This window comes from Dermacentor silvarum, chromosome 9, assembly GCF_013339745.2.
Source record: "Dermacentor silvarum isolate Dsil-2018 chromosome 9, BIME_Dsil_1.4, whole genome shotgun sequence".
NCBI lineage: Eukaryota > Metazoa > Arthropoda > Arachnida > Ixodida > Ixodidae > Dermacentor > Dermacentor silvarum.
The window spans coordinates 73,017,940-73,083,751 of record NC_051162.1 but is presented as its reverse complement, the minus strand read 5'-3'; the positions used below and the strand labels follow the sequence as shown (position 1 = coordinate 73,083,751).

At 49.1% G+C, this 65,812-nt stretch overlaps 2 protein-coding genes across 2 annotated transcripts in view; one reads left to right on the top strand and one right to left on the bottom strand.

The window, feature by feature from the left end:
* Positions 1-3,719, bottom strand: part of LOC119463664 (neprilysin-1-like) — a 39,300-nt gene extending 35,581 nt beyond the window's left edge. The window contains exon 1 of the mRNA XM_049655312.1: positions 3,583-3,719. Coding sequence (XP_049511269.1) covers positions 3,583-3,719 — 137 coding nt within the window. The remainder of the gene's footprint in view (positions 1-3,582) is intronic.
* Positions 3,720-42,252: 38,533 nt separating this feature from the next.
* LOC119463662 (juvenile hormone acid O-methyltransferase) lies at positions 42,253-46,120 on the top strand. Its single transcript, XM_037724485.2, has 3 exons — positions 42,253-42,687; positions 44,716-44,863; positions 45,926-46,120. The coding sequence occupies exons 1-3, from the start codon at positions 42,334-42,336 to the stop codon at positions 46,096-46,098; spliced, it is 675 nt and encodes a 224-aa protein (XP_037580413.2). The 5' UTR covers positions 42,253-42,333; the 3' UTR covers positions 46,099-46,120.
* Positions 46,121-65,812: the final 19,692 nt, after the last annotated feature.

The window sequence follows — 65,812 nt, the reverse complement described above, 5'->3', positions numbered from 1 at the left end:
TTTGCCTGCCCTGGTCCAGCTGATCGATCACATTGGGTACGCTTCCTGAAAATGTTTGGAGAAAATTATCAGCTGCTAGCTCACAGTCACGGTGATATTTAGTATTTTCGTGTGTGAAAGATTTAGAGCGCGTGCTTTCATTTCTGGAAAGGCTTGGACACGAGGGCTCCAGTGCACGCATGTTGGCCCAAGTTTATAAGAGCATTAACCCTATCAAGTTCCAGAATGGAAAATCATTTAAAGCACGCCTTTGGAAATGTCAGTGCACCTTTCGCGTCAAAAGTTTATGAGGAATACCCATAAAGTTTCGTAATTGAAATCCATGCGCTCCGTAGATTCCGCGGCCGCTGCGAGATGCCGCAACGCGCCCGCTCGCTATCGAGCGGGCGCGTTAGGGGAGCGAAAGTTTGTGCTCGGATGGGGCTCCACGAGTTACGTGACTCCAGGTGCAAGGGTGTTGTCACGAAATCCAGCCCGAGTTCGCAATGTTCGTGCCGAAATGTCTTTTCGAGCATGAAAAAGACATTGTAGACAGAATCCAGAATGATTCCCGGCGTCGGTGGTGGTTTTGGTCGGCGGTGCATGCCGGCACGAAAAAATTCCGGTGGGGGGGGGGGCTGAAGCCCCATCAGCACCCCCCCCAGTTTGGTCGGCGGTGCATGCCGGCACGAAAAAATTCCGGGGGGGGGGGGGGGCTGAAGCTCCATCAGCACCCCCCCCCCTGGCTACGCCCCTGCAAGTGATAATGTGCTATAAGTGTACACACAGCTCTGTCCATTACTCGCACCAAGGTTACCCTTGAGTGCGCAACACTAAACCAGAACCTGTCATCACAAATTGGCGTCCGCGACGGCAGGACAAAGCCGGTTGTTACACAGTGTGCTTATATTAGATACGAGATGAATGCCAGGGAGCTTAGCGCGTTAGCGGAACGCATGGGTCTGGTTGGTCGAGAACTGAACGAATGGATTGATGGAGGAACGGAGACGGGCGCGTGAGGAACGTGTAGCGGAAGTCAGGTGGAAAAGTATCGTCTAGAGCGCGAGGAAAAGATTCTGCAGTTGCGCATAAGGCTCGCGGAGATGGGTGGATCAGATAGCCACGTAAATGTGTCTCAGTCGCTCGCAAGCAACCTGGCAAAATCCTCCGTTTCCGTGAACCCGCATAACATGATCCCTCTGTTCAACGAAGCCCGCGATGACTTACACTCATATCTGAAGCGGTTTGAACGAGTAGCCACTGGACAGGGTTGGCCAAAAGGGAAATGGGCTACAGCCCTCAGCCTATGTCTCGACGGTGAAGCGTTGAGAGTGTTTGGTCGGTTGTCTCCGGAGGATTGTCTAGACTATGACAAGACCAAACTGGCATTGCTGCAACGTTTTAGGTTTACCGCAGATGGCTACCGCGAAAAGTTTCGCCATAGCAAGCCCCAACTTGGAGAGACTGGTAAACAGCACGCTGCCACAACAGCACGCAGCTTATTCGGCCGATGGGTTGAACTCTCCAATGGAGGAAAGACCTTTGAAGCTGTCCGCGACTTAGTTGTTGCAGAGGAGTTCATGAATAACTGCCATAGTCGATTAGCGCTGTTCCTGCGCGAAAGAAATTGCAGAACAGTGGAGAGAATTGCAGAAACCGCGGATCACTTCTTGGAGGCGCCGAGGCAGAATAATTTGCTGACATTCCAGGAGAAGGCAGTAGGCCGCGCCGCAAAAGAGGATGAAACACGCACAAAAAGAAACTCAGTCAAGTGCTTCCTCTGCAATAAAAGTGGACACAAGCCTTCTGACGGTCAGGTCAATTCGAAAAGACCTTACTGCGACTACTGCCAAAGGCCGGGACACGACACGCGGGACTGCAGGAAAAAGAAAGGCGCCGCAAGCACTACTTCTGCCTGCTGTATGGCGCCAGAAAACGAGGAACAGCAAAAGCTGTCGTGCGTCCTACATATTAACGAACAGACGGATGGAAAAACCTTATCTCCGCATGCCAACAATATGCCAGTGCAGAACGGTGAACTCTATGGCCAAATTATGTCCGTATTGCGGGACACTGGCAGCAATACCATTGTGGTGCGCCGTGCTCTCATACCCGACACGGCTTTAACGGGCACAACGGCGATAATGTTACTGGCGGATGGCCGGAGTATCGAGGTGCCAGAAGCCGAGGTGGAAATTCATTCACCATATTTTTCAGGCACTGTGGTAGCTAAGTGCTTGCAAAATCTATTATATGATATTATCATTGGTAACGTTGCCGATTCTCGTCAACCAACGAATCCGGACATCCAATGGAAGACTCCTTCAGGCAGAATGATTGCGACAACGCCAGACCCGAACGAATCGGTCGTTGAGAAGAACCTACCTTGGGTGGCTTCCTCCTTCATCGCAGCTATGACTACAAGGGGAGACCCGAAAGTAGGTCTCACCTCTCTGCGGGCGTCAAAACCAACTTTCTGTATCGAACAAGAAAAGCACAAATCTCTAAAGGGGTGTAGAGGAAAAGTCGGGAAGACAATGTCTGGAGGGCAAACCTCAACGCAAACGTTCTTTTACGATAAGGGCGTCTTATATAGGACTTATCAGCTCTGTCCGGGTAAATCGGTGCAGCAAGCTGTGGTACCGATGTGTCTGAGATCCCAGGTGCTATCTCTGGCACACAAAAAGCCAATGTCAGTACACCAAGGCATCAAAAAGACAATCGACCGAATCCTCGCATCTTTTATTGGCCCGGAGTGCAAGAAAAGTCCGCCGATGCGTACGTTCTTGCGATGTGTGCCAACGGATGTTTCCTAAAGGAAGACTTGGCAAAGCACCGTTGGGACGCATGCCACTAATAGACACACCCTTCGAACGAGTGGCCGTAGACGTTATTGGCCCATTGTCTCCCACTTCATCTAAAGGAAATAAGTATATACTGACGTTAGTGGATCTTTCCACCCTATACCCGGATGCTGTGTCCCTACCTTCCATTGACGCAGCCACAGTGGTCGAAGGATTGGTGGAAATATTCTCACGGATAGGCTTCCCTCGAGAGATTCTATGTGACAAGACATCGTGTTTCACGTCGAACATGATGAGAGAAATGAATTCATTGCTGGCAATGAAGCACTTGAGTTCTACTCCGTACCATCCTACGTGCAACGGAATGGTAGAGCGCTTTAATGGCACACTCAAGCAAATGCTGCGCAAGTTGTGCCAGGAACAGCCCCAGGCCTGGGATAGTTTTCTTACACCACTTTTATTTCCATACAGGTAAGTACCTCAAACAAGCCTGGGTTTTTCCCCGTTTGAGTTGATATATGGAAGGCATGTGCGAGGACCCCTTACAGACAAAGGTCAGCGACATCAATGTAAGTCGTTAAAGTTTCTCCAATCTGCTGTGCTCGGGCGCGCAAGCGCGGTTCATCGTGCAGTTTCCGGACAGCAGGTCGACCAAACACTTCAGTGAATGGCGTCTTGAAAGTCGACCACGTCGGGACGTCGCTTTCATTAAAATGAACCAGAGTTGGGCAACGCCAGTAAGACATAATACGACGTTGGACAACTTCGTGGCGTCGTCTCTCTTGTTTTGAGATCTCACGCGTTAGTAAGATGCAAACCAGTCCTCCACGTCATGACATCTGTACCACTGAGCACAATTGGGTCACGTTCGCGATGAACCCCGGTGCAGACGATGAACTGTGGCGAAGCCGCCGGCGGGTCTGCGTTGTCGGTCATGATGGGCGGAAGCGTTCGGGTGCGAAGCTCCAAGGTGCAAGCGACGGGGGAATACGAGCAACCTCCACCAATTGATAAGAGGTTTTTTTATCGGACGCTACGACTAGGAACGGCGAGACAGACTGCGGCACCGTCTCGATATGGTGACCAGCGACCAACAGCGCGAGCAGAGTGAGCCGAGCGCTGGCGATGGTGCTAGACGGAGGCGCGTCTTCTTATATATATATATATATATATATATATATATATATATATATATATATATATATATATATATATATATAGGAAAATCAGAAGCACAACTTCGCGGTTATCTTAGGTTTATTATTTTCCCAACAGTTTCGGTCGGTGGACCGACCTTTTTCAAGGGATACAGGAAAATCTTGCAACAATCTTTTTATATCTTTAGGTAGAGAAAGAAGGCGCCAAAAAAAGGTGAGAAAGGAGAGATAGAGAGATATATAACAAAGTTGAACATGCAAAAAAAAAAACCACGTGTTCCAAGAGATGCCGCCTTGGAGGGTCCTGGCCGCAGACGGTCTCCATCCCAGCTTTGAAGGCGTGGCGATGCTGGCGCTTCACTACAGACGCCTGCTGACCACCAAGACAAGCCGCTGGCATCCACGCCAGCAGACTCTACCGCCAGCCGGCATGGCGACCACCGCGAGTTCCGGCACTCCACAGCGTGCCACAAATGCCGACTCGTCGCGCACGCCACCACCCCAGGCCCAGAAGTCCACCACCCCTCCAGGACCGCCTCAGATGGCCTACAACCTGCGCAGCTTTGCGGACGTCACTCGGCGACCGACGCAGCCACGGCAGAACTGACAATTTCAGGGTTCAGGTACGGTCCGCTCCCCTAAACCACGGTCACGCGCATTTCAGCAAATCAGGAAAACGATTGAGAAACGCGTAAAGTACAATCTTCACAGCACGACGCTTAAGTCATATGCAGCTTCTAATTTGGTACCAAAAGGCTTGTGTCTAAAGCTAAATCCGGCAATGACCACACTAGATCGGCATGAGCGGGCACAGTGGGACAAAACACTCCATGAAGCGTCGCTTAATCTCATGAAAATAATTATTGACCACAGTGAACGCAAATCTCACGAACTTGAACAAGCTGAACACTCACTGAAATGCAAATCAGATCTCAGCGAAATAGAGGGAAACGACCTAGTTGAGTATGAAAATAGGAAAATAGGGGAGACAAAAGAGCGTAAGCGCCGGAAGTTAGAGCGGGATGGCATACCTCAGACGATTTCCATCAGCGCGAACGTCCCTGCGACCACCACAAGTATTAACAATGGCGTAGAAACAACGGTAGTTAACCTTTCATCTGCCCGGTTAACGGCCTCCGAAATTAGTCTTCTTGCTAAAGGCCTTACATTCTGTCCGGCAAGCGGTAAATTTAATGAGTTTCAGTTTTATCAGGATTTGGATAATTTTGCCAGAAATCTTCGCTTGCGGGAATATTTTCATGATAAACCCAGCCGAACAGCATTCCCCGGAGCATCAGGAACAAATTGGTCGCCACCAGATCAGAGGGACAGATATTTGGAAATGTATATATCCGCCGTCCAAAAAGATATCATGAGAGCATGCTCAAAAGTGAAACCCTTTCGACAAAACTTGTCGTACGAAGAGCGCAAATCGTTGGACTCGCTGAGCCGTCGATCAGATGTTGTAATTAAACCTGCGGATAAGGGTGGCGCAATAGTAATATTGGATAAGGTCCACTACCTGAAAGAAGGATATCGACAATTAGAAAATAAGGACTTCTATACGGAACTCACAGAGGACCCCACTAAATTGTTCGAATCAGAAATATGCCGCGAAGTAAATTCACTGCACAAGGAGGGGAAAATATCTAGAGATATGCTTAAAGCAATGCTGCCGATTCAGCCAGCCCCTGGTCGTTTTTATTTGCTACCCAAAATCCACAAAACTAACCACCCCGGTCGCCCTATTGTCTCAAGCAACGGCACGGTAACAGAAAGAATTTCAAGTGCCTTAGACTTCATAATTAAGGACATAGTCCCGACCATTCCATCTTACATTCAGGACACCAAAAAATTTCTTCGCACAATAACTGGACTAGAGATCCCCAAAGAAAGCTTCCTGGTGACAATGGATGTAGTATCCCTATACACAAACATACCACAAGTAGAGGGCATTGGCGCGACAGTCAACGCTTACATGAACGCAAACACGCCTGTAAGTCTACACGAGGACACGCTGTCAACGCTACTGCGGTTAGTACTAGGATACAATAACTTTGAATTTGACGAGAAACACTTCCTCCAGATAAGCGGAACGGCAATGGGCACGAAGATGGCTCCTGATTATGCGAATATTTTTATGGCATCACTTGAAGAACCTTTTCTTGCGGCCAGACCTTTGAAGCCGCTCATCTACAAAAGGTTCTTAGACGACATATTCTTTATTTGGCACCACGACGAAGAAAGTCTCCTTAAATTTGTAGCAGATTTTAATTCAGTTCATCCGTCAATCGCTTTCACTTACAGCTATTCTAAATCAGCTGTAAACTTTCTTGATGTCACGGTACAAATTAAAGATAATCGCATATTCACAACCTTATATAAAAAGCCAACAGACCGCCACCAATATCTTCATTTCAAAGTAGCCATCCACAACATTGCAAGAAAGCCATCCCGTATTCACAGGCCCACCGATACCGCCGCATCTGCTCTGACGAGAAATACTTCCAATGTCATGCAAAGGAACTCAGAACGGCCCTGGTGGCGAAGCACTACCCGGAACGTATTGTTGATGATGCTATAAGCCGAGCACAAGCCTTAGAGAGAAATGAAATTTTGACGGGCTCAAAGCCCCGCCATCCGAAAAACCAAACCAACCTTATCCTCACCTACTCATCTACATTACCGCACGTGAACAACATCCTAGCCAAACACTTTAATATCATTCAGCAGAGCACACGTTTGTCTTCAATTTTCACAGAGCCACCCCGAGTTGTCTATCGCCGGGGAAGAAATCTAAGAGATATCCTCGTCAAAGCTAGGACAACCACGGTTCAAAAGCACATGACTTCAACCTGTCTTGCTAAGGCTACTTCCTCTGATTTCGCATTCAAAATTAAGGAACCTCTAAATTGTGACAGCAGCAATGTGATCTACATGCTCCATTGTGAAGTCTGCGACCAACAGTATATAGGCCAGACTGGAACCGCGTTCAGACTCCATCTAAATAACCACAGAGCTCACACCCGCGCACTACCACATCTCCCATTCTCAAAACATATCAGTCTACCTGAGCATTCATTTGATAAAATACGTGTCACTCTTCTCCAGTCAGGCTTCCGCTCTTCTCGTGAACGGGAACAAAGAGAGTCATATTTTATCCACAAATTTAGAACAATCACCCACGGCATAAATGAACACATGGGAAACCTCTCGTTTCTTTGTCCATAAGTTAAATTAGCTAAAATCAGAACTTAATCCCCGCATAGGCAAGCCGAACACGTGTGTGATGTCGAAAGAATGCCCACTACCCCAGTGGGGGAGCGGACTGAACCACCCACATTATTGTGCCTTGGTTTTTAATTTCATGCTTATTTTGCCACGCTGTTACTATTATATTTGCAGGTTATTTCTTCTTGTTTCGTGTTTCACGTGTTTTGCCCTTGCTTTTCAATTTCAATTTCATGCTGATTTCGCCACGCTGTTACTGTCATATTTACAGGCTGCTTCTTCTTCTTTCGTGTTTCTCGTGTTTTGCCCTTGCTTTTCAATTTCATGCTGATTTCGCCACACTGTTACTACATTTGCAGGTTATTTCTTCTTTCGTGTTTCTCGTCTTTCGCCCTTTACTTTGTCTGGCACGACCAGGTCTTGGTGTCTTTCCTTTAACTCTCCATCCTTTTTTTTGCATGTTCAACTTTGTTATATATCTCTCTATCTCTCCTTTCTCACCTTTTTTTTGGCGCCTTCTTTCTCTACCTAAAGATATAAAAAGATTGTTGCAAGATTTTCCTGTATCCCTTGAAAAAGGTCGGTCCACCGACCGAAACTGTTGGGAAAATAATAAACCTAAGATAACCGCGAAGTTGTGCTTCTGATTTTCCTAAATACGCTTGACCCATTGAAAAATCCAGTTACTACTATATATATATACATATATATATATATATATATATATATATATATATATATATATATATATGCATACAAGATGAAGGGTCTCGCGCCAGACCCGAAGGTATATTCAAAAAAGGAAAAAAAGACGAACGTTTATGGCATATTTACTGACTGACGTTTCGGCCGGAGGACCGGCCTTCGTCGGAGTGAATTTCCGACGAACGCTTCGTCACGAATGTCTTGGCCACATCGAGACCGTCGATTCTATGCAGATTGTCGCCGTTCCCGACGAGGCGTCCTCTACGACTGTTCTTGACCTGAGCGCCCTTTCTGCTACTGACACAACATCTACAGATGTCTTCACCCCATTCATCGACGAGGCTCTCACACCTTCGCAGCGATCCCAGCTTCTTTCCCTTCTGCAGCATTTCCGAAGTTCTTTCGACTTCGCCCAAAAATTACTAGGCCGCACATCAACAGTCGAGCACCACATCGACACCGGCTCCCACTCACCGCTGCGCCAACGTCCGTATCGTGTATCCGCTACGGAACGCCGCGTCATTGCAGACCAGGTCGACGGCATGCTCCGTCGAGATGTGATTCAGCCTTGACAGAGCCCGTGGGCTTCTCCTGTGGTACTTGTCACAAAGAAAGACGGTTCCATACGCTTCTGTGTAGATTTTCCGCGCTTAAACAAGATCACGCTGAAAGATGTTTACCCACTGCCACGCATTGATGATACTCTGGACTGCTTACAAGGTGCCGAGTTCTTCTCCTCCTTGGACTTGCGGTCAGGCTACTGGCAGGTCCCGATGGCGGAGGCCGATCGCCCAAAAACTGCCTTTGTTACGCCAGATGGCCTATATGAGTTCACCGTCATGTCTTTCGGACTTTGCAACGCTCCTGCTACATTCGAAAGGATGATGGACAATGTTTTGCGCGGCCTCAAATGGAAGATCTGCCTATGTTACCTTGACGGCATCGTAGTGTTCGCTCCTGATTTCGCAACACACCTGCGCCGCCTTCAGCACAGTACTCAGTTCCTTGACCAACGCCGGTCTGCAGCTTAATCTGAAGAAATGTCGCTTTGCCGCACGCAAGTTGACGATCCTCGGCCACGTTGTGCCTAAGGATGGCATTCTTCCAGGTCCCGAGAAATTACGGGCCGTCTCTGCGTTTCCTAAGCCCACTACAATGAAAGAACTTTGCAGTTTCATCGGCTTATGCTCTTATTTCCGGCGCTTCGTTCAAAACTTCGCATCTATCCTATCCCCCCTCACGCAACTGCTTCGTGGTGCCAAAGACCTCTCATCGTAGTCCCCTGCTTGCGACCATGCGTTCTCCACCTTACGCCGTCTTCTCACGACGCCACCTATTCATCGCCATTTTGACCCTCAAGCCCTACTGAAGTTCATACCGACGCAAGTGGTGTAGGCCTTGGTGCAGTGCTTGCACAGCGTCATCCTGGCCACGCAGAATACGTCGTGGCTTATGCGAGCCGCACGCTGGTCTATGGCGCCATGGTCTGGTCTATGGCGCCATGCGCTGGTCTATGGCGCCATGGTCTGGTCTATGGCGCCATGCGGTGGTCTATGGCGCCATGGCTAGACCATGGCGCCAGCTGTCTATGGCGCCATGGTCTAGCCATAGACAGCTTCGCTGTATAAATGAAATGTATAATCGACTAATTTTAATGAGGCAGCCGCCTCTTAAAAATAATTAGGAATTATTGCCAATATTTCAACACCTCTACCCCGCAGACGCTGATAAAAGCAGCAATTAGGTACGAGAGGTTTTGTTATTTCGGTCTCTTATTTCTAATGTATGTGCGTCCCCATAATTTTACCCGAAGCGGGAAAAATTATACCAGAAATATTTCTTTCATAGAAATATTCTTATTAAAGCATGTCGGCCGCTCTTAGGCATAATGAACGTCAAGGGTAGTGTTTCAGCATTCTCGTTTTAAACAAAGACCCAAGTCAAACATACAGCTGTTTCAAAGGAACAGACGTAATGAACATGGTAAGGGCGTTACACTTGGCGTATCTAGCCCAGGCTTGTCAAATGGCTTGACAGCCCTGTCATGGCAGTCCAGAGTAAGGTCAAGGCTTTAAATGCTAGCCCTCGTATTGCCTCTTACCTTTTACTAAAAAGGGCCTCGCATTGCCTCTGATGACACCTGTGTCGCTTTGGGACGTTAAACCCCAACACTAACTCGTGCCACCAATGTACCGCAGCCAAGAGGACTATAACTAGAGTAGCCAGAGTGTATTTTCATGGTAGTAGCGATGTATTCAAGGGAAACCAAAGAGACAAATAGGTTCGGTTATAGTATGTATTCGCTCTTCTGCCTACTAGCAGATCCTCCCTTTCCGTGAGTGATTGCTTAAAAAGCCGGAAAAGACGCCACAGCCTGAGAGCAGTAGCGACGTCGCCGTGAATTTTTTGCACCAACGCGCACTCATTTCAAATATTTTCAGCGCGTGTCTTTCGGCCTAGCTAATATTTTGTCATCGTTGAATACGGGACTTTGTCGCATTCTAAAAGAGGCACAGAATGAAATCGGAAGAGTTCTGAACATGTTTGCTTGGGCAAAACAACTTAAATATCAAAATTTAATTTGAGCTTCATGACGTCGCATTGACGGACCAACGTTCCGGTGCGAAGTTTACGGAATAAATGTTGCAGATTTTTTTTCAGACCATGAAAGTTTGCCGTTTTGCTTGCCAAAATTGCGATAACATCATTAGCGACGCCACACTGAAGCACGCCGGAGTAAGTCTGACACCTCAGGTTTTTTTAAGCGCAGCTAAATTGAAGTACATAAGTGTTTTTGAATTTTGGTGTTTTGTCCTGTTTTGCATGTTTCTTACCACTGCGTTGTTGTTATCGCTTCAACGAAATAACAACGCCGAGTTCAACGACGCTCAGCTCCACTCAATGATAGTAAAGCAACGGAACCCCACCGCATCGGAGGTGCGTCGCAACAGAACCATTACCACCACGGTTATCGTGTTATTCGACGGACTGAGGGTGCCGAACTTTGTCATGTGCGGCGTGGGCATGCTGCCCTGCGCTCTATACAGAAGGCAAGTGGATGCGTGCTACGGCTGTGGGGAACTGGGCCACAGGGCCGTTGTATGTCCCGACCCCGACTGTGAAGAAGTGCAGGGGATGCGGAGCAGCGTCCCCCACCGAAGGCCACCAGTGTGAGGTGAAATGCGGCATATGCGGGGGCCCTCACCCAACGGCTGACCGTAAGTGCGAGCAACGCTTCCAAACGCCATATGTCGTCAGGCAGAGACGCCGAAGACGCCGGCGGAAGAAAACTGCCGCCGCCAAGAAGGGCGCCAATGCGGCACACGAGGTGAGCCAGGCACTGACGTCCGCGCTAGGGAAGAGGAGTTCTTCCAGAGGGCGCTCCCGCTCGCGGGGGCGCTCCGTGCAAGGAGGGCGCTCTCAGTCTAGGGGCCGGTCGAAGTCCAAGGTGCGCATCCCAGGAGGTCCCACCTGGGCCGACAAAGTGAAACAGACGAAGCCAACGGGTCAGACGAAACATGCCGCCGCACAGGTGAGCGAGCGGGCGCAGGATCCCAGAATCGCGCAGTTGATGAACGAAAACGCCTGTCTCAAGGAGGAAATCCAGAGAATGAAGGCCGACTTTGAGGCATTCCGAAACGCTGGCGGCGCCAAACGGCCGCGACAAGGCAACCTTTCTGCGGAAGAAGGAGCCACAGCAAGGGCGACCAAGCGCAGAACCACCTCCTCCCAGGGTACGGTTGAAGACGTGAGCACGGCGGAGGCTGCCATGCAGGGGTCCTTGGACCGCATGCAAAAATCATTTACCGAGCTGGTACAGAGCAACCACACCCTTCTACTCAGAGTACAACTGCTCGAGAACGAGCTTGCCAAGCGCTGTGACGTACACTACGGCGACGCCGCCAGGCCGGAGGCGATGTTCAGTGATATGCTAGAACACAACCAGCAGTCGCGGGCTGACGAGCAAGATGGCATCCCAGCCCACCTCCGGTCCAACAAGCACAACCATGGCCATACCGGATAGTAAGCTCATCGTGTGGCAGTGGAACTGCGCCAGTTTCCTGAGGCGCAGGCCTCAACTGGTGCAGTTCATAAAGACCCGGGAGCCGCAAGAGAGGCCCCACGTCATTTTGCTACAGGAAACGGGAATGGAAACAACTACCCTCTCGGGGTACCAAGCCGTCTCCTCCTTAGCGGAGAGCGGGCTTGGCATCGCGACACTGATTGCAAAGAAGTGTGCCTTCGAGGAGCGCAATCTCCGCCTTGGCAACCCCAAGCTGGAAGCGTCGCTCGTCGAGATCATACCCAACAGCGGGCTCAAGAAGAGCGTCTACGTTATCAATGTGTACTGCTCTCCTAGGAACAACCGGCAGACCTTCTACGGCCTAACGACCAAGGCGTCGTCCAAGGCAAGAGAGACGCCGCTAGTTATGGCCGGTGATTTCAACGCGCCGCACGAAGCCTCGGGCTACGTGAGAAGCATTCCCAAAGGCTGCAGAGTCCTTCAGACAGTGACTGACAGCTCCCTAGAACTGATCACCGACCCCCTTTACCCAATGCCCATGGGAAACTCGATCTCGAGAGACACCACCCGGGACTTGGCCTTCGTCAAGAACGCGCCGGGCGCGGAGTGGCATAACTTACAAGAGAACCTGGGCAGTGACCACTACTTCGTGGAAATCTCCCTCCCGGTCAGTGCAGCCCCGCGGAGGGCCTTCAAAATAGTGGACTGGGACGCCTTCCGCAAGAGAAGGAAGGACGACCACGAGGAATACAAGACCTTCGCGGACATCGGAGCGAAGCTCAAGAAGGACGTCGCTGCAGTCACCAAGACCGTCGAAACGGACCTCAAGCTCGACCGCATGGACGCTCGATTGGCGCACCTGGTCGAAGCCAAGAATTCCCTCACGGCCAGATGGAAGACGCAGAAGCTGAATCGAAACCTCCGGAGGAGGATCGCGGCCCTCAACCACGAGATCGGATCGCACTGCAAGAAGCTCGGCCAGCAGCAATGGAACGAAGTCTGCGCGACGGTCGACGGACAGATGCGCGCAGGAGGCAAGTAGAACCTCCTCAGTGAGTTATTGGACGACACGCAGTTCAAGACAAACCACACTCTGGCCAGGCTGGTTCAAAGGCTGGCCAGGCTGGTTCACAAGCTCACTAGCGAAGGCGCGTCTACGAACGAAGTGATGGACGAAGTCGCGCCTCGCTAACTCCCCATCGGGCAGTCCGGGCCGGAAGATTACCCGGCCTACGGCAGCAAAGCGGACGAGGACGTCGACGCCCCCTTCTCTGTCTCGGACGTCAGAGCGGTCCTTCAAGGCCTCAACGGAAGATCGGCGCCCGGGCGGGTCGGAATCTCGAACAGACTTCTCCGAACGAAATCTGGACGACGGCTTGATCGAACTGCTCACCAAAGAAATCAACGAGGCTTGGGCGGCCGGCTCCGTACCGGATGCTTGGAAGGAAGCGACAATGATCCTAATTCCAAAGCCATGCAAGATACCGGCCATAGACAGTCTGCAACCCATTTCACTCACGTCCTGCGTGGGCAAGGTGGCAGAGCATGTCATCCACAACAGAATATCGAGGTATGTCGAAGAACGACAGCTCCTCCCGCCGAACATCGTCCGTTTCAGACCCTCGCTGTCCACTCAAGAGGTCATGCTACTGATCAAGAGGCAGATAGTCGACGTGGTTACGAGAGACGCCCGAGGCATCTTGGCGCTGGACCTCGCCAAGGCTTTCGACACCGTCAAATACAAGCACGTCCTCGACTCTGTGTCGAGATTGAACCTCGGCGAACGCTTTCACGCGTACGTCAGCTCTTTCCTCAGGGATCGTAAGGCCACGACCAAGTTGGGCGAGATCAAGTCGGACGGATACGCGCTGGGAGCCCGTGGCACGCCGCAGGGTATGGTGCTATCCCCACTGCTCTTCAACATCACCATGAGAGACCTATCGGTCCGACTCGACCAAATCGGGGGCGTCAATCTCAATCACGCTCTACGCGGACGACATCACCGTCTGGTGCGGCGGTGGGTCGGACGCAGCGGTGGAGCGGGCTCCGCAAGAGGCCTGACGTCCCGGAAGAATTCCTCGAGGGCACGGGACTGGTCCTTTCGCCGACCAATTCGGAGCTCTTGCTGTATCGGCCAGACAGAAAGGGCCGCAAGTTCGACACACCGCTGGATCAAGTACCGATCGATCTCAGAACTGAGATGGGTCAGTGCATCCCGAGTGTTGATTATCTCAGGGTGCTCGGACTGGTCATCAACGCTAAGGGCAGCAACGTGCAAACGATCGCACGCCTGAGGGCGAAGACGGAGAACATGCTCAGAATCGTTTCACGAGTGACCAGCCGGAGGGGTGGCATCAGTGAAGGCAACCTCCTAAGGATCTACTATGCTTTCCTCATGAGCCATATCAACTACGTGGCTTCCGCACTAAACTGGTCGCGGTCTGAGGAGAACAAGATTGACGCACTCATCAGGAAGAGCATTAAACGAGTGCTCGGCATCCCTGTGACGTCCAGCACAGAGAAGCTAATGCAGCTTGGGGTCCACAACACCCTGAGCGAAATTGTAGAAGCACAGAAAACGGCATAGATCGTTCGCCTGTCTGCCAGCAAGTCCGGCCACCGAATACCCGAGATGACGGGCCTCACCGCCATCGCCACGGAATCGTGCGCCGTCCCCCTCCACCGGGAACAAAGGGCCGCCTTTCGAGTCTCCCCATTCCCGAGGAACTTTCACCCACAACAAAACGAGGCCCGGCGCGCAGCCAGGGCCCGAGCATTCATCAAGACTGCCCCGCAGAACCAGGAGCTCGCGTCCTTTGTCGACGCGGCGCAGTATCCCGGACCAAACTCGTACGCGGCCACGGTGGTTGACCCCCACGGCAAAATCCTGAATGCAGCATTCATCCAACACTCGACGGCGTCCGTCGCAGAGCAAGTCGCAGTGGCGCTGGCTCTGTGCGATCCCGGGCGCACCCTGATCTTCATGGACTCCAGGTCGGCTGCGATGGCCTTTCTCGCCGGCTCGGTCTCGGCCGAGGCTGCGGCGGGGCTTAGGACCCGCAAGCCAGGCACGGTCCGTCAGGCCATCGCTTGTTTCCCGGCTTACATGGGCCGGAACGTCTCTCCCGGCTCGATGAACCCCAATGAGCTGGCCCGCCACCAGGCGCGAGGTCTCGTCGACCGCGCCGGTCTGAGAGGCCCGGTTTCGCAGGGGATCGACCGGACCACGGACCCGCTGCTTACTTTCCACGACATCACGACTCACTACCAGCTGGGACGCAGACGGTTCCCGGCTCCTCACACGAAGCTCGGCAGACCCCAGGCCTCGGTGCTGAGAATGCTGCAGACGGGCTCATTTCCGTCTCGATCTAGGCTGAGCCACTACGCTCCGGATGTGGATCCCCGCTGCTCCTACTGCGGCGAGGAAAGGTCCACCTTCAACCACATACTGTGACATTGTTCTGCATTGCACCACTCGCCTTTCAACTGGCAAGAAGACTGGGGAGAAGTCGTCAAGAGCGACGACCTTCAAGTCCAGCTTCGGGCTGTCCAAAGGGCCTGCTAAGGGGCTGAAGATCACGGTCTTCCGCCCCCGGTGCAGGTGCGGCCTGCGACTATGACAAAGTAGTCCCTTAGGACAAAATAAAATTTATTGTCTGTCTGTCTGTCTGTCTGTCTGTCTGTCTGTCTGTCTGTCTGTCTGTCTGTCTGTCTGTCTGTCTGTCTGTCTGTCTGTTATCGCTTCCACTGATTTGTAGACACAACTCGGCAAGCATTTTCGAAGCTGGAAACAGAATCGGTACTACATCTCGCCACATGCAACACTGTGGCTTCTGTTGTTTATCTCGTGTAAGATTTGTCGCTTGAAATGCGACTGCCCTTGCTTCTTTCTCTTTTTTTTTTGCAGAAGGGTATCGGCAACCACGACCGACATACGAAAGGGTAATTGGGATTTTTTATAACTGGTAGCGAATGTTTTTCATAATTTTGTGCCTGCGCGACCTCATAAGGGCAGACGGCAGATGTGAACACATCGAAATATAGCAATTGGAAGACCCTGTTTTCTCCTCTCTGTATGCGCCATCCTTTTTGAATTCACGTTCATTAACCTTCTTCTAAAGCATTCATGAGTGTTCTAACGCTACCAATAGTGAAGCCTATTCTCGCAGCCTTTTCTTATCTTTCTGTCACAAGTGTAAGGAAACATAACGCTGATACTTCCCAACCTTGATATTGCCACCAGCAGTAGTGGGTACAGTGCTAAGAGGCAGGCACGGACAAGAAGAAAAAAGTGCGCGTGCTTCTCCGCCCGCTCGATAGCCAGCCCCCAGCGCCGTGTTTTTCAGGAGCCGCTACCCTCAATAAACGTCGCGTCGCCAGTTCTCTCACAAGGCACGTGACAAAGTGGTGGTGGTGCTGGGTATTCCTCACCCATGTCGCAGACCCCTTCTGGCAGTGGAACCACTACCCCAGTGCCAATCGATACGCCGGTCCACCGGGCCAGCCGCAGGCTCCGGGGACTGCCTCCTGAAGACCCCGCAGCGCTTCAGACCATCTCAACCGGTATGGAAGGCGCCGCAGTGACGAACCGGTACACGCTTCAAAATCCACGGGTTCCAAAGTCGTTCCATGGCAAGGCCTTCGAAGACGTCGAAGACTGGAAGGCTGACTTCGAGCGCGTGGCCGAATACAATGACTGGGACGACACAAATAAATTTCGAAGTGTCTACTTTTGCCTGGAAGACGGCGCGCTCACATGGTTCCAAAACCGTGAGCAGCAACTGACGTCGTGGCCTGAGTTCCGCCGTCAGTTACTAGACGCCTACGCCAGTGCTGATCGCCGCGAACGAGCCGAACGAGCCATCCAGGTCCGCGTTCAGCTTCCCAACGAAAGTGTCACCACGTTCGTCGAAGATGTGACGCGCCTCTTCAGACGAGCAGACTCGGGAATGACCGAGGACAAGAAGTTGCGTCACCTGATGCGAGGAGTGAAGGAGCAGCTCTTCGCTGGTCTTGTGCGGAGCCCTCCGAAGACTGTCGCCGAATTTTTATCTGAAGCTGTAAGTATGGAGAAGATGCTGCAGCAACGATCGAATACTAAATCTATAGAAAAACAAAAAAACTTAAACTTTTCTGTGCCAAGTTTTAATTAGTGTTATCTTGGTGTTTGTTTCACTAGCGAGCTGGAGCCCTGGTTTATTCTATGTTCTCCAAAGCCATTGCAAGAAGTTGCTCACAAAGATGCCCATTTGTGAAAATTATCTGAACTTAGCACGCGCTATGACCCATTTTAACTTGTACATATCGGCGACGAAGTGGGCACTAACTATTGAGCGTGGGTGGTAGCAAAGTGGCTGGCAAGTGTACTGCTCTACTGAACATTGCTTTCCAGTGACAAGCTGCAGATTAATAAGCTTTCTTGGACAGCCTCCAAAGAACAAAAATCAATTGAATTCGAAAGTCTGTGTGAAAAAAAATCACAATTTGAAATTAAATTTCTGAGTTTTAGTTGCCAGAACCACGATTTAATTATGAGGCGCGCTGTAACTGTGGAGTCCCGAATAATTTAGATCACCTGGGGTTCTCACCAAGCGCCACATGCACGGAAGACGGGCGATTTTGCCCCCATGAAAATGCGGCTGCTGTGGCCGGGATTTGAACCCGCGACCTCGTACTTAGCAGCGCAATGCCATAGCCTCTAGACCATCAGGAGGGTGTCCCAACTGAAAAGAGACTTGAGCGTGTCCCAAAACCACCATATGATTATGAGGCGCGCCGTAGCCGGGTACTTCGAAATAATTTTGACTACTTCTGGTTCTTTATTCTGCACCTAATTCCAAGTACTCGAGTGTTGTTCCATGCGGCCGCCACGGCCGGTAACGAACCCGGGACCTCGAGCTCATCAGCGCAAAGTCGTAGCCACTAAGCTACCTCATTGTTGGTAACCTCATAATAAACGCACATGTTGCAGTCGTAAGAGTCGAAGATTTGGCGATGCGCTTGAATAAATGCTATACAACCAACGGTGATGCAACAATTGTGTTTACTTTTATCCTACGCAACCTGTATAATCTCACGCAATAGCCATGTTTATGCATCGCAAAGGTCCCGACTTCTACATCGCGTGTCACATCGGCACATACATGAGAATGCCTCAAGGACCACGTTTGATCGACGTTGCAATAGACTTCTGCGCAATAATTGCTGGCTTGCCGTGACCGCCTGTATCAACATCGTGTTACGTTGCGGCATCCCGGGACTCTCGCATGTTCTCTATGCAGGAGCAAGAAGCTTGACCGGCGACTTGTAGGAAGTCATCATCACCTGGGTAAGAAGGAGTCACATACAAGGCACTTGGCAATCCCGACCAAAAAGGCAGCAGTGCACTCTTGGAGAGATACAACGAATCATGGCGAAAAAGACTGATTCCCTGTGAGTGGAAGGTGAGCCGCCAAGTACCTTTACTAAAGAGTTCTGAATCTCCATTAGACTTGGCATCGTCAGTCGCGTCGGGTAACTAATGGAAACGATGGTGTTGACGCGCCGTGTATGGTACATAATGAGGCATATCCTAATGGAATGGCGGGCATCAGGCGTGGCCGGTCATCCATCGATAGCGCACTTGATTTCGGTAACATGTATTCAACATGAAGCGGTTAACGGTGCGATGTTTCTTGATGTCAAAGGCGCGTGTGATAATGTAGGACACCCAGCAGTCCTCGATGCTCTGACTGACGCGGGAATTCGCGGCTGTGCACTGCGCTGGTTCCTTAGCTATTTGGAGGATAGATCCTTTTTCGTGCTTACACAGGATGGAATGACATCCCACCCTCTAACCAGGAAAGGTATGCCGCTAGGCGGAGTGTTAAGCCCACGCTGTTTAACGTTGCACTGTTAGGTCTTGTTGGTTCAAGGACGGTCCAGATATCCGTCCGCAGTGACACGTCCGCAGATACGAGCGAGGTGTAGAAGGCTGTCACACAAACGTCCTCTTACCTGCATATGAAATGCCTAGAACTATCTTCAGAGAAGTGCCGATTAGCCACTTTTACACGCAGAAGAATGACTCCATATCCTGTACGCGTAAATAGACAATTGCTTACGAAACAAAGCACCGCTTCCTTGGAGTCATCATCGGCCGTGATTTGTCTTAGACGCCACATATTTCATATATGAAAAAGAGGCCGACTGCTATAGCCCATGTATTCAAATTTGTCGGCGGAAAGTCTTGGGGCGCATCTGTGCAATCGATGCTACAGCTGTACCGGGCATTATTTATGGGCTTGCCTAAGATAAAGCCTGTGCGTGCTGGGAAGCACCAGTAAAATGAACCTTCGAGCACTTTAGATAACGCAAGCCCAAGTTCTACGGACGTGCCTCGGCCTCCCTAAGTGTGCATCCACAGCAGCCACAACCGCCATAGCGCGTGACAATCCTCTAGCAAAGTACATTGCATTCGACGCTCCAAGAGTGCACATTCAACATGTCGCAAGGATACCCTTTAACCATCTTGCTTGCCTGCCAACAAATAGGCTGCATACGAGCTTCAGCCGTCACCTGACTACTCACGGAGCATTGCTACCATCGAATTACGTCCCAGCAGCATGGCCTTCGTTGCCAATGCATTCACGTCGAGTATGCCTTACCCTTCCAGGCATCCAGAAGAAAGCACTAAGGCCGTCAGCACCATTGAAGCAGGCAGCATTATTACTACTACATGAGGTCCACAGTGACCGCTTGCATATTTACACCGATGAGTCGGTCATGCACTCCAGTTTACCAGCTGCAGTATTTGTCCCAGCAAAATATACAGTGATAAAATTCAGGACATTACACCCGACATCAATGACGGCTGTTGAACTTGTAGCTCTCCGTTCTGCAATTCAATTGATGGATCAGAAAATGCACCAGAAATGATCCATCCACTGCGATTCCAAAGCCGCCCTCCAGGGTTCCCTCTCTGCATTACGCCGTGGAACCGACGAACGACTGGTCACGGGCACACCAGAAATTTAAAATCGGGCAGCTGAGAAAGGATATGACATTGTATTTCATTGGTTGCCGATTCATTTTGGTATCCTTGGAAACGAGCAAGCAGGCACGTTTGCTTGATCTTCACATACGAGTGCCGATTGCGTCGCTATCCCGATGTCAAGAGTAGACGCTGCAAGAAAGCTCCGTGCGCTTTCTCACGAGCATACGTTGGCCCAATGGGCTTCGGCAGACTAAAAACCAGCACCTTTGATCCCTGGATCCTGATGTGAAGCTCAGCCTTCCACATGGCACACCACAACGGAAGGTAGCTCTCTGTGATGGAAACGACAACGACTAACTTGCCGGTGTTTGCGTTGGGCCCAGGATCCTTTAATAATGACACGGCAAACACAGACTTTAAACAGACACGCTAACATGATACAGGCGATTTACATACACATGTACGTGGGCTATAGTTCGGAAGTTGTCCTTCTATATAAAACACGTGCCTAGCACTCATGCGTCAACACTCGCCCGTATGCATCGTCGTTGCGGTGCCCGTGACGGTGGTTGTGACGGTGTAGCGTCGTTATGGCTACATCGCTGCTGTCACGCCGAACCTTGTCGCACCACGCCGCTCCTTGTCGCGACGTGGAAGCAGGAGAAAACAGCAGGCCGGTAGAGCACCAGGCCACTGCTGTAACTGGCCAGTAATGCCTGACCTGCAACGCCTCGGCTGCTAGAACGGCAGGCTCGGTCGGTGGACAGGTAGCTCAGGCGCCCCGGCGGCCAGCAGGAAGCACTGCACCAGGCCGCTATCACAGCAGGCCACTGGTGCAGAGGAGAGTAGAGCCACGAGCCGGATCTACGACCAGGTCTGCACGGTAGCAGGACACCCGGTCGCCAGTCCTCGGGTTCGCTCAGTAGGCTGGTAGCTCAGGCGTCCCGGTCCCAGCAGGAAGCACTGCACCAGGCCGCTATCACAGCAGGCCGCTGGTGCGCAGGAGAGCCCAGACATGAACTGGATCCCCGACCAGGTCCGCACGGTAGCAGGATACCCGGTCGCCGGTACCCGAGCCTGGAGCCGCCGTTTTTCGAGCTTACGTTCGAGGCTGGCCGCTCGCTCTCATGCTCTGCGTGCTCTCGTGCCACTTCTTTGGTCATGGCACGTGGTGGTCTTCTTCCATTGTCATCATCACCAATCCTCTTCTTGGTGCTGCCATACAATCACCATCACTTCAAGCTGGCTTGTCACGCACTATGTCTTGGCACCGCCACACGCCACTATTCACATCATCACACTCTCATTTGTCTCGTATGGCTTGGAGTAGCGTTTACCAATGCATTTTCCTACCTCAACGGAATGGCCACAGGTCCAGATGGTGAAGTTTGCGGGATCAAAAAGACGATAGCGCATATTCCGTGTGATTGTCGTCGTTTCAATGGAGAAAGAAAAGTTCTCAGCACCACGCTCGACAAGATTGACAACCGTCCCCTCAAGGAAGCTAGAATTATTCGACCCTGGTCCAAGCCGACGTCAGCATGAACTGCTTTAAAAGCGATAGTAGGCTTTTTTAAAAAAAAACGAGAGTCATTCAAAAACTATAGATTGGGCGAACTGATGCGCTCATTTTTGCGTTTTTTTAGTGCTGTTTCCTCATCTTTTCTTCCCTTACCGCACCTCCTAGTGCAGAGCAGCCAACCAGACACTTATACCGGTTAACCTCTCGGCATTTCACCTCTTCTTTCTCTCTCCTACATGTGAATGCATTTAAGCCTTCTATATTCTGTCTGGCCCAGTGGCGCATACCCTTTCGGAATGATTATACAAGAAGTCCCCTGCCACCCATACCGAATGGCTAAGTCATAGAAAATCAAGTATGTCGAAAAATGAGGTGAATATAATGCGTATTTTTGTTATGTGGTCGCTGCGCTTCAGAGATGCCCATGAGCCCATGTTACGTGTTCAGGGTTAATGTAGGAATTATTTTATTACGCAGAACACATACGCACTTACCTGCACTTATGTCCTGAAATCTTAGACATTGCCCCATCAGCAATTTCTTGAACTTGACTACAGTACACCAGCCTAATTCTCAATAGGCATTATTTTTAAACAAGACAAATTTTAGAAGGTTAGCCGAGCTTCAACAAGCTTCAAATATCAAAATTGAGAGGGTACTTCTTGTAATACCATATGCATTTAGGACACTTATTCCTCACGTCGCTGTTGCCTTTATAGCAGTGTCTTGGTCTGTACCAAATCAATGGTATAATGCAGCACTAAGTGTCATAAACACGTGCGGTATTAGAATGAAGTCCCCGCTCGATGTCGCAAACGAAAGTTGTTAAACTACGCTGGTCTCTTTAAATGTAATTTTTAAAGTGCAGCCTATCGAGTAACGCTGGTATGTTGTGGCGGGTAAATTCAGCAGATTGCTGAAGGGGCAATGTCCAAAATTCCTGAGTAAGACATATATATATATATATATATATATATATATATATAGTTCAAAAAATAGAAGCACGTAGGAAAAACATAACAAGACTTTACTGACGTTTCGGCCGGGGTCCGGCCTTCATCAAGATATATATATATATTGTAACGACGCGGGATCGACGAGGACGCGGAGCAGCACCAACAAAGTCACTTTATCAGTCGCAAAAACAACCAACAACGTCTTCTTCGTCTCCACGCTTAACGTAAAAGCCCGCGCTGCTTCAACCTTGTCACCACTGGCACATACCCGCGGCAGTATAGTTGTTCCATTGGCTCCCCCCATAGAAAAAAAATCATTGTCCCGATGACAGAGGCTTGGCAAACTGCGATAAAGAAAAAGAACTGTGCAGTCTTGTCAGTCTTCATAGTACGGCTTCATACGAAGCACGTGAACGACTTCGGGTAAATGCCGTCGGCGCTTAGAACAGTGAGAGCCATCCGGAACGACTTCGTAGGTGACGTCACTGATGCGTCGAAGAACTATGTAGGGCCCGAAGTATCTGCGCAGGAGCTTTTCAGAGAGCCCACGCTGACGAATAGGTGTCCAGACCCACACTTTGTCGCCGATGTTGTATGTTACGGGTCTGTGCCGAAGATTGTAGCGTCTGGCGTCACATTTCTGTTGTTCGTGGATTCGCCAACGCGCAAGCTGCCTAGCTGCTTCTGCTCGCTGTGTGATCTCTTCAGCACCCGTCTCGTTGTCATCAAATTCATGAGGGAGCATTGCGTCTAACGTTGTCGTAACCTCACGGCCGTACACGCGGCTGAAGGGTGTCTGGTGAGTGGTCTCTTGACGAGCCGTATTGTACGCGAAGGTGACATAGGGTAAAACCTCGTCCCAGTTCTTGTGCTCTACATCGACGTCCTCCGGCATCTCGCCGTCCAGGGTCCTTCTGGCGAAGGAACGCCGTCAACGCTTCCCTTGTCATGTTTGCCGCACCTGTGACTACCTGGATCTCCAATCCCCCAAGGCATGCTGTTCACGTTTCCTTGGACATGGATCCTCGACGTCATGGGTGACTCCTGCGGCCAGGGAACGCCGTCTACGCTTCCCATGGTCTGGATCACTGCCTCATGACATCACCGCAGTCTCCGCCAGCAAGGGATATCGTCCACGCTTCCTCGGTTATGGAGCCCGCCACCCTACCACCGTCGGAACCACCCAGCTCACCATCCGGGGACGGCGTTCAAGCCTCCTCGGTGGCTCTAGGGCAGCACTCTACCGGTGATCTCGTCCAAGCCATCGCCAAGCTGAATTACCAGCTCGATCTTTTTACGAACACCTTCGTATCCGGCGGCGGTTGCGCCGTTGCACGTCACACTGCGACAGCGCCCCCCCCCACCCCCGTCTTGGACCTGTCCTGCCTGAGAACGCCGTACACGCTTCCCTTGGCGAGAATATCATCATAGGAACTACTTCGACTCCTCAGCCACCAAGGTATGCCGTTGATGCTCCCTTGGTGGTAGAATCGGCTGCCGCGACTACCACAACAACCGCACTGTCCGTGGACACCGGCCCTGGTTCCTCGGGCAGCGGGACAGGTAGCCTCGTGGAGAAGATACGCTGCGACTTCCAGCAGCCGGCTTTCGTACAAATACCGCCGTTACGCGGCTTTCAAGATGACGTCATCCTTTTGGTTCACGCTATCAATGCCATGGGTGACCGTCATGCTTGGTCAAATCAAAAAAGATGGCTGGTTGCGGCAAAACGACTTTGTGGTGCCGCCAAGGCTTTAAACAAGTCCGAAGGTATCAAGCAGGGGTCTTACTTGAATGGAGTGCAGCTCTTATAGCTGCTTTCGGCCTACTTCCTTATGCCTGCGCGTCCCTTGCATCCCTGAGCATCAGCTGCTGCTCGTTGTCATCGAAGATCGCGGTCGAGAATCAACAGTTCAGCAACAGCGGCAGCGAGTCGAAACCTTAGCCGCCACCGCATCAGTCACAGGCCTCCGGTTCGAGCTCCATGTCGACGTCCTCCACCATCCATAGCGATCCTGGCAGCAAGGCTTCCAAGACAGTGGATAAAGCTGCATCAGCCGCAGCGTCGGCAGCAGAGGCATGCGGCGATGACGCGGGTGATCTGCAGATCTGCGACCTTTGGAACACCGGCCCAGCCGCCGTGGCTCTGCGGCTGCTGAGGGCCGGAGAGCAGCGCAACAAAAGCCCCACTCCAGCACATGCCACCCCTGCTGCAGGGAGGGCGTCGTCCGCCGACGAGATGGCCCGCCAGAGGTACATCTACGAGACGGCGTTTGACTTGCGTGTAAAGCAGCGAGTTCCGGATCAGCGCTTGGACCAAACGGCCCAGATCCCTGTGCTAGTCCTCCCTGGGCTGCAGCAGCAGCCGCGTGCAGCCCCCTCCACCCGATTCCGTCGTCGTCCTCGTCTTCGGGAGTGTCAGTTATACCAGGTCGCAGGGGAGGCATCACGGGACAGCCTTCACTGCGGGATGCCTGTTGCCCGGGGCCACCACCCCATCAGGAGAGCAGTGGCAGCATTTCGGTGTCTTCTAGTGTTCAGCAGCAACCAACCCCAACACCTCGTGGTTCCAGCGGCAGTGGCGGTGGCAGTCCTTCAGTTCTGATTCCTGCTACAGGAGATCAAGGTTTGGCGTTCGGGCAGGCGTCGGCCGCCATTGACCAGAGCCATCCATTAGCACAGTCGCCTATTTCCTAGGACCCCCTTGCTGCACCTGTCGGTGCTGTCGCTTTTAAGCGTAGCATACAAGCAGGTGTCGGGGTGCTCCCTTTGGGGTCAGTGCGGTGCCCAGGGCATAGTGGCCACCGCAACGAAGCGCCGCTTCAGAATGGCTCCGACTGTACCCTCCGGTCATTTAGCGCATCACCATCCTTGGACAGCCTCTCCAACTTTTCCTGTGATAGTCTTCGGAAACCTGAGGAGAGGCGGGGAAGACTTGTAGCAGTCGCACCACACGCAGTCATCAACGAAGCGCCCTTTGAGGGAATCTCCTCGACTTCGGCTGAGACGGACAGCGCTGAGCGGCGAGACGGTCATCGGCGAGACTTGCGACCAGCGCGCAACAGCCAGTGCCGCCCGCTAGAGAAGCTGGTTGCGTGCTGGACAGCTCACAGATGACGACTTTATTGCTTGGACGACGAGAAACAGAATAGAACAGCCGGCCAAGGAACGCGTGCTGTCTCTCTTCCATTACTATATATATATATATATATATATATATATATATATATATATACATGTCCCGGTCTTCTCGCTCACCCCGTCGTCGTTCCCCGCCTCCGGTCCGCCGTACTTCATCGCCCCTGCGTCCTGCCTCCACTTCTTTCGACAACCATCCGGGAAACTAGACGCTGCAGTTTTTGGAGGAGAAACTGCTTGTTTGCGAACTCTCCCAATTCCACCTGCTCGCCCGACTAATTTACTGGCTGTTTGTATGAAAGGTGTTTCTGTCAACGCTCTTTTGACACTCGCGCCGCCATTTCTGTTATTCATCGCGCACTATACTTCCGTCTACGAAAAGTGCAAAGGCTCCGTATCTTACTCCGGTCTTATGTGGCGCCAATGACAGTCCGATTTACCCCACCGGACAATGTACTGCTCGTGTCCTCATCGACTGAATTCGCCATCATATACAGTTTACTGTGCTTCCGTCGTGCGCTCATTCGATCATCTCCGGCTGGGATTTCTTGTCAGCTGCATCTGCTGTCATTTCGTGCGGACAACCACTTACACATATTACGGACACCGAGCTCTGTGACGCTGCCGATTTCTCGTCGCCCCACCTTGTCACAGCGGCAGATTTTGTTCTTCCACCCGGCCAAGCCCGCATTCTCACCATTAGATCTAGAGAAAGTATCGACGGCGACGCAGTGGTTTCCCCTTCTCAGCGCTGCATTTTTCGGGGAATCGCCATCGCTTCTTGTCTAGTGCGTTTCTCACGCGGCTGCGCCAGTCTGACCGCCTACAATACGACGTCAGAGCCACTTCTGCTGCCGGAGGGGTCCACTGTTACCATGCTTATCGACGCAGCACCAGTATGTGTCGTCACTGCTTAGCCTGTTTCCTCCTTCGCCAAGTGTACGCCCACGGACGGGTAACCCAGTGCTCTCTGTGCCACTGTGAGTTCAGATCTGAGCCCAACTCAGACTGATGCCTTGCTGACCATCTTAAGGAAACACCAACCCTGCTTTGGCGTGTGTTCAGATGGCTTGGGTAAAACAACCATGGCCACTCATCACATCGAAACCGACGGATCCCGCGTCATTCGTCGCCGCCCTTACCGTGTATCGTCTGCTGAACGGAAAGTTATAGAAGACCAAGTCAACGACGTGCTCGCACGAAACGTTATAAGGCCTTCAGCAAGCCCTTGGTCGTCTGATGTTGTCCTAGTTAAAGAAAAGGACGGTTCGGTACGCTTTTGCGTCGATTATAGGGCACTAAACAAAATTACCCGTAAGGAGGTATATCCTATGCCCCGTATTGACGATGCTTTGGATACCTTACAAGGTGCCGAATACTTTTCGAGCCTCGACTTGCGTTCTGGATATTGGCAGATCCCGATGCACGAGCCCGACAAGGAGAAGACGGCGTTTGCAACACATGAATCCCTTTTCGAATTCAACGTAATGCCTTTTGGTCTGTGCAATGCGCCAGCCACATTTGAACGAATGATCGACACCGTACTACGTGGCCTCAAATGGAAAACCTGCCTATGTTACCTGGACGACATTGTCATCTTTTCGTCCAGCTTCTCCCAGCACCTGGAACGTTTAGACGACGTTCTCACGTGTCTAGCCAAGGCCGGTCTCCAGCTTAATACTAAGAAGTGTCGATTTGCGAGCCGCAGCATCAAAGTATTAGGTCACGTGGTCAGCAAGCATGGCATTGAGCCAGATCCCGACAAGGTCGCTGCTGTACAGCATTTCCCAACACCAACCACACCTAAAGACCTTCGCAGCTTTCTCGGATTAGCATCGTACTTCCGCCGCTTTGTCCGTGGTTTCGCGATTATCGCAGCTCCTCTTGATAAACTCCTGACCACGACCATACCCTTTACCTGGATGGATGAATGTGAAGCCGCCTTTCAGACCCTCAAGCGATGCCTCACATCAGGACCAGTGCGTCGTCACTTTGATCCGACAGCCTCTACTATCCTCCACACTGATGCAAGTGGGCATGGAATAGGCGCTGTCCTGCTGCAGCGGAACCGCGAGTCTGAAGAGCAAGTCGTGGCCTACGCGAGTCATACTCTTTCTCCTGCTGAGCGAAACTATACTATCACCGAACAAGAATGCCTCGCCGTCGTATGGTCCATACAAAAGTTTCGCCCCTATTTATGTGGCCGCCAATTCACAATTGTGACTGACCACCATGCTCTGTGTTGGTTGTCCTCCCTGAAGGATCTGTCCGGACGCCTCGGCCGTTGGGTTCTGCGTTTGCAGGAGTACGACTACACGGTCACATATAGGTCTGGCAGGCAACATCAAGATGCTGACGCTTTATCTCGTTGCCCGCTCTCGCCAAATGCCCCTGTCTCACCTTCCCTCCGTTCGGCACCGCCCAGCCAACCGACCACAACCATGGCCCCGGTACGGTTAGTGACCTCGGTCGACATTCTGTCCTCAGAAGACCTCGCCGCCCTCCAACGTGCAGATACGTACTGCCGCACAATTATCCACCGGCTCACTGGCTTATCCCGTCCTCCCAACAGCCGCTTAAGACGACCACTGGCACGGTTTAAACTTCATGATGGCTCATTATTGCGGCAAGTTTACCACCCTACCGGTCACCGATGGGTCCCAGTCGTCCCTCGCTCACTTCGACTGCAAATTTTACAAGCTTTTCACGACGACGCAACGGCTGGCCACTTAGGATTTCATAAAACCTACGACCGCATTAAGACTCGCTGTTTCTGGCCTGGCCTTTCTACTAGTGTTGCCAAGTACGTCAGTTCGTGTGCGTCATGCCAACATCGAAAACGTTCGACCTCTCTTCCCGCCGGCCCTTTACAACCATTGCCATGCCCGTCCGTTCCCTTTGAATTCGTGGGCATCGACTTATACGGACCCCTTCCGCTTACACCCGCGGGTCACTGCTGGATTGTCACCGCCGTGGATCATCTCACTCGCTACGCTGAGACGGCAGCTGTTCCTTCTGGTGCGGCCTCTGAGGTTGCCGAGTTTGTCCTGCAAGCCATTATCTTGCGCCACGATGCGCCTCGTGTTCTTCTAAGTGACCGTGGCAAGACATTTCTTTCCCATGTTCTTGCTGAAGTCCTGCAAGCCTCGAACACCATCCATAAGACCACCTCTGCGTACCATCCCCAGACCAATGGTCTTACCGAGCGTTTCCATCGAACTCTGTCCGACATGATCTCCATGTATGTGAAACCCGACCACACAAACTGGGACACTATACTTCCTTTCGTCACGTTTGCATATAGTACTGCCGTTCAACGCACAACAAACTACAGCCCCTTTTTCCTCGTGTACGGCCGTGCACCGTCTTTTGTTTTGGACACCACCTTTATCTCTACGTCTTCTGTTTCATCCACATCTCTACCAGAGGAGTTCGCCGCCCGCGTCGCCCACTGCCGCGTAATTGCGCTCACCCACACCGCGACCATTTAGGACAAGAGGAAAGTCCGTTGTGATGCGACCCGTCGTGTCATTTCGTGCCGACCAGGCGATGAAGTGCTCCTGCGGACTCCTGTTCGAGTGCCAGGGGCTCTGTGAAAATTTTCTTCACAGGTATCGCGACCCATATACCGTGCTTGAAAGAACATCTGCCGTGAACTATCGCGTAGCTCCTGTTACCTCGGTTACTGACCGCCGTTGTCGCAGCACTGAAATTGTTCACGTCTCTCGCCTGAAGCCGTATCTTCGGCGTTCCAACAGATTCTGACTCGCTGCCTTACCGGCCGCCTTCGTGAGGGGGGGAAGTTAGTGTGAGCACTAATTGTGCAGTTCATCATCGTCTTCATGTGTAATACCCATCCTCATAATCATCAGCATTTTGTCGGGTTGGTGTTCGTGGGCTGTCTCGCGCTGAGTGACAATAGAAGAGCTCTGCCTTCGTCCCGGGTGTCGTCTCACAATATATATATATATATATATATATATATATATATATATATATATATATATAAACAGCGAGGGAACTAAGAACGCCAAACGGCCAGTAAGAGGCGAAGAAATCGTATCCCAGCAATTTAGGACATTCCCCTGCGGCCAGATATCAAACTTTACCGCAATGCACTAGCTTAAGGGCAGCATCTTTACAATTGTATTTCAAAGTGTAACGCAAAGTTGAACAACTTTCAGTTGGTAATGTCTAAAGGGTACTGAAAGTTGGGCGAGTTGGTAGATATTCATCTTGAAACTGCAGCGCGGACACAAGAAACGAGGACAATAAGGCGAAGGTGACAGACAGCGCCTGTCTGTCACCTTCGCCTTGTTGTCCTTGTTTCTTGTGTGCACGCTGCAGTTTCAATCTAAAGGGTATGCCCTACTAATAACATGCCTATCTACGGCACTTCGAACTTTCTTGTGGCGCTATAGCATTGTTTCATCCCTGGCCAAAACACTCCTATAACGTAGCAATGATTTCACGGTTAAGTACCATCAATAGGCGTACTAATAAATGTGCGTACCGTCTTGATGTTCCAACTGAAAGTTGTTAAAATTTGTGCAATCTTCGCAAATGTAATTTTTTAATACCGCCCGTCGAGTTACGCTGGTGCAGTGCGGTGAAGTTCGACAGGTAGTCGCAGGGACAATGCCCGCAATTCCTGGACATGAATAAAGAGAACTTCGACCTTCATTTTATCTTCTACAAATGAACCTCTGAGCGCACAATTAACAAAAACATAGATTTTACGGAATACTCGCATTCATAACTGAATTACCACTTCTCTTCTGCGTCCATTTAAAGGTACAGGCACCAGTGTTACATAAACTACCACTAAATTGGGTCAGCAATAAAGAATTCCGACGTCCCATTATCTCGCCTGCCTTTTCTGTGCTATCTGAATTTTCCTAATAGTCTAGGGGTTAATAGTCATTTTACAGAGGACAGCCCGGATGTGCTAATAGTCAGAGGGAAACGAAAGGAAAGAAAAGCCGCCAGGTTAACCATGCAGAAAAACAAAATCCGTTTGCTACATTACACTGGGGTGAATGGAAGGGTGAAATGATACGTAGAATGACAGGAATAAAACAGAAAGAGAGAAACGTAGCACATTGGCACTATCACTGCCGTTCTGTCAATAGAAAGATACGAACGTGTCAGTCTCCCATTTGGTGAACCCGTCTACTGAGTCGTCAGCGCTTCAACATGCACTGAAGGCAATTTAGAAGAAGGCAATTCACGGTATACCAACTCTAGTGCCAGTGGTACTAAAGTCTGAAGTGAGTTTTGCAACACCCGTTTGAATCCTCTTTGAACGTTTCATTATATATTCGCTTATCACGACGCAGCTGCAACCCGTCAGCTGCCACCCGATGTACACATAATGGATCGCTGAACATGGAAGGCTGGATAACGGGCTTTATATATCCACCACCTTCATCTCTTAAATTCCCACTGCAGTTTAAAACTTAGCTTGAAAAAGTCCTCCACCAAGGCATTCAGGTAAGATTTCGCACTTCTTTGCAGGTCTAATATACTTTCTGACACCTGGAAGCATGCAGCCTTTCTAAATAATAATATTTCGGTTGTAATCAAGAAGTACGCTTCTCAAAACGTTGACTTGTATGTGGTGCATATGTTTGAAAACGTCTTTCACGTTGTTGGGTAGACCTAGTTCCGATGTCCCGGTTGTCCTGCGCTCCACTACAGCCTCGTTTTTGTCCACGATGTCGGTGTGATTATGCTCTAGTGAGCCTAGCGGCAGCAGTTCCTGCACCATATATTTCGAGATCTTCAGCAGGTTTGCTTCTCAAAAACATTTGCGTTTTTGAGAACACACACGTATGCTGGTCGTACCCACGCAACAGGGAAGCAGCTATTTGGTGTGTAAAAGATGTCTTGAACGGATAATTCAGAAGTCTAGTAGCTGTCTTGATCAAGACATTTTGTAGCCGTGGACGTCTAAAAGTACTTCAGTAAGCCCTGCTAACGTTACGCTAAAAGTTGTCTAACGGATATCTTGACAAGAACAACTGAACACTTTTATTAGACTTTCCCTCAAATTTCTGTGGCAGTGGCTACCGTAACGCGAGGCTTGTCCACCGTTACAATTTATTTTAACTGAAGCATGGACGTCAGAAAAAAATTATGTTGTCGGATAGAGTGATGCACAGGTTCTTTTTCCAGATGTGAACCATGGGAATAGTGTGGCACAAGCCAATTGGTGGACTAGTGCATTTTGCTTACACCAATCAATTGAATGCCGCCAGTCACAATTATTTTGCATATAAAAAATGATCGGTATTGTGTGCCGATGTCATGCCAATGTGCCCCCGTTGACTGACACAAGGATGTCAGGTCTGCATGAAGCACATCTATGTCAGCAAAATTTTGCCCTGCGAGGTCTCCTGCGACGTAAAACAGTTCTTATCAGGGAAACATTTTTGTCATTGATGCTGAGGTTCAGGTAGAAATGACATCCTGGTATCAGTTACAGCCGGCAGAATAGCATTACGCAAGTATACGAAACAGAATGTTGTGCTACAACGAATTCTTGAAAATAAAGAATGGTTCACCTCCGGAAAAGCTCTCTGCGCACCACTCTATCCGGCAATACAAATATTTTCTTCTGATGTCCGTGCCTCATTTAAAGGTAAATTGTAACATACTTTGTGGGTGCCCCTTGTTAAGTATTGTCATATGCTTGCAGAGCATCACGCAGAAATAATGGCCAGTTCTTCGGCATACCATCCTTTAGTGAATTCCTCGCAAATCGCATGTTACCAGAACTGAAAGATAAATAACAGTATGATATGTTTTACACACGCTGTACGATGAGCTCTTTATACAGTCCAGTGTATAGAACACGACTGCAAGCTAAAATGCTGCAAGACATCTACTTCACACCATGTGACACAGTAAAATCTTATTACCTAATAAATGAGAAAAGATGCAGAACGTGTAATTAACAAGAGTGACAAATAGCAGCAAAGGTGGCCATGCATAGATCTTGAATATGACCGCTGCCACAGCCAGAGCTTTATTTGTAGAGGTGCACTGGCTGCCCACAAATGCTTTCTGTCGCAGGTCACGCATGAAGGTTCTTGTAGACCCAAGCAAGTAAAACCTGCACAGACGAGGGAAAAAACCAATAGAGGAAATGCGAATGTGCAAATTGGAACTTCCATTAGCAATATTTGCCAAGCAAGACGTTTCACTCACATTAAAAATAAATTTAAGGCCTGCTTTGTCTTAAAGTACTGGGCTCTTAGAGTACGTATGTGATGATACTTAAACTTACTAGTACATTTCCTCGCATATAGTTATTATAATGCACAGAAGAATCAGACAAAGAAATGCCTTCAAATTAATATATGGTGTTTCGTGGCTAAACAGGCACTTATGAACTTGTCAAACAAGTCTGAGAGCTTTTTCTGCAAAATATAATCAGTTTGAAACAGTTAACAATTCTGCAGGTAAATGATCTGCTACCTTAATATAAATTTTAAATCGCATTTTATATTAAACCAAAAGCAAGTTTGGCATTTTGTACTGCCTTGCTGTCGCCTTTTTTCACACTTAAACTTTACATAGTACAGGTTAAGCAGGTAGCACACAAAGGACTGGTGATAAAGTATCACAATGCAATGCTTCTGGGGTTGGGTCAATCACTTTTGTTGATATATTTTCATCAGACCGGAATTGGCTTAGGCCAACACTTCACACCAATAACGCGTCACCTTGGATGACACGTCATACAACATTGAAAGTACCTCATCATGTGATCAAACGAGATCATTGCCCCCTGTCTTAGAATGTTTAACGTACTGGTTGCGCCAGAAAGCGCAAAGTGATTTGTAGAGGTTGAAAGTTCATCAGCGCATCTATAGCCACAGGTAATTCTGAGCATCTGCATTGACTAGCAGTTGATAAGCGACTACACACAGAAAACTGTATTCAAGTAATGGTCCACCTAGCGAAAGGTGAAAGGTGGCAGCCTAGGCAGAGGATAAGAAAAATAAGTTGCTAAATTCTGATAAGACCTCTAGATGACAGAAAACCAACAATACATAGATGGCAAAAAACAACACAGGTAAATTATACATGACAAATGTTTGCAAAGCAGCTCCGCACACTGCTGGAACCCGCCGCATCATGCCTGTTCTACATGCACATGTGACAACACAATCTCAGACACATGCACCGTCACAGATGATTGTGCGATCCCTTCAGAGTAAGCTTAAATCACAGTCTGCACAAACTACAAGTGATGATTCATTCAGCAGGCGCCAGCCAAGTGCTGATGGTGGTAGAGCCAAATTGAAATTCGTTCTTGGATGAAACCATCGGCCCAAGTTTTATCAATCCGAGCACTAAAGCAAACAACCTGCATCACACACAAATATTTGAAATTAGACTCCTTCGTGATGCTGTACAGTAAATATCCGTAAATAAACATTTGCGCATTGGGGAAACAAGGTGTAACGTACACTTTTGTAGCAAAATTGCACTCATGTATGAAATAATGGTGACTGATGACACAACAGAGTTAATTTGAGAGTTCTTACGTAGTATTGACTACCTACAGTTAAGTTTTGCAACGCTTAGGGAAACTAAGTAGTAGTAGTAGTAAACTGCACAATGATGCTGAAAAAATGAGAATAATAGTGGCAGCTGATTAGGGACCAGTGCAACGAGATTTTTAAAATGCCCGTTTGCGAAATTCTACATATTTTACCATGAAGTGTTCCCTGGTCTTAACCCATATACAAATCACTGTGAAGATCAGAGAGGGTAAAGTACATTGGCTCACACTGATAATAACGATGTCACGCCATTCAGCTAGCGCCAAGAGAAAAGAAGTCCAGCCGTCTATACAGTGAAAATAATCAAATAAGAGATCATCAGGTCAGTTGAAAGACAGTTAAGCAATTACAAATGAGGTGACCACAGTTATTCATTATTAAACGATAAGCAGTCGTGATTGCACTCCCAGATGAAGCACGTACTAGGCTACATGTTTTACAGCTTATTTTTAACAAAGCACCAGTCCAGTTCTTACATCAGCAGTCGACTGCATCTGTCATTATACAAAACAAGCAAGCATCGCGGTGGGAACGCTACAAGCGGTATAGTGACACATGCGCTGCGCGCGCACGCAAAGCTGTAACGTACCCGTACAAGAACATAAGGACACAAGATAAGGCGAACACAGTCTGGCTCATGATTATGTTCAGCGTGTTCTCTCTGAATACCCTCCCTTCGGTAGTTTTATGCTACGTTAACTATAAACAGGCAGAACCCTCGTATAAAAATAAAGCTTACAAAAACCGGCAAGGCAGAAGAGCCCAACAATCAATAATTGTCGCGGTTAACACCTAAAAGAATTGGGACATTGATGATGAGAAACAAAGTGCAAAGCATTTTACTTACCGGAAAAAGTGCTATCCAAACGTGCCACGTACAAAGGCGCATCAAGAGCGAAGGCGGCGAACGCAGATCCCGCCATTGTGGTAGTAGCCGTCGGCGAAAATAGACAGTACAGCCGATGTCACAAAGCTCTGATGCAAAACACACGGCAAACAGCGTCGGTGCAGCTGAATGACTCCAGCTGATATCAAATAAATGTATAAAACAGCTTATAACGGCATCATATAATAAAGGACGGCACACAACTAGCACAACGTACGAACCCACGAACGAGACAATGCGTACGCCAGCGACCGTTTTTATTGCGATAGCAATTACATGGACAGTCCAAGCGCATTTTCCCGTCGCCGTCGTCGTCGCCGTGAGGTTCCGTATAATGTCCAACGGCGATAAAACCGTCGCCGTGCGCCGCACGCTGTGTGTGCGAGTGAAAGAGTGCGAGGGTGAGCCGCCAACCGCAGCTTAATCTCGCGCACGCGAGAGAGGGAGGCGGCCGGAAGCGCGCGGATTTCGTTCACTCGCGGTGCACAGGGAGGAGGCTACAGAGATGGTAGGGATGGGGGTAGCGTTCTGCTTTTGCGGCTGCTGCTGACGGAGCTGCCGCGCGGGTACCGTATCTTGAAATCGATCTGCTATGTGGCCGAAGTGTGCGCCCGCGGGGCCTCAACTTCAAAGCGATCTGCGATAGGTACGAAGTGCATGCGCCGAGTGCCGGTAGCTTAGTGTGCGCTGTGCTTTCGACGTTCGCGTTGAAGCGACACGAGAGACACCGCGAAGGTCAATTTGCCCGCTGATGATGGCGCGTTTTCCAGCGTTTTTATGAGTTTCCGCGGTAGAGCACTGCACGGGCCAATTTTTTCAGCCCGGGCCCGGCCCGGGCCTGTTTTTACGTTGGGCTGCCCGCCCGAGCCCGATCAAAACATTTATGGCGAGATCCAGGCCCGGCCCGGGCCCGGAAATAATCTACATTACCCGCCCGGCCCGGCGCGCCACCCCTTTACCTTGCCCTTGCCCGGCCCGAGCCCGACTCGAAACCGGCCCGAACCCGGCCCGAGACCGAAAAATATTTTTCAGACTTGAGACGCCCGAGAATAACTCGCTGCACGTTACATGCACACCACCAGGGAGCCCGAGCCCGGCCCGGGCCCGTGAAAAAAACTGTTCTACCCGGCCCGGCCCGGCCCATGAGCCGGGCCTGGCCCGGGCTTTCGGGTGAGCCCGTGCAGTGCTCTATTCAGCGGTCATCGAGCGAGATGTGTTCATGTTTACCTGTACGCGCGTGACACCGTGCTTGTTTATTTAGTTAGTAAGCAAACATTTACAACTTTATACGGCTTACAAAACTACTATCCTTACTTCGGAGAGCTGTCTGCTAATTTGCTATCGCAATCGATGCTTCGCCTTTTGAGCGAAACTGCGACTTTTTCAAACTTCCTGCCTCCCAGTGTTGCCAGCACGGAATGGGATGCCTGACAAAGTTATAGCCTATCCGCCAAAGTGATCGCACCGCGGTGGCTGCTCTGTGACACCGCTATGATCACAGCCACCGTGACGCGATAACTTTGACACCGGCGTTTCGCTCCTGCTGTCAGCCCCTGCATGTTGCGCGAGCATGGAATAATGGCTTCCAGGCGTCATGTGCGCGCGCTTGATTGCAAGCGTAATACACCTTTGATTGTTGAAGTTCCGGTGCGAAATTATTCAACAATGAAGCCAGCTTCTTATGTTGTTTCTGATGAGTTCGTTGATCTGTGGCGTCTTTTGTTCGTTAACGCCGACGGTAACTGTAAACTCAACATTCCGTTTGGAATGTTAGGCACTTTTAGACAAAAGCATCTAAAAAAGTTCTTCAGTTAGACATTCTCAATGCGTTTAACAAAATAAACTCTGGTAACACTAGAAGTGAGTTGTTACCGCACGCAGAACACATACAAGTATATTTCAGGAGCTTAGGCTACGTTTAGAACAAATTCTATTTGCAGACTTGTCGTAGATCAAGACGCCTATAGCCGTTCGTAGCCGTTTCAAGACGTTTCTGAGAGGTTTCGTGTTTCGTGGGTAGCTTTCCATGAATCTTTTTGCTTTATTGAGCACGTTTCGGGTGACCACGCACCGCGCAGATGCGACAAACCACAGCACGCCGACTAACAGTCTTGCAGAGAACGTTATTACGCGTTTAAATACACCGACTGCGGCCTGAGCTATACTGTTCTCACGGCAAGTGAAGTTTCACGGAAACACAGTACTGCGGTGCCGAACAGTAAGCGCGTATGCGTGCGGCTAGTGGGTTGACCGGGCCTACGTGCGACCATCAGCCGTTTGATGTGCACGCAGGTGTACGTTCTTCTACCGAGCCTTGTTGACTCTTGCACCGCATCTGCCAACCTTGACTCCCCTGCGCCGCTCGAGCACACTGCTTAGTTTACTGCATTGAAGGAGGTTCCTCCCTTTGTTAAATGCGCAGCATTTCTTTGTGAACATTTGCCACTTTTACAGTATCTATCTATCTAGCCGCCTACAACTTGGTGATCTCAGGGTCGTTTCGTTAACTTGGTATGTACCAAAATTGGCATAGAATAACAAGAGTGTATGACAAGCATAAACGTTAGGTAATTACATGAATGTTATGACATGAGTGCCATATAGGTCATGAAACAGCCGCCTAAAATGACAGTGACCCAACAAAAAAACATTAACACGCAAAACCTATTGGAATGGGTTTGGACGTGGGCACTAAGTGAAGGAAACACCAAGAGATGATGGTAGAAGTCATAGACATGAGCATGACTCAGCAAAACTTACAATGACTAAGCGAAAGAAGATTAAAACTCAAAAACCAGTGCAATGGCTTCGGATGTGGTAGTAAGTGAAGGAAAAGGCTAAAGGTTTATAGTCGAAGTCATAGTAATGAGCCTGACTAAGGCTTTCACCTTAAGGTCTCTTAGGCGTAGCTAAAGGGACTACTGAGGACTCATGACATGAATGTCATGACATGCGTGTCATGTAGGTCATGAAATAGCCGCCTACGTCTTGGTGCTCTCATGGTCGTTTCGTTAACTTGGGAGGCTCCTCGCACACTGCTTCGCATAACATTGCTTCCCACAGGGCGTGGGATCTGCCGGATTTTACTCACAGCAGCCTCTTGATTCCCATCCTCCACATGGCTGTTTTACGTGCCACCAATGCACCGTCCGCTGTCAAAAGCAGTAACACTGCACAGCTGTCATTGACGTGCAAGGTGTTTATCGTACATATTCTGAAGCACAGCGGTTTCAGTCCCCGATGACACATTCGGATGAATACGCCGAATGCGGGAAATATATTTTCAGGACGTCCTTCATTCGCGGCGTCGTACGTGGTGTGCGGCTTTGCATGCGCGCTCGTTTCACGCTTTTTTACTTCTTCGAGTCCCTCGTGGCCCCAACAACAGCAAGGAGAGCGCGGTCTAGATAACGCAGGGGGAAAATACACGAAGACTAACGCAATCCGGCACACACGACGCCTTTGCGATGGTACAAAACCTACGGAGCCTAACCTGTGAGCACATGCAACCAAAACAAAGTCGCCATTTGGCCCGAGAACATGGCCGCTACAGCAAAAAAAAAAAATATCACGTGTCTTCTACACTTTTCTCCTAGCACGCGGAGGGGGTAGGGCGTATCCCCAGTTTTTTTTTTTTTTTTCCTGCATCTGGGACTGCGTGAACGCGCCACCAATTATCGCATCTCGTGGCGCTGCTGTCGCACTTTGTTCGATCAGTAGGGCTCGGACGGGGCGGCGAAGCACTGTCCGCGGCTTTTCACGTGGTTTGGCGGTGTGTGTACATGCGTGTTTTGCTACGCATGTAGCCCGTCGCACGCTACGCATGCTACGTGTATACATGCGCTTTTTGTGACACTCTTGTGCGTGTTGGATGCCGTGTGCATTCTGAGGAGCTTACGACCCGTATCATTAAATTTTATTTGGTGACGCGAATGCTTTTTTATGCGCGGTTCCTGCAGCGAGAACGTGCCTTGAATATGCAAGTAAAGTCTGCTCGCAAACGAGCAAAGCTCATGTAGGTTTACACATTCAACTTGTGAATGTGGGGCTTCATGTCAGCACCACATTCTTATGTGATTCAATGTGTAAAACGACGTTTTGTTGATGAAGTAACTGGAACGCCAATGCATTCGTTCACAAAGTTCCGGAATTATTATTTCGAGACTGGCGTCTTGCTGAGAATTGGTTCCAAGTGGATCCGCCTTCCCAACTCCCCGACTACAATTTGTGGCAGACCTAAGGCCCCGTCGGCAAAAGCTCTGCAGGACTATCAATAAAGTTGTTACCCACCAAAACGAAACCATTGACCTGCTGACCGCTACAACGGCTGATTAGTAGCAAGTGTTAGTGTTAATGAATTCATTAAATAATTCCCAATAATTAACACTGCTCAACAATACCTGATTAGTAAGCGCAGCTGACCGCCGGGGTTGCTGGCGCCCTGCACTAAGAACTCCAAACACGCAATCCGGTGGAGCGCAGCAGGACTTTCACAGCTCAGTAAAGTTTTTCAATCAATCTGCTAAATGGGAGCTATTACAAACATTAAAATAGGTATTGGCCCAGCGCCACGAACCGCAGTAAAACAAATCGAAAAGAGCAGTGCGGGTCATCTGAGCTTTCGTTTCGACGAGCTCGTTGCTCACCGACGCCACTTGAGAAATGGGCGTCGAAGGCTGAGCGTTAGCTTGCACGCAAGTCTAAGAAACATGCACGTTTTAAGGCACGTTCACACCGAAGGCGGAGCGGACAGGCGGATCCGGCCAAGCAGCTGCGGATTTTCTGCTTTGCGGGAAATACGCGGCCGCTTGGCCTGATCGCGCTCTGACCGGTTTTCCGCGCGGGAAAGTTGACCGCTTTGGTCGCAGCCAATCAGAATCCGAGATGGCGGAAGCGCTGGTGAACGAATGTAAATATCCGGTCGAGATAATGCAAATGGCGTCCACCATGTCTGAACCGGCTGTGTTCTCTGTGGAACTGCTGCTGCACACAATCAAGCAGTACCGGGTCCTGTACGACAAATGCAACCCGAGGTACAAAAAAGCCGACTATAAGAAAGAGCTATGGAAGGAGATTACGCAGGATTTGGGTGTGACTATTAAGTGCACAGCCTCTACTTCACGTCCGTGAAATTACGAGATGCTCCGCCTCCCCGGCGGTGCTGGCAGCGAGACAACTTGGCCGGTGTGAACAGCCGCGCGCACTCTCCGCCTCGCCATTTTGAAAATCCGCTTGCTCGCTTGGCCGCTCCGCTTTCGGTGTGAACGTGCCTTCACTCCTAACTACCGCAGAGCCCGGGGAGAGGAGAGGACCACCGGCGCCACATTAGTGGTTGCGCTTGACAGTAGCGAGGGGCCTCGAACCCTCTTTTTGCGGTGCGTTTCCTCGGAACCGCCGCAGTCGTCCTCCTCTTGCGCGGCAAGCGCGCTGGTGTGAACGGATTCAAAACTTGAGGTTGCACCCATTCGTTAAACGGGCGGCCTCCCCTAAAGGGCGACAAACAACCCCGTCTCGCGTCCGAGTTTCGCACCGGTGTTCTGGCGTCGTAGCATTGGAATACGCGCGGTTCGGGTCTTGACACGGGTACTTTGAATCGAGCGACGCCGACCGGATGCGCGGCCACCATTACTCTTTATGGGCGCACTAGCGCGCGCACCGGTGTGTGGTTTCTTAGAACCGCATGAGAGCCTATCGGTTTTGTCTCGGAACAAAGGCGTCATATGGCCATAGGGCCATAGGCGTCTGACGGTCGAGACACGCGGTGGGCGTTTGGGTGGAAAACAGGTACCCCGTGCACCTCACAGACAGGCTTACTCGAAAACAAATGGTTGTTTATGACGCCACATGGCCTTCGACTCCCGAGAATCTGGTTGCTTCGGGCACGTGTTCGAGCACTGGCGCCATTATTCCTACGCTTCCTCGCGTCTAGGTGTGGTGCATGTGTTTTGTCTGGTATCACTTTGTTACACCAGCTGCGCTAGCATGCCGTTTCTTGGAACTTTAGGCAAATATGGGCAGCGTGGCCCTCTCCCCTTTGTAGTTGTATAATGTGTGTTTTGGGTGAGGAATCTACACTGTGAACTGTGCTAAAAAAGTGTTCTAAGATGGTTGGCTCATCGACAGGCAAATCACGCATAGATGTTCTAACGAACTCAAGGATTGATAAATGATTGACCGGTCACAAAATAAACCAACAATGATTCGTAAGCAAATATTTTGGGCGGAGCATTGGGTCTAAAAAATGCGGCTACAGCGCTCCGATCGGGTAGAGTGGTTGTGGACCTGACTTCGGGTGCTATGCACCATCGGCTCCGCCGAGGTAGGGCCGCCCTATGTGATATCAAACCAGTGCAACTCTCTGTAATCGATGTATCATTCCAACCAAGCTTTATAAAATCACTATAAATACAAGTTTTCTTCTTTGACACGTCTGCGTCCTTCGAGCCGAAATCAGCCATTGAACCACCTTTGCAGGCCGTGTCTGACGGTGCTTCCCGGACGCCGAGGTGGTTGTGAGAACCACGCTTCAACGTCATATTCTCGCAGGAAGAGAAGAGACCTTTTCACTAAAGACATCGGTGAAAAGACGTGTTACAGTCGTAAGTTGCGAAGTCGGAGGACGCGAGCGCCTTCGACAAAGCAGAGTTGCACTCGCGTGACACTCCCGCCTACGGCGTTCCCGCCATCTGGCGGCAAGCCAAAGCACGGAGATGCCTGCGAAATACCTAAGACCGTATGGTCGCTTAGCGCAAATAATGAAGGAGGGATGGGGTCAACCATTATACGACGAGATATACGGCGCCTGCGGAGAGTTCAGCAACTGAACCCAGTCTAGTAACGTTGGTTATGCCGAGGAGCAACCTATTAGGTCATGCGTAACTTCCAGTGAGCGGTAATGGCAGAGTGTTGTTTTTTCAGCAGCTGAAACGGCTACATTTCCGAGCTTTCGTTACGCTCGTGCTCGTACTTCAAACGTGTATCATCTTTAACTATGCTTCTTACGCAGGTCAAAATTTTTTTCCAGATGGCTTTTTCCAAGTGAGTGAGAGTGAGTGAGAGAACGAAACAAATTGCTGTTATATTTTTTCTTCGCTTTTTCAGGCACGTCTCCGAACAAACAGTAAAAGCCACGCACTGCGCCATCACTGTGAATCGATTACAATGAAAGTCGAAGCACCGCCCAATCACAACAAACATGAGTACGACCCTGATGCTTACTCGGAGAACGTCACGTGTTCTTTTCCCCTTATAACTAAGTTGTTAAATTATTTCAACTTGATGTTCGACAATGACCTAGACGGCGATATCGCTCCAAAAAGCAGCAGTCCATATTGTCCACGGCAATTCCTCGACGTGGGCTCTGGCTGTGGTCAAGTGACCATGAAGATCCTTCTGCCCAACGTTCCAGACAATGTAGAGAGAATTGTAGGGGTGGACGTGTGCGCAAACATGGTTTCCTACGCCCGGGAGCACAATTCTCACCCAAAGCTAGCCTACGAGCAGCTGGACATAACAGGAGACGTCTCCGAGTTCCTCAGCCTGTACGGACCTTTCGATCGGCTCTACTGCTTCAACAGCCTTAACCGCGTGAAAGACCAGCTCACGGCATGGAGAAACATGGCCAAGCTACTGAAGCCTGGTGGAGAATGTCTTCTGTTTTACGGCGCTTGGTACGTGACACCTGAGATTTGGAGGGCATTGGCCAAGAAGGAACGCTGGAGCAGGTTTGCGGAGGTGAGTGAATGGTACTTGCTAGCAGAGCTTGCTATCACCAAAAATGTCCTTATGCTATAAGTGTCGGTAAATATATATGGCAGGCAGTTAGATTGGTTTGTAAAAACTTTTATTGAGTGTCCTGCAGATTGGTGGCCCGGGCTCAGGTCTCCCACGTTGGGATGTCCAGGACTTGCGAAGTCGCCACTTCGCGGGCCTGCTGGACGGCCCAGATTTGGTTGGCGAGCTGGGAGCTGTGCAGAGCATAGCAGCCCTGCACAGTGGTGGATGTTGGTCGTATTATTCGTTGAGACAGGTGGCAAATGGTAAACAAAACTTATAGCTGAAAAGCTTTGTCGATTCCTTGCGACACTTTATTTTTCCGTGAAGCCTCTTTCGCTTACCTTTGCGCGATCTGGCGTGTTGTCGGTGTCTGTTTCGCCGAGTGGAAGCTTTCATAAAATAAAGAAAGAACATTCAGTGTGTTAGGGTTAGTTTATAACATGGTTCCCCCAGAGTGGCAACACGATTATCTGGCCATTGATCTGCAAGGAAACTTATCGGCGCTCAGGACAGCTACGGGAAGCGTTTGTCGGCGAAATTCGATGTGTGTCTGCTATCGTGATGATGTTGTGTCTTCTCGGTTCATCAAAGCTTCATCAGAGGCTCATCAAAACTTCATCAAAGCTTCGCTACCACAATGCGTGGAATCTTCATAATTTCTTTTCACATTGCATTATTGTCTATGAATATTTCCCACGTTCAGACATTGCTTTGTGAATGTTTAGCAATAGAGCCATTAAGGTCTCTGCTGCTGCGCACGACTTTCCGTTTTCAATAACCTTCATACCGATATAGAATAGGATCAACATAGTCAATAAACACCATAGCGAGTAAACCAAGGAAGAAATGTGCGCCATACTGTACAATAATCTTCAGACTCCTAGACGTTCTCTGAATTCGTAAATTTAAACCACTTAATGCAATACCTCATGCTAGCAGCTGTATCGGCAATTCAGTAGGCATTCATAATTACGTTGCTCATAGTTTTTCACAGGCGAAAATTAACATAATAACAATAAGTTTAATTATAAAGGCAACAAGAATGCGGATGGACGACGCGCTTCGTCCGTCCGCGTCCGTTTTATTTTACCGCGATTGTCGGCGTCGGTGTCGGCGTAAGCGCCGGCGTCCGTGGCGCAGAAATCATACCGAACCCTCCCGACCACGCAAGCCCTCCGCGGGGCGCTGAGGCGCTGGTGAACTAATCGAATTTCTCAAAGCAAAATGCGTCAGAAAAATCGTGAAGTACGACGTAACCACAACCAACAGACGTAATAGCGTGGGATTGTAATTTAAATATACGATAAAACACAATTCTCTTACGCGAAAACTCAAACACAAGCCCCTTTTTTTCAGCATTTCTACCACTGATACAGCGGCGCGCCGCGGTTCGCTCCTTGCAAAAACATTAACCAGATGGCGCTCGCCTCCTCGGCAACCTCATGCGGAGGCGAAGTTGGAGGGAAAAGAAAGCTGCAGTAACCGGGAAGCCTAATAAGCAGCCAGGATCTTTGGATACTATCGGGTTCCATTCTTAAAAGCGAAGCGTAAGCGTCCTCCAATTTTTTATGCCCCTGTAAAACTCAGCGCAACGTAATTGTGAACGTGCAATAACCAAGCCCTTTCATTGCTTTCCTCAGTAGACAATCTTTTCATCATCTGGTGACCGCACAAGAATACGCAAGGCAATCAAAGTCTTGTAAAATAAATACTGACAACTAATAAATTATGCCGCGACCACATAATCTGTCCGCTTCTTTTTCATTTGATTATGGAAATGGCGCGAAAAACCAGCATAAATTCAGAAAGAAAACACTGCCAATAAGAAAATGCCTACCACCACATCGTTTCACGTGCACATGCTTATACTTGGTCATAAATTAGGTTGGAGTCGCACAAAATTCAGCATATTTATTACGTCAAGTTATCAGTTTCGTCTAACAATAGCACAACTGCCACGACTAATGGTGCAACCCGCTGTTGCAGCTGTGGGAAGGCCTCATTCCGCCTTCACAGGATATTGGGAGCACTGACGAGAGACTCAACTACGTCCGATCACTGGCCAAGGACGTTGGGCTGGAATTGAGGAGCTGCGAGATGGCTCACATCTATCTCCCCATGCAGCAGTGGTCGGGTGAGTGTTTGGGCCCCGACAGCAGTCACGCAATCCGCAAGCATGTCTGCTAGCATATGCTAGGTCGGACCAATCCAAACTTTCAGCACACCGCGTGCAAGCAATGCTAATTGACTAGCGCACTCTACTTAGCGTGGTCGCATTCACATAACATAAGCTAACCCCACAGAGAAAGGGCGCATAATAAGCTCGGGAATCTCATGTCTGATTGCCGTAAGTAAATCTTTATCTTCGCTCAGATATCACTAAATGCTCAGTGCATGCAAGTTCAATTGTTTATTTCTCGTTGTCTCTCTTTCCATTTTCTTGTAAGCCAGAACAAAGTTTGCGTAGTCTGGGGCAAGATTTTTTAATATATAGTTGGCTTTACCACCTTCCAACTTAATGACGCTGAATGCCCTCGTAGCGTTCATTTGTTGTGTATAGGTATAACCATCAACATTGTAATATCAACCAAGGGTCCCACTACAGATTTTTCACTTTGAGACCCTTGTATGTATATTTTTGATGTTGCAACAACTCTTTTGGAACTAATCAAATCTGAATATGAATCTAAAATGACACCAATCTGAACACACCTATAATCTCCATCTTTCTGGCACCCCAAGAAAACTTCACGTTTGGCATTCTGTCACGTTTTCTTGAGCTTTCGTGCACTGATCACATCACGGTAAGACATTATTCTCGAAATGACTGTCAATTCACTTTTATCTTCATTTTATAATTGTATTTAATATCTTGGCTGCTATATCTATAGCTTATTATGTTGGAACTTCTATGTTGTGAACAGTAACAAAAAATTTGACGATTCCAGGCCCTGCCATTTGTAAGGCTTGTTTTCCCGTTATTCAGTGTATATATGTTATCATCCCTCCCACCAAATCGCCGATCTATTCAACAGCAGGAAAGCAGCGTCGTGTGAGGCGATGTTGAAAGTCAAAAAGAATAGAAAATTAAAAAGGATCGTTAGAATGTACACACTCAGCGCTGTTTAGAACCATTCAATGTTTAAGTGTGCTTTGACGGCGTTTTCCTTTTTTTACTTCTCTATATATTACGCAGGAATGCTGACTGCATTGATACCAGGAAATAAGACACTAACTGCTGAAGAAAGACACGTTTTGGTCCAAGACGCAAACGAAGAATTGCATAACTGGCTACAAGGACGGCAAAACCCGCTCTTGGCTGACAACTATGTAATCCACGGGATAAAGCCGATGACACGGCGCACATAAATACGGTTCAGCAATTCCGACAGACCGCGTTTCATTTATATACTGGCGTTCCGGAAAGTTTAAGGCAAAATTAGTAAAGCGCACTTTTTTACCAGTGTTGATCCTCTTAAGTGCAAGTTCTTATGACGGTATCCAATGTCCTTCTACGTAAGCCATGGCGAAAGCGTTTCATTGCGACTGCAACATGTGCTATAGCTCAGTCTCTATGGCATTTGCACAGCTCCGCGAAAGCTCGCGGATTGGATTTCCGGGAAATGCAGCCGCATTCCTGGAAGATGGCGGATAACGAAAACGCTCTTGTACCGAGAAGTACCGAGACGCTTGGGCTTCCCGTCTACCGTGTCCTCTGGAATGTGTTTCGATAATCTAGCACTTCACGCTAACTATAATATTTCATTCTTATTAAGGTACCGCCACGCGACTCTTGCACGATACCTTTTGCGCGTGCAACTTATTCCTATTTGTTCTGTGACTGATAACGTTCGGTGAAACTCACTGAATGTAGTATTACGCTGGCTGTCACTGCAACTCCTGCAATGTTCGGGCGAAACTGCAGTTTTAATGACCATAGGCGTTGGATAGATAATGAAAAGTGATGTTCTGCAATGCATTCCTGTGGTCACTCTGTCATCACTAAACGAAGCTCAGCGGTAAAGAAGTCTTTGTCTCCGTGGGGGGTTCAAACTCCTCACTTTCCGGCTGTAAACAAGCTTTCTCTGACTGTTGCACCATTGCAGTTTTAACGAGAAAACATTGTAAGTGAAGAGAATCGAGGCTAATGGGAGGCATTTGTAGCCAGTAGCGCCGCGGACAACTTGATAGGGCGACTTCGCTGGGAGTGGGAATGGTATCGCCATAGAGACGCCGGTGGCGAAGAGGGACCGCGCCGTGATTAGTCGGCGTGCGCGCTGACGTCAGCTCAATTGACCTTGGAGCGCACAGCGACGCAATTCGGCTCCCAGCGCTGCCCAGATGATGTGCCCCGCACTTCCTCCGCCTTAGCTAACTACAAATGATGTTAACAATTACATAAAAATGACAGTATGTAATAGAACAGTAAATATACTACTGAAACAGACAAGCAAAATACAGGGGTTGCTACATGAGTAATTAGACCGATAAAATAGGAAACAAGAAGCATACATGAAACATCAGGTCAACCGTATTGTTTTCGCATGACTCTCTCTGTCTTAGGCATTAGCAAAAGCATTATTATTATTGCCTGATTTGCCGGTACATGTTCAGTGAGAACAACTCTAATTCACAGGACCAGCGCACATAGACACATATCTCCCAGCTGCAACTGGCATTGCTATATTGAAAGTGTGATCGTCAAGGGTTCTAACATTCTACCATTACTGCACGTTGGGCAAGTCAGAATTAACACTTCAGTTTAAGGCTGCTATCAAAACAAAACTGTTTAATTTTATCTTCCCATCCTTCGTGTAATACCTTCCTTCATGTAATACCTTCCTTCCCATCCTTCATGTAATAATGTTGGAGCTCCTTTGGCGTATAATTAAAAAGAATAAATATATAGAAATAGGTTACGGTGTTTATTTGCCTGACTGCGACAAATCAGTCGTCAAGCCATTCCCCACGTCGTTAGGCCGTCGTTGTGTGCCTTGACTATCCCACACTGAAATCTCGCGTCATCGTTTTTTTTTTTTTTTTTTTTTTTTTTTTTTTTTTTTTTTTTACAGCGTGAGCTGTTATGGGCTCATTCCAATAGCCGTTTCGGGTCGCGATGATACTATCGCCGCCGCCCCGTAGCTGCTATCGCATGCGAAAAAAAGTACGCACTCTCCGCCGGCATGGAACCCAGGCCCGCTGCGTGGTAGGCAGATACTCCACCACTGCGCCACGCGAGCTTTTTTTGCCGCCGAACGCTGTATGTGCGAGTGAAAGGGCGCGAGGGACGCGCTCTTTCACGGGGAGTGAACGCACGGCGGAGAACAAACGCGCGTTCTGCGCCGTGCTTCCTTAAGGGCTGCAGAAGTAGGCGTCTCTTTCCTCCTTTACAATCACCATATATGTAGAGCAAACGCGCCTTCTTCCGATGCGCGAGAGGCCGTGGGGGAGGGGGGGAAGGGGGAGGGAAGGGAGGCGACGTTTAGCTGCGGCACCAAGTGCCTATTTATATCAGAGGCTCCGGCAACAGTCACCAACGCCGCACGCATTTTGAGCGAACGCGGGCAAAATGCCGACGGCGTCGACAACAGTTCAGCGCGTTGCCGGTGCTGCTGCATGTCCAAGTTTATACAGCTGATAAAGCTAATATCATTACTCCGTATATCTCTCTACAAATTTGCTATCGCAATTGATGCTTCACCTTTCAGGTGAAACTGCGACAACTTTTTTTCTTATTACCATCTTCGCAACAATACATGCACTCGTACAAATACAAAGGAGGTCACTTGGCGCTACACAATATTATTACATATTTTTGCTAGACTGTACTAATTTGAAAGGCCTTCAAGAAGGCCACCACAGACACCAAAACGTCAAGCTCCTGAAACCACTCTGGTGGTTCAATCATGTGCTTTAGGGCATCCCGCGTGTACGTGGGACTTTGAAATAGGTGTTGCCTTGCCGACCTTGCATCTACTCGGGCATTCCTGGCATCCATGCGCGTTTTCCGCACACTGTTCATACGCAAAAGCATTATCATGTCAGCCGGCACTCCCTCTGCGTCTGCGCATGGCAAGAAACGAATACCGAAAGAACTTATCGGCAGTTCTGCGCACGTTCGCGCAAGCGCTGCTCTGCGCGAAGCCTGCGGGCCGTAGGCCGACCAAAGACGTCCGAAAGGGAAGTCTTAAAAACGGACCAAGTGGGTATGTCGGTCTCGTGGTTGCGATACCACAGTTGCGCGATATCCGCGAGATAAAACATGACGCGATTCAACTTCGTTGAATCGTCCCATTTGTTATTGTCACTGACCCGTTCGTATGTCGACAACCAGTCTGCAACATCGGAGTCACTTGAGCCGTTGAAGATGGGCGGATCCCGCTCACGGTACATGGCGCTGCAGGTGGCAGGCGCTGCCGAAGGGTCAGTCTGAGTCGAGGTGTCGTTGACCATCATGAGTGCAGGAACCGAAGGGAGCTTCCGGGAGCGGAGAATCCAGGTTGGTGCGGAGGACCCACGCCGCCTTCACCAAATGCAACGTGATTTATTCACGTATAAACGTCAATGAAGGCGAGAAACGTCAGGCGAACGTCAAGAAGCGGCGAGGCGACCAGCAGCAAAATCCGGGAAAGCGCAAGCTCGGGGCGCGTGGTTAGCACCAACACTGTGGCTTGCTTGCTGACTGCTTCGTCATCGTCTTGTCTTTTATTGCGATAGCAATTATATGGACACTCAAAAGCAGATTTCTGCCGTCGGCGTCGCCGTTGCCGTCGCCGTCGCCGTCGCCGTGAGGTTCCGTATGACGTCATTTGGAGAAGAAATCGTCGCCGCGCGCCGAACGCTGTATGTGCGAGTGAAAGGGAGCGAGGGGCGCGTCTTTCACGGGGAGTGAACGCACGGCGGAGAACAAACGCGCGTTCTGCGCCGTGCTCGCTTAAGGGCTGCAGAAGTAGGCGTCTCTGTTCTCCTTCACAATCACCATGTATGTAGAGCAAACGCGCCTTCTTCCAACGAGCGAGAGGCCGTGGGGGAGGGGGAGGGAAGGGAGGCGACGTTTAGCTGCGGCACGCAGTGCCTATTTATATCAGAGGCTCCGGCAACAGTCACCAACGCCGCACGCATTTTGAGCGAACGCAGGCAAAACGCCGATGGCGTCGACAACAGTTCTGCGTGTTGTTGCTACCAAAGCCGCTCACCTTACTTCGTATGACATTGCTGTGTTGCTATCGCATTCATTGCTTCGCCCTTAGGGCGAAACTGTGACATTTTTTTCATTACACTAAAAACAAATTGCACACACTAGCTCTTGAAAACATCGCAAAATTATGCCCACCCCATTTTTCTGTCTGGTCTTTAACTCTTTTTATTTCTTCGCTCCAATACTCCGCACTGTCACGATAAAGTTGCAATGGCACCCCAAGGTATTTTGCAGGGATAACGCTCCAATTTATGTTGCAAAAATAGCCGGGTGTCTGTGGCCAGCTGCCGTGCCATAAGCCTAGGCACTTAGTCCTGCTGACAGCAATTCCAGTTGCGGCACGAAAAGAAACAACCTCTTTCATAGTTTTATCCACACTCTCTGTATCTCTGCAAAAAATTGCCACATCATCCGTGTAAGCCAGAACTCTAGTCTCAATTCCTGAATAGATAAATCCACGAATAGATTGGCTTCTAATTATTTTCAAACAAAGCGGCTGTAAATACAATGCAAACAGAAGAGGCGACAGGCAGCACCCCTGTTATACTGATGACACCACTTTTATACTGGCGCCTAATTTTTTATTATTATTAATTTTGAAGTGCAATCTTTGTACACCATTCTCACTCCAGTCTGTTATCACTGAACCGCCTTTAACATGTTTTAAAAGCAAGAAAATGATATCATGGACGACTCTATCAAAAGCCTTTTCAAGACCAATTTGTATCATGGCCACTCGGGCCTCGTTTTCGTCACAACATTCCAGTATGGCCCTTGCAGTATGTATATTTGAAAATATTGATCTCCCTTGAAACCGCAGGTTTGATGGGGGCCCACAAGTTCTTTTATCACAGTTTGCAATCGTCTCACTAGTACTTTAGTGTAAACTTTATAGTCCGTATTCGTCAAGCTTATTGGTCTATAGGCTTCAACCGCCAAAAGCCTCACTGGGTCTTTCGCTTTAGGAATTGAAATAACGTGCGACGTCCGAAAGAAGGAGGCGCTTCCTTGCTCTCGTACATCTCACTTATCACGCGGTGTAATGCTATAGCTATTTCATTTTTAAAGCTCTTATAGAAAGCCCCTCCGAGACCATCAGGCCCTGACAACTTGCCGGGACGGAGATCGTCAATCGCATCCTCAAATTCCGAAAGGTGTATTGGTCGCACAAGCGCTTCACAGACTTCATCTGATACTGTTGGAATTAAGGGCAAGAATTGAGTCTTAAAACGTTCGATATCACAGGACTTTTTCTCCAACAGACTTTCATATTAAGACTGGAATGCGTGCCCTATCATTCCAACATCATTAGTGACTTCCCCTTGAAATCTTATTTCCCTTATTTCTTTGGAGGCCGCGTGTTTTTTCTCATCGCTCATTGATCGTTTGGTTGGCGTCTCTCCCATGCATAAATGCTCTGCCCGTGCCCTTAATACCGCACCTTTGTACTTTTCTTCATCCATAACTTCAAGCTCAGACTTAACTTGCTTGATTTCTTTCGTAAATAATCCAGGCGAGGAGCTTTCTGCGCAGTGCATGTATTTTAACCTGAGGTACAATTCCTTTTCACGTTCCTTTTCTTCATACTGGACTACACATGTTCTCTCATTTGCGGTAAATTTAACGTCTGTCTTGAAGAGTTCCCATTCTGCAATGAAAAACGCTGACGTAGTGGTGCTGAGCAAATTTTCGAGCTTATCTTGAACTGATTTTCTAAACACTTCGTTTTGCAAAAGCTCATCAATTACCTTCCATAAATCCCAGTTGAATTTTGATGCCCTTTGTGTCTTTCCTATCGTTGACATAACCAGGCATTGATCGATAAAGCTAACATGTATCACTTGATAATTTGAGAATAAAGGTACAAAGGTTAATGGAGCATAAATTCTGCCTAACCTGCTGTGACATTCCCCTTGGTAGTGCCTATACACGGCATGATTTTCACTTGACAACACATAACCAATGTCTTCAAGGCCTTGTTCCCTTACAATCGAACTTAAAAGCAAGGCACTTTTATCACGAACGCTGGGCAACATAGATGTATCTTCTGGAAAGCATACACAGTTAAAATCACCCAGTAAAATGGCATGCCTTTCACAATTTATGTGCTCTTAAACTTGACCAAAAAAGACTTCCCGCTCCCGTGATACGTTAGGAGCGTACACGCATATGGCCCTCCAAGGCATCTCTGAAAATGTATAGTCACAGAGGACCAATCTACCAATCTCGGATGACCACGGCAATGCTGCTACGTAAGAAAATAAAGACAGCCCCCAGACCTCCCCGCCGCATGACACACGCATACGCTATATCTGGGGCGGAAAATGCTAACCATTCGCTCCGTGTGTTCATCACTCCCAATTTTTGTTTCTTGAACGGCCAATAAGTCAATATTATTTTCAACAAGGATACTATTAACTTGGAATTGCCTTCTACGCGCACCTAGTGCACGCACGTTCAACGTCGCGACACAAAGAGCATTAGAAAAGCTAGCTGCCATTTTAAAGAAAAGAGAATCTACACCATGCAGGTACCACACATCATCCGTCTCACATCTGTTTCGTTGACACGGTGGTCTAGCCAGGCGGACTATGGTTTTCGGTGCTTTAAACAGCAATTGCAACGACCAACGCACATCCCACCCACAAACCCTAGTCTCCAGACCACAACACTCTTGCACTCCTAGGAACGCCTCCGCGTCAGCGGAGGCGTCGTGGTTGTAGTGCGGCGTTTGGCTTGAACGCCGGGCTTGGGCTAGAACGCCGGTCGGCGTCCGGGTGGAGCCTTCCGAGGAGGCTCGTCACTACTCCCTTCTCTTGATCCTTTTCCTCCTGCTCATCCGTCTCCTCGGGAAGCCTCTAAGCAGGTGCACTGCAAGACGCAGGCATCACGGTGTCGTAAGTGTCCTGCGTTTCCCTGGTCGTCGCTTCTGCTAAGGTGCAAGTTTGCTTGGCGATTTTGTCCTCGATCTCAACCGAGGTATTTGGCGTCGCCGTGTCATCCCATGGGTATTTACAGCCGTCCGATGGCTTGGCCACGTCATAAGGTGTTGCCTTCTTCAGGGGCATCAACACCGAGGGCTGGGCATCACTCCCTTCACCAGCGGCTTCCACTGCGTCTACCACGTCCTTCAGGTGATCAGTCGCGTCCTCTTTCAATACCGGGCCTGTCACTGTTGCGTAGGTTCGCACGCACCGGGTCTCGTCGTGGCCGTAACGACGACAAAGCCCGCAGCGTGGTACGCGTCACTCGCGTCGTATGTGCCCGATGCCCCGGCATCGGAGGCAGAGGGCAGCTCTGCCTGGGACATCTTCCGCTACTCGCAGCTGGTGGGGCAAGTCCTCAGTGGTGACGCCAGCCTTCAGCTTCAGTGTCACGGAACGGGTGGTTGACCCTTTGTCAACGAATCCTTGCACCCGCCACTTGTCCCTGGTGATTTCAGTCACCTTCCCAAAAAGTGACAAAGCAGTATGAAAGTCTTCGTCGGGTACTCCATGAAGAAGCCAGTAGAGCTTGATTCGGACGCCTCGATCACACGGGTCGACGACCACACAACAGTGGTCCTTGACATCAAATGCGTCTGCAAAGAGAATCTTCTTTTTCCCTTCTTCGTCCTTGAAAGTCACTGCACACAGATGGTTCATCTAATATGCACCCAGGGCAACCATTTCCGGCATGAGCCACAGTCGTATAAGAGCGTCGCGAAAATGTTCCACTTTGTAAGGCCTTGCCTTGACATCACCGTGCAAAAAAAGTGTGTGCAAAACGGACGCACCTGTTGGCAATGATGGCGAAATCATTTGGTAGTCCTGGCCTGGTTTTTCTGTTCACCTGATACCGCGGCTCTGCCGGGCCACTGAAACCGCTCCTTCGGAGCTCATGCTACGGACGACCATTCACCACCGACGCAAGAAAGCAACTCTACTGGGCCACGCGAGCTCTTGCTATCCGAGAGCGGGAAAATGAACTATAAGCCATCGGCGATGGAACGCGTCGGCTTGTACGCGCGACGGCGTCCCAAGCAGGCCGCGTCGTGCGCGTTGCAATGGGAGCGAATGTGACAGCCGTAGTTTCATTGTCGACCGCTTGGTTGGGCTGAACGGCGCTAGCTATCGGCGATGGAACGCATCGGCTTGCACGCGCGACAGCGTCCCAAGCGCGTACCTGACGCATTCACTCAAATTACTAGGTAGTACTGTCGAAGCGCTCGTCTAGCTTACGCGGTGACTGTGCTGCGTGTGCCGCGCAGGCCTGGCATTTTTTTACATCCTAGTCCCACGTTTATGCATAGCTGTTCTTCGCTGACATTCTAACAACTGTAGACTACCGCATTATTAGTCACACAATGAGTGCGGCTGCACTCACAGGAAATCTATAATTTCATGGCGCCGTACCGTGGACGTGCGTTGAATGCCAGATTTTTATTGTCCACGAAGCAAGTGCCTAATAGCGACTGCTCTTTCACGGCTACGCCTTTCGCTGTTACTGGCTTTTCACAGGGGAGGCCAGTGGACGTACATTTTCTACAGTGGCGGGCAAGGCCAGGTTGTTGTGACGCTCGTCAGAACATCGCGGCATTTGCCTTATATTGTTTGAAAAATATTTCGCATACATTGACACGTTTTCAGCAGCTCTGCTTAGTCAACAAACTTAATCGGGAGATCTGAAGAGAGCGGTTGAAGGTACCTGTGGTGCCTACAGCGAACATTTTTCTGCAAAAATTATGGGGACTTACGTGCATTAACTAGGATCCGATTATGAGGCACGCCATGGGAGGGGGGAGAGGGTGTGGACTCTGGACTAATAAAATTTGAGTGTACGACTCAGGAATAAAACCTCATTCTTGTCTACAGGTAACTGAAATAAAAAAGACAAATCCTGGTGTCAGTGTTTTGTTAAGAAGAATGGTTCAGCATTAAGTGCCTCTATGTAGGTGAAAGAAACCATTGTGTTTTACTCGCTTTCTCAGACAAGCGTCATTAGGACAAGTGAAAACTGCGTGTGGACACCGTCGCTACGAAACCATCGCAATGGGTGCCAACACTCGGGAAAGCCATCACAAACCATATTAGGACGCTGACGTCTGTTCGAAGAACATCCCATGCTATTTCCACAACACTAACAAAGCTACTGAAGTATTACAACAGGACGTTCGACAATGTACTAGAGAGTGACAACGACCAAGGCATCCTGAGTCCGCTTAGTAAACGACAATCGAGGACAACGACAGGCCCTCCTACCCAACGTCCTAAACGATGTAGAAACGATCGTTGGAGTGAACGTGTGCGCAAACATGGCTTCCCACGCCCGCTAGCACAGTTGTCATCCAATGCTAGCCTACGAGCAGCTGGACATAACGGGAGACGTCTCCGAGTTCCTCAGCCTGTACAGACCTTTCGATGATCGCCTCTACTGCTTCAACAGCCTTAACTGCGTGAAAGACCAGCGCACGGCACGGAGAAACATGGCGAAGCTACTGAAGCCTCTTGGAGAGTGTCTTCTGTTTTACGGCACTTGGTACGTTACACCGGACATTTGGAGGGCATTGGCCAAAGAGGAACGTTGGGCAAGGTTTGCAGAGGTGAGTGAAGCATACATAAGCAAAGCCTGGATTCACAAAAAAGCGTTCTTACGCTACGGCTGTTCATAAAAGCGAATGTCAATCGATTGTGATGTTGTACATGGTATTAGTTGACACAACTGGGTAATGGTAACCATGATATAGAAACGAAAAGTTTTGCCAATTAGGTTTCAAAGCTTTATGTTTCAGCGACGATTCTTTCGCATGGTTGCTGTTATTGTCGCTTTCAACTTATGGCACGTACCCACTAGGGGGGATTGCCTACCTTCCCGCGATTTGGCGCGTCGTCGCCGGTGACTGTGTCGCCGAGTGGATGTTTTTGTTCAATAAAGGAAGACAATTCCGCATCGTATGATTGGTTTCGAGCCTGGTACCCTGCGAGCAGCAGCTCCATGATAGAGCCATTGCACCACAAAAAAGTCACAGGCCTGCGCGGCACACGCAGCACAGTCACAGCATAAGCTGGTGGAGCGGCTCAAGAGTAGCTCCAATTTCGGCACCACGCACTACAGGATCTTCGCGGCAAAGTCTCTTCACCTCGTTTTGACGACAACAATCTGAACCGTCCGCCCGGCGTCGACGGCGAGCTGCACAGCAGTCTGCTGCGCCCGATCATGCCTGGTTGTAGCCGCGCACGTATATAGCTCTACGATTCGCTTCTTGAGCAGCGATTCGTACCTTGCGAGGAGACGCCATAACGCTGTACCGAAGAGGCATCCAGAATACGTGGCGCACACCTCACATCCCTTGACCCGTGGCACGATACGTTGTTGGTGCTGTTGTTGATGATGATTATGATTATGATTGTTTGTTGGAATGTTCAAAACGGGCTAGTGTGGTGACAAATAGTCACCTAGCCTGCTTGAATTAACCAGGTCCAGTTACATGCAGCATGCAACTGCTATATTCAACTTACATGTCGGGCGCGCTACGTTTGCAGGCACCTTAACTAGATGGCGCCTCCATACTGGCGGAGGCTAGGGATCGCGTTGATTGCGAGCCTCGTCTGAATCGCGCCTCGTCGTCTGCGCCTGCGCGCCTGCCTATGGCGCACTTAAAGAGCATTTTCGGCGGCCTCGCAGCAAGCACTTGCGTGGCTCTGTGGTACAGTACCTGACTCCCACGCAGCGGGCGCGGATTCGATCCCAGTGGGAACCGGCTTTTTTTTGTCATTTCCGGCGATAGCGGTTGCGGCCGGCAGCGGACACCATCGCGAACAGAAACGGCTATCGGAATCAGTGCATAACAGCTTACGCTGTAAAAGACATACCGTGGTTGAGGACAGTTACCAGGAAGTGTTCTTCGCCGCAATCAACTGTCCATCTGTTATTGTAGGGCACCGTGTTCCCTGGTCAGCTCATTACAGCTTCGCTTTTATCGATTGCCACAGTGCACGGTTTTTTTTTTTCATTTTTAAAGCGAAGCCTATATATGTCTAGGCGAAATTATATGTGGCTAAACGAAAGCGCCTGCGTACAGAAAACTATCATTATCAGCATTGGCTCGAGCGACGTCGTCTTCTTCCGCAGTTGGCTCGATATGGCGCCCCTCCGGTTGCGCTCGTGCCACTGCTCCCGCGTTCGTCATCGTCGTCTTCTTCCACACCTGGCTGCGTTGCCGCTCATAATTCCAGCGTAGAATTTCACTTCTCTTCTGTGGTCGTAATGGGGAGCCCGCGTTTACGGGGGTATACGCGATTTATTAAGGGGGTATGAGCCGTTCATTGTCTTACGTAGTATACACATTAAATATTAAAGCACTTTAATTATGGAGAATCGCAAGCGGCAATGGCGGGCGAGTGCTGCTAAGCACGCCGCCGAGCAAACTCGAGACATCGAACGCAAGCGATAACGGCGGACTGAGGACATACCGCCAGTGACGTCGTTCTCTCCATCGCAGCCGAACGTGTGTGTAACCTCATAATTGAGAAATACTTAATGAACCCTCGAGATTAATCCAGTGATAAACACCGGGGCCGCACGTTTTAGCTTCGCTGGTTAACCATCTTCACGCAGTGGAAGTGCCGACGAATTCCCATATTCCTTTCAGTCTTTGAGCCCATTGCCCTTAGGACACAACACAAAGGCCTTCATTCGGACGCTAGGGATATTATGGAATTTCCTAAAAATGCCAAGCTCGATAGAAACAGCGGCCGTACGGCAAATATTGAATGTGGTAATTAGGGAAAATAATTGAATAGTGTCCTCATTGTCGATTTCTTTGTGAATTAGTTATGCCATCATTTTCAATCTTGGCTTATGAGAAGGTTTTTCTAACTGCAATTCCGCATTTTTAAAAACCCAACAGAGTCGTCGCTGAATAACCTGGTATGCAAACCTGTAATTGCACTGATGTCTTCCGTCAGTGCGCTTACACCTCTGTCTTAAAGAATTGTCCATGTTGCCCTAACTTCGGCGACTATTCTCGACCAAATACAATTTCAGGAGTGAATGCTTAGGACTGTCGTTTCATCATTACCGGTTAAAATTTCGGTAATGTATAGCCCCGATGATTGCACGATATGTATTTCGTACTCAAAATAAATAAACAGAAGCCACGTGATTTCTTTGTCTCCATGGCGCTAGCATGATCGTCAGGAACGCAGGTCGGTATTATGCTGCATGTGTATTGTTCATCGTCAGGCCTAATTTCCAAAATACTGGACAGTGCTACGAACTATACTGCTACTATCCACGTAAACGCCTTGATGTGCCTATATGCGGTGATCATTTCTAAGTTTTCCGGAATCTTTAAAAATGGCATGTGGCAGATGGCGTACTTGTGGTCCTTGACCTGTAATATACAGAGGCGGACATAAATAGCACGAGAAATCGACACAAGTATTCAACTAATTACCAAAAATTCACTAATAAAATTTTAATTAATTAATTTACAGCACATACTGCAATTTACGATTTGTAGACTGTGAGTTTGCAAGGCGTTTCGAGATATTTCCCTATGTGTGGGACGAAATACATGGGCGTTCCAGTTACTTTTGTGCTTCAATGCATAAAACAGCGTTGTCATAAAAAAGGTAAGCGGAACAATACTGTATTTTAAAGGGCCAGTTTGTTGGCGCATATCGCCAAACTAGTGTCATTCTGGAAACTCATTTCAAGTTGATATGCCTTGCAAACTCACGAGCTACAACTCGTAAATTTCAATACATGCCATAAAGTGATTAACGAAAAAGATACTTAGTTATTAATAATTAGTCGATATAATCTTTGTTATCTGTGCAAGGAAAGTCCCCCTCTCTGAATAATCCAGCTCAGCAACTAGAACTATGTTATCTGCTACTTTTAAAAATTCTTCAAAACTTACAAATGGTCAGCCCGTACAGTGGCAATCTTGCCGCACAAAAATCTATCACCAGCCGCATTGCAAAACCCCCCTTTGAACGTTATGGCGCGCCTGTTTTGCTTACGGCTGTTGTGAAAATACGTGGCCGATCTGTCGTGCCATGTGCTATCGCATGCCGCAGGAGCACATGGTCGATGGTTCAAATCCCAGTCGCGCCAGCCTCGTTACGATGGCGCTGACACACAGAAAGGCTCCTGTACTGTGCTTACGGTGCTCGTATAAGAACTTCAAATGGCCAGTACTAATTCAGAGTAGACCACTACGGCACATCTGATGACCCCTGTGTCGCTTTAGGACGTTAAATTCCAATGGTAACTCAGGACAGCAGTGTATTGCTGCTAAAAGGGCTACAGGGTGTTTCACGTAACTTTCCCCCTTTCCCCTTCCCCAGTACAAGATAGCCTACCGGGCTCAGCCTGCTAAAGCTCTCTGCATTTTCCTTATGACGTCTCTCTCTCTTTGAGCCAAACACTGAAAATATGCAAATACCACGTAGCTGAACCGAACCAAGGTAATGTTTGCCATCACTTCGAAATACTGAGATCATTTCTGGCATTCTGATTAATTAGATAATTAGTCTTAATAAACAATAAACTTCTGAAATATTATAATTAGATGAAAAGTGTCAATAAGAACAATGTAGAGCAATTACTCACAGGGGACCCTGATCATGAGAAAGAAATTTACAGAAGAATAAAATTAGGTTGGAGTGCATACGGCAGGCATTGCCAAATCCTGACTGGGAGCTTACCACTGTCGTTGAAAAGAAAAGTGTACAATCATTGCATTCTACCGGTGCTAACATACGGGGCACAAACTTTGAGGTTAACAAATAAGCTCGAGAACAAGTTAAGGACCGCACAAAGAGCAATGGAACGAAAAATCTTAGGAGTAACGTTAAGAGACAGGAAGAGAGCGGTGTGGATCAGAGAACAAACGGGGGTAGACGACATTCTACTTGACATTAAGCGGAAGAAATGGAGCTGGGCAGGCCATGTAATGCGTAGGATGGATAACCGGTGGACCATTAGGGTTACAGAATGGATACCAAGAGAAGGGAAGCGCAGTCGAGGACGGCAGAAAGTCAGGTGGGATGATGAGGTTAGGAAATTCGCAGGCGCAAGTTGGAATACGCTAGCGCAAGACAGGGGTAATTGGAGATCGCAGGGAGAGGCCTTCGTCCTGCAGTGGACATAAATATAGGCTGATGATGATGATGATGAGAGCAACATGATAAACTCTCGACACAGGTTTCTGTTCCTCAATACATGCGACTTAAAAGTGTTTTGCGGAGCGTGAAAGATGCCCGCGAATGCACGCAAAGTGTCTCAAGCGGCAAGTAGCGCGTTAATTTTGCGTGTGATCGCAGGCTTCTTTTATGCTAGGAAAAACACTTTTATGTAGCACGTGTGGAGAAACAGAAAGCTGTATCGGGAGTTCTTGATGTTGCTCTACCATCTGTCGTTGCCACTTTTCATATAATTATAATATTTCAGACGTTATTGAAATAATTAGGACTAAATATCTAGTTAGGCGGAATGCAAGAAATAATCGGAGTATCTCCAAGCGACGGCAAACAACATTACCTTGGTTCTGTCCAACTACGTACCATTTGCATATATTAATGTCTACATTTTCATGGTGTTTGTATTTTCATGGCAATGCATTCAAGGGAAAGTAAAGAGAGAAATAAGTTCGGTTATAATGACTAATTGCTCTTCTACCTACTAACAGATCCTCCCTTTCCGAGATAGGTGGCTTAAAGGCGATAAAAGACGCTACAATGTAGAACAATGACGACGTCGCCTTGTATTTCTTGCACCAACTTGCCGTGATTTCGCAGATTTTCAGGGCGTCTCCTATTGCCTAGCTTAACTTTTATTTTTATCGTTCAAGACGGAAATCCGTCGTATACAGAAAGAGAGAGAGAATGGTATCAGAAAGTGCTGAACATCTTTACTCAGCAAAATGGCCTAAATATCAAAATGTAATTGGAAATCTGTGGCATCATATTGACGTACCAACGTTCCGGTGCAAAGTTTACAAAGAAGTGTAACATTTTTTTTAGATTAACAAAGTTTTGCGTGCCAAAATTACAACAGGATTATGAAGAACGGCACGAAGAAGCATGCCGGAATAACCTTGACCGCCTGGGGTTCTTTTAAGCGCGGATAAATTGAAGTACATTAGTGTTTTTTTCATTCCCGTGTTTTTGCCCTGTTTTGCAGGCTTCTTACCGCTGCGTTGTTGCTCTCGCTTCCTCTGATTTTTGGACAGAGTTCGACAAGCATTTTCGAAGCTGAAAACAGCATCAGTACTATATTTTGCTATGTGCAACACTGAGTGAGTGAGTGAGTGAGTGAGTGAGTGAGTGAGTGAGTGAGTGAGTGAGTGAGTGAGTGAGTGAGTGAGTGAGTGAGTGAGTGAGTGAGTGAGTGAGTGAGTGAGTGAGTGAGTGAGTGAGTGACATAACTTTATTTTAAATCCGGCGATTGGGAGGCCCGGGCCTGGGGCCGCCTAGATGGCCACTGGGAGCTGTTGCTCCCGCACGGCATCCATGGCTCGCTGGACGGCCCAAAGTTGGTCTTGGAGTTCTGAGCTGAGCAATGTGGCCGACCACTGCGCCCGTAGATTTTCCGGGGAGACTGCCATTTTTTCTTGATATATTGTGCATCCCCACAACATGTGTTGAAGGGTGGCTCTAGCAGACTTGCATAGCTTGCATATATCGCTGGCGTATATCTCGGGGTAGAAAGTCTTTAACTGCACGGGACTCACATAGGTTTCTGTTTGTAATCGCCTCCAAGCAACGGACTCAGTTCTGTTCAGTTTAGTGTGAGGCGGTGGTAATATTCGCCTCTGATTTTGATAGAATTTTGTAATAACGCTGTGGCTGGTATTATTGATTTCATATAATATTGGGCGCTTGAAATGAAGCTGCCCTCCCGTTCTTTTTTTTTTTTGAGAAGGGCATCCACAACCTCGACCGGTATACAAAAGTGGAATCCGGTTTTTTTATAACAGGATGCCAATTTTTTTCAACAATTTCGCGGGTGCGTCACCTCATAAGGATAGCATGCAGTTGTGAACACTTCGAAATATAGTAATTTGAAGTCAGCACTCTTCCTGTTTTCTCCTTTCTGCATCCGCTTTCCTGTTTAAATTCGCGGTGATTAACCAGCTGCTTCATGAGTGTCCTTCATGTGTGATAAACTACGACTACATTGGGTGAACCATAACGAAGTCCGACGTCCCATTTACTCGCCTGGCTTTGCTGCGTTACCTGAATTTTCCGAGTATTCTTGAGCTTAACAGTCATCATACAGAGGACAGCCGGGATGTGCTCAATGGTGAGAGAGAGAGACGAAAGGAAAAAAATCTGCAAATCCATGAACCATCGATGAAAAAAAAGTCGGGTTTGCTACACTATACTGGAGCGGACGGAAGGGAGGGGGGGGGGGGGGCTGATACGTAGAAAGACAAGAAGAAATCAGAAAGAGAGAAACAGACTACATTCGCGCTAGCATGGTCGTTCGCTCAATCGAAATATACGAAAGTGTCGGTCTGCCATTTCTAGAACCCGTGTACTGAGTCGTTAGCGCTTCAACATACACCGTAGGCAATTTAGAAGAATGCAGTTTACGGCGTGACAACTGTAGTCCCAGTGGGACTAAAGACTGTAGGACGTTCTGCATGACACATTTGAAACCTCTATGGACTTTTTATTATATATCCGGCCAATACGACGCAGCTGCAAAACGCCCGCTGCCATACGATGTACACATTAAGCAGCGCTGAACACAGATGGCTGGATAATGAGCATAATATATCGGCCACCTTCCTCTCTTAAATGCCCAATGCAGGCTGAAACGTACCTTGAAAAAGTCCTCCAATAAGGTATTCAGGTAAGAGTCCACTCTTAGTTGAAGAACTGATTGATTTTCCGACACCTTGAATCCTACAGCCCTTTTAAGTCATAATATTTCAGTGCAAATCAAGAAGTACGCTTGTCAAAACGTCGACTTGCATTTGTTGTATATGTTTGAAAAAGTTCCTTTGTTGGGAAGACCCTGGTCCGAAGTCCCAGTTGCTTGCCCCTACTTGTCCTGCGTTCCACTTCAGGCTCGCTAGAGCGAGACTGAAGTTCCCGCAACGTATATTTCGAGGTCTTAATCAGCAGCTTTACATGTCAAGAACACTTCAAGGCCAACGTCAACGAAAGTTCACTTTGTCTACATTTAGTTCAGATGTGCTTAATAGACCACTGCCACAATTAAGTCAAGGCCGCAGAACTTTTCATGCTGCATATATATATATATATATATATATATATATATATATATATATATATGTTGTTACAAGCGTGAAAGTGTTGTGTTATTTGGGTATGTGCCATAAGCTGTAGTGGGACGCAGGTACGAGGTGTGGAAGAAAAGGACGTTTTTGCCAAGGGACCACGGAACCTAGGCTGGCGCTCAAGACCGTCGGTTACGTCTTGTCCCAATAAACCCTCTCTTAACAGAATAATCCGTAACAGAGTGGTGGAGGTGCTGGGTACACGACGTCGACGTACTACGGAGTCCCAAGCGCTTGAACTTCGCCGGAGCCGCCGCCTTGCCGGTCTCTCGCCGACAACAGTCATCATACCACAGCACGGAGGACTAGGCCCATCGCCAGTTGCAACCGCGCAAGGGTCAACGGCAGCTGCACCCGCACAACATTACATGGAGCCACGTTCGTTCGCGGGAAGAGCGGGAGAAGACGTGGACGAGTGGCTTACGCACTACAATCGGGTGAGCCGATATAACAACTGGAACTCGGTCACCAAGCTTGACAACGTCGTCCTATTTATGAGAGAAACCGCACTGATGTGGTTCGAGAATCACGAAGAGTCCTTAACAACATGGGAACGGTTTGTTGAGGAAATAGGAAAATGTTTTGGCGACTCTGATGCAAAAAAGAAACGTGCGGAGCGAACGCTTGCCCAAAGAGCTCAAAGTCAGGGAGAGACATGCACTACTTATGTAGAAGAGGTGCTCAAGCTGTGCAAGATTGTAAACCCGCGGATGTCTGAAGAAGACCGAGTCGGACATCTTTTGAAAGGTATCGCGGAAGACGTCTACAATTTCCTGATATGTAGAAAAGACCTTACCTCCGTCTCAGATGTCTTGGGTCACTTCCGCACGTTTGAGACGTTGAGGACCCGTCGTATCGCACCCAAATTTGGACGACTGGCAAACGTCACCACTGTCGCCAGCGTCGATACGAGCCCGTCCACCGACCTTGCCTCTACTATCCGGGAAATAGTACGCGAAGAACTGCGGCGACACAATGAATTAATGTACAACACAGTTCAACCGCCGGCGACGTACCCAGTATCACACTCAGCGCCCGCAGCACCATGCGCTACTTTTCCACCGTCTGTGTGTGTCACGGACGTCGACGTGGCTGGAACTACGTGGGCACATCCGGAGACGTCTCCGTCCGAACAGCGATATGGGCAACGCTTTCAACCCAACCGTGGTGCACAGTGGCGTACGGCTCTTGTTCAGCGTACAGACATCATGTACCCAGTTCGACGACCTCTACCGGCTGAGCGCTTTGAGCGACATTTCGTCGATCGCCCTCCTCCCTTGTGCTACAACTGTGGTGTCGAGGGCCACATTGCCAGGTACTGTAACGCGGCCCCACCACGCCGCCAGCCGCCGAGGTACGACCGATCAACAATACCTGGCCAGCAACGCGTTGGCCGTGCGTACACCTATCCAAGCCGTATGTCTAATGAGACCCCGGGAACACTTCGAAACCGTTCCCCTGCCTCCGATCGGAGCTTGACACCACCGCCTGCTCCTCGCGTACACCGGTCACCGTCTCCCCGGCGCCGCTACCCGTCACCTTCGCCGGAAAACTAGTCAGCGCGGCCGTTGGAGGTGAGGCCGCTGGACAGTCCTCCATTTTGACAGAAATACCTCCACGAATTTGTATGTTAAAAAATAAGGTGTGTGTGCGTGTAGACGGCGTCTCAACAATGGCCTTAGCAGACACAGGAGCGACCGTTTCAGTAATGAGTCTCGCATTCAAACGCCTGCTAGGACGAAAAGTGCTGTTTTCATGGGACCGTGCCGATATGTTTCGTGGAGTGAGTGGCGAACTATTATACCCTGTAGGTCTGTGCAGTGTGAAAGTTAGCTTGGGCAGTGAAACAAATAACGCGGAGTTCGTAGTTTTACCTCATGCTACGCATGACGTAATTCTGGGCCTCGATTTTCTGAAGCTGTGTGGTGCCAACGTTGATTGCCGAACGGGTGAAATAACTGTAGATACGAGTCTTCCAGACGTATTTATGGATCCCCCGCCGTGTTACGAAAGCGAAAGTGCCCTTTGTGTGTCTGCAGATACCTTCGTACCGCCGTTGTCCGCCAAATGTGTCCCAGTCGCTTGTTCTCCTGCAACCGACAGAACATTTGATGCTACTGTGGAGCCCGTTCCCCTTAGTTGCATTAAGAAGAATGTTCTGGTCCCCTATTGCACGCTGTCGGTTATTGACGGGCGTACTGTTTTATGGACGATAAATTGCACCAATGAACCCACAATACTACCAGAGGGTCTGAAACTTGCAGCTATTCGTGAACATCAAGTGTTGGCGCTCGCCATCCTTGCAGAAGGCCCCGATGCCACGGAGGAGTCCCATTCAGCTGAATGCGCGACGGACACTTCCATAATGGCTATGGTAAACAAATCGCTCAGTACTAACCAACGTCAGGAGCTCGCGAATATTCTACGAAAGCACTTCGCGGTGTTCGACTTTTCCCAGCAAGAGGCTCCGTCATCCTTTCCCCCTTCTCGTGTACAGCACCGCATAGACACAGGATCTCACCAGCCTCTGCGACAAAAGCCATACCGGGTGTCCCCTTCGGAGCGCAAGGTGATCAATGACCAAG

Coding starts and splice junctions, on each gene's coding strand:
- LOC119463662 (XM_037724485.2), top strand. CDS start 42,334: ATGAAGATCCTTCTGCCCAACGTTCCAGACAATGTAGAGAGAATTGTA. Junction 42,688..44,715: donor GCTGGAGCAGGTTTGCGGAG/GTGAGTGAATGG, acceptor CCGCTGTTGCAG/CTGTGGGAAGGCCTCATTCC. Junction 44,864..45,925: donor CCCCATGCAGCAGTGGTCGG/GTGAGTGTTTGG, acceptor TATATTACGCAG/GAATGCTGACTGCATTGATA.